This window comes from Phoenix dactylifera, unplaced genomic scaffold (assembly GCF_009389715.1).
Source record: "Phoenix dactylifera cultivar Barhee BC4 unplaced genomic scaffold, palm_55x_up_171113_PBpolish2nd_filt_p 001240F, whole genome shotgun sequence".
Classification (NCBI taxonomy): domain Eukaryota; kingdom Viridiplantae; phylum Streptophyta; class Magnoliopsida; order Arecales; family Arecaceae; genus Phoenix; species Phoenix dactylifera.
The window spans coordinates 18,667-90,424 of record NW_024068575.1 but is presented as its reverse complement, the minus strand read 5'-3'; the positions used below and the strand labels follow the sequence as shown (position 1 = coordinate 90,424).

Below are 71,758 nucleotides of genomic sequence, written 5' to 3'. Positions count from 1 at the left end.
GCCTCCATTTTCCTTTCACCGCACTGCCTCTTCCCGTCTCTGTCCTCGCTCTCCCATTTCCCCGCTCTCTTTTCCTTCTCCCGATCCTTTCCGTGCCCTAGAAACTTCTAAAAAACCCCGTTCCTCGCACTCGTCAGCGATCTCGGTTCCTCTTTCTCCTTCTCTCCCCCTCTTCCTCAAAACATAGCGGACACAATCTAGGATTTCTCTTCTCGGAATTCTGAGATCGGGAAAATGGCTGACGCGTTCGAGGACGAGGCAGAGCAGACGGTCTCGAAGCAGAAGAGCTGGTACGGATCTTTTTATCTTTTCTTTACTTGAAAAATAAATCGGTGATTTTAGGGCATTTATAGTTTTTTTTTCTTGCTGGATTTATTTCCATTACCCTGTTGATTGGAAACCCTAGGAAGCTGACTTCGTTCTGGGAGGGGACGAGGGCAAGGAGTGGACTCATGCTAACGGGTACATGAAGAGGCAAGCGATAGCCAGCAACGCAGGGGTTTGCACGGCCTGTAGCCTCTCCTGATGAAAAGATAAAATAAAAGGGGAGAAAAACAATCGCCACCGCTGTAGCGAGACTGGTGAACTCTCTAGTTTGCTTAGCCAGAACTTAGTCTCGTGGTTGTATCTCACTCAATCTGAGAGTCCATCTCTTATAGAAGCGCTCCAATGTTGGGATTCTAAAACCAGATGGAAGCTGCGACAATTCTGTGTCATCCATTCTCCAACGGATAATTTAGTTTTAGACTCACGTATTTGCTACGATGGAGTACCGAGATACTCCATTTATTTGGGTTTCATGGCCACAGCGATCAACATCTCCTGCCACAATGGCTATGAGGTAGAAGGGATCCTCTCTTATCTGTACGTGTTGCATAATTCATTGTCGTTGTTCTCATGGAATTCTTTCTTAAGGACATGGAGTTTTCAATTTATTAGCTCAAAAATTGCATCTTTATTGGTTTGAGTGGTTAAAATTGTTAGCTTTACAGTGGAGGATCATTCCTTTGCGCCTATCAGTTATCATCTATGAAGAAAAGGCTAAACAAAGAGATTTAGTGACAATTCACTTAACAACTTAGTGAGAACAAAACAATGTCAAATCCCACACAAGAATATTGCTGTAACTTAGGCCTTTTTTTCTCTTAGTTTCGACAAGACCTCTATTTTTAGAATTTAGAGAATTTGGGGAGACAATGTTTTGGTTGGAGATTTCTCCTTGTTGTTAGTTGGCAGGTCGCCTCATTAAATCCTACTAGTTACTCTAATCTAGCCAAATAGTTTTAAGTTTTCTGTTCCTCCTTCCAAATTCCAACTTGCTAGTTCGCAGATCATGTTCTAGTGTAGATGACAGTGTATCGGTGTCCATTACAATAAGTACTATAACTTATTTTGCTTGTAGAGAGAACATCTCAAATTTCATTCCAATTGATGTGGCCATTTTCTTCACGATGTCTTACCAAGTCAATGATGTTGAATGTTTTGCTGATTCCCAGTTTTTGTGATTGTTCTAGGCACCAAAGCATTGCTTTCAGTAAGCAATTGTGTGTAGCAAGGCATTTGACTGAATAGAAAACTTGCTGCCTACATCTTTCACGTCAAAGAAATTCTATGAGTAGGATATCATTAGGGGCTCGTTTGGTTCGCAGGAAAAGGAGGGGGGAAAGTGTGGTCAACGGGAAAGTAATGAAATGCCTCTTGTTTGGTTGGAGTTTTCAAAGGAGAGAGATGGGAAAGTTATATTCCCATGGGAATATGATTCCCACATTTCATGGGAAAGTCTTTCCCATGAGAAACATGGGAAAGTTACTTTCCCATGAGGTGGGAATCACTCCTTTTTTATTTTTTTCCAAAAAGACCCTTCAATATTAAAGAAGCATTAAAGAGGCATTAAAGAACTAATTTTTATTAAGGGCATAATAGGAATTATACATAACTTTCTTAGGAAAGTGGGATGGTCAACCAAACATAAGCACTTTGGAAATTTGTCACTTTCCCATGGTTAACCAAACATGCTAAAAATACTTTCCTAGGTATCCTCTTCCTAGGAATATGATTCCTGGAATATGATTCCTGGAAATTTTTCCTCCTCTTCCTAGGAGGAAAAATACTTCCCGCGAACCAAACGAGCCCTAGATATTTCTTCACTTCTACTACCTTTTTTTTTATTGAGCAACTAATGAATAATTTCTCCATTTTAAGTAGCTTTGCTTGTAACTTTTACGGACTTCGATCATATATGCTGCAAAATAAGCACCAATGAATTGCTTTGGATTAGATATTCAATCAATGTCCAGAGTTTGTTTGAGTGCTCCTTTACTTAAATTTCTTGATAATGTCTTTCATGTGGTTTTTGTTTATCTCTTTGAATATTTTTGTAAAGTACACTTATACAAATATAGAATGTCCAATCTCTTGTAGAACCGTGAAGGGCATGCTGCATACATGATCAGAACCCTCTGTTTGCAATAGTATTTCATCAATTAAGTTACAGAATAGAAAAAACATTCTGCCACCAGTTTTTGAATGCTTGGCACAACTAAACTGCAATTCTGATTGCTCAAGTTGCCATGATACTCTCTAGAGGCGATCGATAAATCAGGTATCTTATTTAGATTTGATGACTGGTAGTACACTATAAGTCTGAAATTATTTAGGGAAGAGTGTAGTGATAATATTGGTGGCTGGTGAACCTACCAATTATTCTGAAACTTGGTATATATCAAGAGTTTGCATTATAATATGGAAGACAACAACATTCATGTAGGTTACAATTACTAATGTGCCACTTAAACAACAACACCCCCCTTCCGACGAGCATGTCTCATGTGAGTTGGATGGGAACTCTTCATCAAGAAGTGAAAGTTTGCAATTACATGTGACAGCTTTTGCCTTAACTGCATGGAAGTCTAGCATGTGGCAGTAGAAGATAGTTGGTAAGGGATTGATGCTATTTAATGGGTTGAATTGGCATTTTTTGTATATATGTTGCTTTTACGGTAAGTTGTTGTAAATGAAAACAAAGAGATAAAGGACTCTAATTTCTTGATATGAAGGGCAGAATTCTTGTTAACCCTGCATCGTGTTGCTTCAACCTTTTAGATGGGCTTCCATGGCTGGAAAATTCATCTTCCAGCGTTTATGAAGGGGAAAGCACATGTCTGTCTTCCATATACACTTCTTTCCTTACTTTCCAAACCATAACTCTTTTCCATAACATCAATAAGAGCAGCCAGTCATGGATTTTTTAACAAAACCCTCTTACTGTGCCTACACCTCTTGGCCGGTCTTCCTACTTGTTCCTTCCTTCCCTTCTTTTTTACCATATTTCTTCTCAAACCCTCGGTTTTTTCCTTTATTATATTATTTGGATGTTTTTGAATAATTTGATACCTTATAATTCACCTCCAAATGCGCACATTGTTTTCAACACTTCAGTAACTTGTAGTCACATATTGATGTTACTGTATGAAACTAAAAGCAGCCTTATAGAGGTTTACTCCTATTTTTTTTTGTCTATCTCCTTCTAGTTTCCCCCCCTTCCTTTCTCTTTGCTGGTGAAGAATTTGAAATCTTAAATAATTTTCATGCATGTCACTTAGATCAATTATTGCTTGTTAGGCAGCTCAAAGTTGGCTTGATTTAGCAAAATGTTAAATGAAGGCTTAAGTAGTGTGATTTGCAAAGAGTACTCCATTGAACTCTTCTTCTTTATTCTGCATTTCTGCGGGATTAGAATTGCTTTTTTGTTGATTCTTCAGTATGTTGTGGACCCTTAGTGGTTGACATATCTGCTCATTGGTATTTTGAAAACTTAGCCTTCCATGAATATTTAGCGGGGAACAGTATCCTTTATATTCAGTGGAGCATCTGAAAACGTTAGTGCAAAAATTTTTGGTAACAAGGACGCCTGAGAAAAGTTTCATAAATATGATTAGTGACTCCTTACCCTTTAATTTGCATATATTTCCTAAAACATTAAACTATCATCCAAAGGTGACTAGAAGAGAGTCTGGATGCTATTTAAATGAGAGGACTCACCTTTAGTAATTGTCTCCCCCCAAATTCTGCATCAGAACTTGGTCCTAGAAATGGGAGAAAGGCTGCTGACTAAGCTGGATATGCATCACCTGCCACATTTTGATGTGGTTGCGTGGCCATTAAGAGACCTACTGGGTGCAATTTTCCTTTTTTGTTAGGGTTCTTTTGTTGAAGCATTGCCTGTAATTTTGCAGGGTACTGGCTCAGGTTCGATCCAGATTTTGCCAATAATTCCACTAACTTAGCGGGGTGTACATCATCTGAACTGCTGATGCTCCTGGTTAGCAGCATATGCCGCTTGTCTATGCGGTGACCGGCGAGAAGGTAGGTTAGCATGCAGCAGGACAGGTATGATAGATCTGGGCAATTTATGATCTAGTGAGACCTACATAACAAGATTTGATAGTAGCATTTCTCCCATTACCTGGGTTTCATGTTACCTCAACTTTGCATGTGTATATGGTGTCTCCTGACAGTAAGAGAAGATAATGGACTGCAAATATATGGAACTACATAGAAGTTGTATATAGCAAGGTTATTCAACTCAGTTCCTTCAATAACAGCATGGTCTAGCCATTGGAGATCCAACACTCATCACCTACCTGCCTTCCCCTGCATGTGCTTTTGTCTGGAGAAGTCATTTAGTCAAATGCCACTTCTTGGCTCTAGTCATGCGTAGTTATTATGTCATTGTGACGTACTATGGGATTAGTATATTGACATTTGTGTACAGGTGGGGATATCCACTATAATTCCAATAACAAGAGAAATCAATTTATGATAGTTTTGTAAGTCATGGCCTACACAGCTTCACTAGCACGTGGAGTTTGTGTGGAGAAATCCATATCCTGTCTTGGATGACAAGTTGGCAACTTCATTATCTTATAGTCAAACTTACTTACTGCACTATTCTTATGTTGATTGGGACATGATAACTGCCATTTTTTCTATGCATTATACATTTGACACTTGGTGAAATAATTAAAGGATGATCTGTGGTGTATGTCATGAGGGTAGGGGATGTAGAGATTGACCTCAAGTGATAGTTTGTTTATTTATTTTAGCTGGTGAATAAAGATTGACCTATCAACCAGAAAATAAAGATTGAGCTCATGACTGCCCATCTTTTTTTCCTTTTTTTTTCTTTTCTTTCCACCTGTATCTCCACAGTGACTTGTTTTTGCCTTGTTATTTTTTGTCTCGCTGCACAAAATAAGGTTTCTAAATGCCCATTTCATCTATCTTGTTCGAATCCCATTTTCGATTTCCTTGTCCTTATCGGTGCTTTTCAATGTCCACTTAATAATACGGTGTTGGTATAATCTTTTATGTCCTATTTTAAAGCGCTTCACATCTTTTCTCCATGTGTTCATACTAAGGCCAGTAATTGTCCTAGAGTGAGAATTGACAAGGATTTTGTTCGGTTACTGATGGTATCAGTCGTATGTGTCGTATGGCCCTGCAAGAAGATGAAGTTTAACATTCACCCTTAAAATTTATATCTTTAGAACAAGGCTATTAAATTCACAAATATCATTTTACCTGAAATTTTCTGAATTGCCACAAGCTTCTCACATGTTTAGTGGATTCTGCTGCTTTATTTATTGGTTGATATAGATGGTATTCTGGAGCTGTCTACTTTAGTTGAGAGGTTTTGATATACTAAAATTTCTGCATCCGGGTAGTAGATATTATGCAACAGATTTTTGTTGGTTGTACACTAATTTGGTAGTGTGGTAGGTGTTTCAAATGGAAATGACAGCAGCCGCCCCTACTCTTTCCCAAACTTTAAAAGGATGCCTGCCCAACAGTGTCATTAGGCAGCCTACGGTTGTCTCCTATTTCAGTAAGTCAATTTAATGGGAATAATCAATGTGCCCGCCAAATTTATACATCTCTTTCCTTTTGTTTTGCTCTTGGAATCCATACTCTTACAATAGTAGTCTAATAGAATTTTACTTATTGAATAACTCTTCTATTTCCTTGCTTTCTTCTGTTTGCTTGTCTGTAGCTTCTTCTTTTTTCCCTCTTGTGCTTATCTCACAAATGAGGAGGCTTTAGGATCAATAAATGCTACAAGAGTAGAATTTTACTTATAACTGTTCTGTTTCCTAGCTTTCTTTTCTTCTGTTTGCTTGTCCGCCGCCTTATTTTTTTACCTCTTGTGTTTATTCCACAAATGAGGAGGCTATATGATCAATATATGCTACAAGAGTAGAATTTTACTTGCTGATTAACTGTTCTGTTTCCTAGCTTTCTTTTCTTCTGTTTGCTTGTCCGCCGCGTTATTTTTTTCCTCTTGTGCTTATCTCACAAATGAGGAGGCTTTATGATCAATAAATTCTACAAGAGTAGATGCCTGACTGTGACTAAAATATATTGCTTTCAGAAGTGCGATCGATTGCTCCAATTGCCATCTCTGGAGATGATATAAGGTCATTGACATGTTCCTAGGTGTAAATGGCCATGATTATCTTGGAGTAATCAAAGGATTCTTTGATTGGAAGGTCCTGCTTAGCGAATTTGCACTACAGTGATCTTTTGCTAGTGTTCTGCTCTAATATTAGTTAGAAAGGGACATCAGTCAACTTTAACAATGAAAATCTTAAATTAAGATGATGAGAGCAGGTGAGGTCTTCAATGCTATAGTATGTTATTCCAGTTATAACGACTGCTGGCTTTAGAATCTGAAACATCTCCACCTGCCTCCCCAGTCCTCTCGTGCCCTGTTCGCATGAGCTGGTCTACTTTGATGACATTGTTTACCCCCTTCCTTTCTTCTTTCCACTCCCATGAGGATTTCAATTCACAGCAACGTAGAATCTTTCCTGCCTGATCTTCTGGAAGCCCTTTGCCTCATTTCCCAAATGTTGCTGATTTCAGTAGAGCATTGCATGCTCATCAAAATGCTTCTGATTTCTTATAGTCTATCGATACATCCGATGTCTCGCAGGCATGAACTTTATATTTGCTGATTATGGATCGTAGACCATGATAGACTAGCAATCTGCTTTAGCAGCATATTTGACGCGTAATTGATTTAGATGTTATTTTATCGTATAAACAAACAAAATTTCACATATTCATCGTATCTATGTTTATACTATACCTAAAAAAACCTAAAACGCCATAAATCAGCTCTCACCCTTATTCCTATTCATTCAACATGAGTGATCCTGGAGCTGCCCTGGATGTGCTGCATTTTTCAATTTCCATCACACTTCCTCTCTCCAAAACTTAAAGCCCTCTTAAGTTCCGGTAATTAACCAAAATGATGAGTCTGTAAACTTTGGGAAGGATTGGATATGTTCTGGGAGATCAGTATGACTTATTTAAGCATATATTTAGTCCCATATTAGATATTTGTCATAGAGATCCTGAGTACTTATATAGAAATAAAAAATTTAAAAAATATTTTTCGACTAGCCATTTTGGATGAAATTCTGAATTGTTACAAATGGAATCAGAGCGAATACAGTTTATGACCTATATGGACTAGACACTGCATTATAGGCTTATTGAGGTTGAGGCTAGGGGTGGCAATCGGGTCGGGTCAGACATAAACAAGTCAGGTCAGATATAAATCTGGTCAGGAAATCATAAATTTGAACCGAACCTATTTATTAAACAGATCAGAAATACAACATGAACCTGACCTGTTTATTAAACAGGTAACCCGACCCATTTAACCTGTTCAATAAACTGCCCGACCCGATCCCACCTACCCGACCCGACTCGATCCGTTTAACAATTGCCCTCCCTAAAATTGACCCGTAGAAAGAAGAGTCAGTTAAAATAAAAGCCAATTTATTTTCCTTGTTTATGACCTCCCCTACATTTCTGTCTCTCTTTCTTTCTCTCTCTTCATTCAGTTGCAGTCTGCCTCACGTACCGCCCATCGTTGGAGGAGATGGGAGAGGCGAGATGGGTCCTCTACTTCACCGATCGGAGAAAAGAGCATGTTGAAGCTGCAACCGGCGGCCGTCGTGGCTCCTCCTTCGCCGCTGGCGGGCTCCGATCGGTTCGGCAACGGCGGCATCTGGATCGCGGATCCGGCTCCGAACCCGAAGCCCCTGCAGAGATCGCGCCCCGGGGACCTGGACGCCATGGCTTCGCAAAAATCACGAACCAAGGGATGATCCGGATCCTTGGAGGAGATTTAGAGTTAGGGTTTCATTATTTCATACCTCTCAGTCTTCGGATCCGGTTGTAGAGAAGCTCGTAGAGGAGGACGCGGCGCTGCCATGGGACTATGGGAGCGGCCGGCGGCGACCTCGTGGGCGATGTACTCGTGGGTGCCGACGAAGGAGCAGGACTGGGTGGCGATCGGCTCGGCGACGAATCGGCTGGAGAGAAAGGAGGGGGTCGGCTTGCGGGGGTGGAAGAGGTGGTCGGGGAGGCAGGAGGGGTCGGAGGTGGCAGGCTTGAGGGTGGGGGAGGAGGTGGACTAGAGGGAGAGCCGAAGACTCGGAGAGGGGTCGAAGCGTCGAACCAAAAAAAAAAAAAAAGGGAACTGGTGCCCTAATGACCTGTGGGTTATGGGTTAGATATCTTAAATCTGTATCCGACCCAATTAATAAACAGGTTAAACGGGTCAACCTATTTATGATCCGAACATGTTTAGACCAAATCCAAATCTGTTTATGGCGAGTCTAACATGGATCGATTTGACGGGTCGGATTATATTTTGCCACTTTTAGTTGAGGCTGATCACGGGCTGATCTCGCTAAAATAAACAAGTGCCACCGTGTTCCGTGAACGTTTTGCAGATAATGACACATTTGGGCGTTACTTGTAGAACCCCTCGAAACTTCAGCATCATATAGGGAACGGTACCAGTTTGTAGGAGCCCATGCAGGAAGAAAAGTCGTAGCAGTCGCTTTCTTAAGCGACACATCATCGATAAAAAAAGGTTTAGAGTTGCCATCCACCACCGCAATTTAATTTGTCCATCATTTCCGAATTCCGAGTTAAGGACAGCGGTTTGCTAGGAAAGCTCTAAAACGGCGGATCCGCTGTTCGGCCGTGGTTAAAAGTTGTGTGTTTTCGGTGGGCCTAGTCACGTCCTAACGTAGATTGACGGCCTTGATCTTTTCAACCGGTTATTTGCTATTATGGGCCGAGTAACAAAACCCTGGCCCCACCACGTGCTTCTCTCATCGGAAGCTTCAATCCTGGCGATCGATCACCTTTGACCCTAAAATCTTGTGTGTTGGTCTGTAATCCCTGGAACGTTACACTACTAGGATTGGAGAGCACTCCTTTTATTTTTTCAGGGCCATCATCCCAAAGCTGGCCTCTTGGAGACCACCAACAATACCAGATAGTAGTCTCTCTCTTAGTTTTGCTTGGAGCCAAGGATCCATGGGCAACTGCATGGAGACCTGTTCGCCAAGGCTGGAGGAGGGAGAGGTGAAACCAAGAGGAGTAGGAGAAAGTGGTGTTGGCGTTGGAAAGGAGGGTGGCTTCAAGGTTAAGATCTTGTTGACAAGAGGGGAGCTTGAATGGTTGATGCTTCAGATGGAGAAGGGGGAGAAGACGCTGGAGGACGTGTTGATGGAGATGGGTAGGGAGAGGAGGGAGGGAGCTGGGAAAGCCCAAGGTTGGAAACCCTCTTTGGAGAGCATAATCGAGGTACCGGAGGTCCAGAGTTTTGATGCGGGCGAATGAGACACCCTCCTCGGCTCTTTTGCAGTCACGTCTTCTTTTTCTCCAGGTCTCGTGCGATCTCCCATTGACTTCCTACTTTGCTTAGTCTAAGTTTGCAAGTACCAGGGGTTTCTCGTCTTTGAATCTCCATGATTAAAGTCGGAGATGCTAATGTTTTGATTTCATGGTCGGTGAATATGTATAGGTTTTTATAGCTAGAACATCTTCTGTTTCTTTTCTCTGATACGAGTGAAAAAGAAACTGTGTCTCTTCTATTTCGAGGACTCTGTTTTGGACTCATAACTGCAAATTTTGTTGCTCTTGTTCATCATTTAACGCCCGAGATGCAAATCCATTTCCATATGGTTTTGGTACAGTAAATATAACCCCTAGCTTGTGTTATGAGATCTCGATTTGGATTTACAACTAAATTTTTTTTTGTCTACCTGTATATTTTTCCTCTTTTTTAATCGGTGCACTTACGGCATGGTTTCTACTTTCTTGAGACTATGCTGTGCTATGTGGATTTACGCATAAATGAATTTGCGTGAAAAAAACATATACATGTCCATAAAGTAGGATAATGCAGATCTTCTTGATAAATACTTCTTGGGGTGTCAGATCTTTTCTTATCTTTTTAGCTGTTCGGACAATTCCAATCAGATCTGATGACCTCACTAGAAAAAAGGTACTAAAGTGCTCGCAATGAAAATTTTCAAGCAAGGGACTGAAAGATATCACTATGGTAAAACATCTATATCCAATTTTGTAGGAATTTTATATCATATATATATATATATATATATATATATATATATATATATATATATATATATCCTGCTAGTGATTCATTTGCAATGGTTTGATCAACATGCATCTATTATACCATACTCCGCTGTATCTATTCAGCTGCTTGTAAATGTTAAATCTTACCAATGAGAAGCTTTCAGAAGAGTGTTAGGACCTGCTGCTGCTTTCAGAAGCTTTCATTAGCATTGTTTCATAATTATTCTAATTTTTTCATGATAGTTGAACAAAAAAAATTTACAGTTCTTCAATGATTTATAACGCTACTACCTTTTTGATGATCCGCCCCTCTAATTATCAATATTTTATTTCCAAAATAGCTGGTTATATAGCCAAGCAATTAATGCTTCATAACTTGACATCACTAGTCAAAAGAGTGGATTGACTTTTTTGAGAAAAATCAAGGGAGTGGATTATCCAAATGTAAAATGGTAAGTGCAAGAAGACTCCTAATTCCTACATGATTAAAAGTACAAGAATAAGATGGAAGATTTGAAAATGCCTAATACCATGGACATCAGATGACCTTGTGTACCGTTATAGCTTAAGTGTATAATCTCTTATCCTGGTTGAAGTCAGATGCAGAGACGCTGCAACGATATACTCTCCTTTTTCTTCCACAAAAGCCTTTTCCATGCAATTCTGAATTTTGCATTGTGACCGTTATCAGCTGTCTTTTGGGCTTCAGAAAGTTAAAAGGTATTTCGTCTATCTATCAAAAAAAAGAAGAAGGAAAGCTTAGAAAGAGAGATGCATTCAATTGTGGGGTCTGCTCGTTAAAGTATATCAAACTTCTCACGTGGTAGGTAGAGTGGTGGACCATGAGATGTTGTAATGATTGTCAAAAAAATTTCTTACCGACGCTTTTGCCAGGAGCGGTGATTGGACCGCTTGAGCTATACTTTATAGTTAGGGTTTGGGACCTCCCATGTGTCTTCTGTGGGACGGGGTCACGGGATTCTTTCTGATAGCTAGCATCCGAGAAGATTTAGATCCCCTAGCCTTCTACGTTTAGGTACAGGATTTGGAGCTCGTTCTCTTCTGCATGGTTGTATTAAACTGTTCGTTTCCTTAAACTTTAAGGCACCCACTCACCGTCACATTGTCCCACCCTGTTGCTGCTCGTGATTCATTCTAATGTGGGGCTCGGGACCAGTGTCGCCATTGATAGAAAATGTGATGCTGTTTGTCTTCTAAAGCTCCTTGTAACAACCACTTCAAAGTTATTTTAACATCACTCACTTCGTAGACCTCGCTATGCATTGGTGAGCCAAAAAATTGGGTTATTCCAATTAGGTATGCTTAAACTCAATGTAGTATCATGAGGGATAGGAGTCCAAATATTGTGTGTGTGTGAGAGAGCGTTATCCTTACAACAACCACTTTTAGGTTCTAAGAACACAGTTCTATATCCTCTCAATGCCGTGGTGAGCCATAATTTTATTGGAGAGGCATGAAATTGAATTTAATGATTGAAATCATAACTATTCTTATGGTTTTGCAATCTTAACAGCATATTGTAAGATAGAGTTCTCTTGGCACAACAGACATGGACTGTTCTTCAATGCCGAGCCTGGCTGGCTCTTTATAGTTTGGGCCCATTTTCCACCTTTCAAGCAGAATTACTCGGTAGTAAGTTTTCATGAACCTCTTCATTTTCTTGATAAATGGGTGATAGGAAGGCCTCTTTTGCATCCTCAAAACACTTTTCCTACTTCCCTATGGTTTTTTTATTAGTTTTAGATTTTTATTCAAGTTAGATCTGTTTCCTCTTCCTAGAGAACAGTATATCATCATCGACTCTAAAGCAGATAATAGAGTGGGAGGGAGGATTTCATTACCCTGCTTTGCCTTTTCTACATGCCTCAATTGATTCATGTACACAGTTTTTGTTAAAATCACTAATTGTCCCGAAAGCTTAATGGGAAAACTTGGTATCAAAGCCAGACAATTTCACATTCAAAGTAGGCAGATTACGTTGTTGAGAGGAAGTAGCATCAGAGTGCGTCATAGGAACATTAATAGCAAAACTTGATGTTTGCACGGCTCTGATACTTTGTTAAAATCAACGGGTGATTTTAACTGTTTTTATAGCCTATAAGCTGTTCTCGGGTGATATCATTTATCAATAAACTATCGGTCAAATAGAAATATTATGCAAACTTATCTTTCTCAACTTGCTAAGAAAACAACTTTGTTGGATGTATCTCTTTTGACGTCTTCAATAACATATCCAACAACTTCCAAGTTTTCCAACCATAATTAATAATTGGCAATTATAAAAAAACATTATTAGAAAACCAAGCGTGTCCTTAATTACACATCACCATGTGTCTAGTGGCGATTCTCATTGCACATGCAATCAACACTTCTGCAAGCCTTGGTAGATAGGGGAGAGAGATTCCACGCAAGCATATATGCTCAGGTGTTTTCCTTTTCTCCATTATTAACATGAAAACTTTATCCTAAGAGGTCTGCCATTTTTCACAAGAAAGTATGGCAAACTACCCTCCCATCATTCTGTTTCCCCACTAGCTAGATACTACATAGAGATGCTTCAGAATTTTAATCATATTGTCCAATCTTCCATTTCAAATTTCTAGAGAAGTATTTGCTCAACCTTCTTCTCTATTAGAACAACTGAGTGGTTTATAACCCCCTCTAATTTCTTAAGAGTAGGAAGTAGTGAGTCATCTGTGAAATTTCCTCAAGAATGTCAATGATTTAGTTGCACTAAAATAATGAAGCCTCTAGGACCAATTATATAAACATAGACTTGATTAATACACACACCCCAAGTCTAGATTAGTTGTGAAAGAGTCCAATCATTTAAAATATTGTTGCTGCACGATTCGTCTTTTTATAAACATATGTCATCTCAAACGAAATAAAAGTTGCCTTCAAAAGTTCCTCATTTTATAATACATCCAGCGAAGGTAAGCGTCATTGCTTTATTGGAGGGTTCAAAAGACTCAAAAACACCAACTGCAATAGTTCAAACAAGCGATCTGGGTCGTATATTTCGCGTGGTAGAAGGATTTGGCTGCACAGAACGGAAGGTGCATCCTTCTTCTTCTTTTTTTTTTTTTTTTTTTGCTAATGCGGGTGGATCAGACCGGACGGGACCGGATACACCCAATAAAGTCAAAAAATAGAATACCTCGAAGTGCCAAGGGCAACTTCCCATCGCCAATCCATAAGGTGCCTCCGGAGTGACAAGCTACATACGCAGCTACCCAATCCGTAGCACCATTACCTTCACGGTAAATATGCTTGGCCTGAAAAGCCCATCCATCCCTCGCCATAACCCAAATGTCACGGAGCAAGGGATGGTCACAACCGCTACGCCACCTTCCTTTCCTCACACAAGATCCCAATCGGAAATGGTGTAGTTCCGCCTCACAGAATTGTTAGCATGTGCCTACCCAACTACGAAGAAGATATTCTCTGGCGTGGACCATCAAATTAATTAAACAAATCACTGTAAATCCTCACTGCTCCTCTGACCTTTATTAGTCGTAAGAGTTGCTATGCATGAGATTCTCCTAACCCACTTGTAAGAGAGAGAGAGAGAGATGGGTAGCTATGTATGCCTTGCATGGAGCCATGGACTGAGGTCCATAGGGAGTAGATATGCATCCAGCATTGTGGAAGCTAGAGAATGGTAGTTGTTGTTGATTAGCAATTAGATTAACGAGGTGATTTCTTTTTTTATTATTCTAGCAAAAATGGGGAAGGCCTGCCTTGTTTTATAAGGGGAGATTTTTATGTAAATGATATATCTACCGAAATAAGAAAAGGATTCATCAGATAAAAATTGATAGACTCTCTGCTTCCTGTAACTCATTCTCTCTGTAATCCTTTTAATGAAATCTTAGGTGGCTTTTGCCTATCAAAAAAATCTATAATCATTTCCATTACAAGGATCAGAACGAAGCGCAGAAGACTATCTTCCAAGGGATTGTTCGTGAAGAATACACTTGCAATGAGATGGGGAGAATCTGTACAGCTCCTCTCATTCGATTTTCTCTCATTTATGTCCCTCACATACCCCTGCAATATTGGCTAAATACCAGTAATGCTAAGAAATGAAAAGAAATTAAGGAGGAGGGGAAGAAGAACAAGAGAGAAGAGGGAGCTAGAGACCAAGAGCCTTGTACATGAGCAAGCACAACTAGCTATATATATGCTGATTCTTATTCTTTTCATGCGATCATCTCATCCTCAGGAATGCTCTCAAGCACCGGTCTCCACCCACCATGGCTTGATCCGAGTGCGACCCCAGTCGTGTGGCGACTCTCGAGCTGGCTCATTAACTGCGTCAGTGTCTTCTCTTCTTCACCTCGGATGCACATGGATAGTAACCGAGCTGCCTCCTCCTTTGTTAGAACGACCTTTACTCTGACGACTCCCTTCTCTCTCTTCTCTCGCTTCTCCAAGTGATCATCTGAGAAAGGTTTCGGAGTGCGATCACTAGCCTTTGTTGTGCGACCCCTGCGCTCAGCTTTCTTGCTCTTTTGAAGCAACTTCATGAGGTCGTAAAAACAATAGAGCTTTGGTCTGCTGGCTTCAGAAATCATGGGTTTATTGGCTCCATGAGCCAAGCGAGGTAAGAACTTGCCCATGGATGGGGAGGGGTGGGAGCCGAGAGAGAGACAGACGGAGAGATGCGGTGAGTGCCGATATGTTGTGAAATGAATATATAAAATATAAAGAGAGACGTGCAGAAGTTGGTTCAAACGGCCCACGGGAGGAAATCTTAATAAATTCCGTCAAAACACGAGGCTTTTGACGGTCAGGATGGATGAACTTCTTTAGCAAGATGGCTGGCCCGTTGAGGGGTGGTAAGAGACCACCATGGCAAACTAGTTGTGGCGGAAGGCCGGTGTACCGGGCCTACCGGCCCTCAGCTTGACTGTCATTAAGATGAAGCTTCCGACAGCGTAGTGTTGAGAAAATGTGCCTCGAAACTCGAAACGACCGCAAATTGAATTCGGCTCAAGTTTGCTTGAAAAAATTCTGTGCCAACTGAATGGAGTCGACCCCTAGCATCTAGGAGTCGACTCATGTGAAGCTTGAGTCGACCCCAGAGATGAGAGGGTCGACTCGCATCTGCCACAGTGAAGAAACAGAGAGCAGTTTTTTTGGGTTGCCTGCAGGAGTCGACTCCAGTCCTGCAGGAGTCGACTCCAGCCCTGCAGGAGTCGACTCCAGCTCAGGAAGACAGAGCGTGCCAGTTTCGGTGCTGATACTTGGAGTCGACCCGAGGATGTCCGAGTCGACTCGAACTTATTAGGAGTCGACCCCTGAAAGTGAAGAGTCGACTCCTGATCACGGGATTGATTGAAACGATGGCAAGATGGGTTTTTTTGACTTAGGGTTTTTCGTAGGGAAGTTTCCTTATGTGTTGAAAACCTATAAATAGGGTTTTTTGGTGAACCCTAGGTGAGATGAGAGCGGCCGTAGTGAGTTTCTTTTGGAGTCCTATCTCTCTTGTAAGCCCTAGGTGTGCAATCTCCAACAGGAAGAGAGATCATTGTAACCCTTGCTGAATATATTAAATCTGTGCGTGTGGCCTCCGTGGACGTAACCCGTATTGGGGTGAACCACGTAAAATTGTTGTCTTTGTGATCATTTGATTTTATTCTCTACTACTTCTTCTTCTCGATTCGTCTTTCCGCAGTTTGGATCCAGGAAAGGGAATAGTACGATCTAAGGGTGAGTGCTTTCAAGCCTCTCAACAACTGGTATCAGAGCAACGTTCCCTGTGTTCCAATGGCTGACGAAGGAAGATTGAGGATAGAGAAATTCAACGGACAGAACTTTGGTGTGTGGAAGATGCAGATGGAAGATTACTTGCTCTCAAAGGATCTGGATCTACCACTGGGCGGAGAAGAAGCGAAGCCGACAGACATGCCGTCGGAGAAGTGGGAGCCTCTTGATAAGAAGGCGCTCGCCGCTATCCGTTTGTCCTTGGCATCGGAGATCCTCGCCAATATATCCAAAGTAAAGACTGCAAAAGATTTGATGGACACACTGGCTTCCATGTATGATGAGCCAACAGGAGCGAACAAGGTATTCCTGATTCGACGATTATTCACTTTGAAGATGAGAGACAGTGGGAGTGTTCATTCACATCTGAGTGAATTCAATACCCTATGTGCCCAATTGGAATCTGTGAAGATCACGTTCACTGATGAGGTGAAGGCGTGGGCTCTTCTAGGTCAGATGCCTGAAAGTTGGGAAGGCTTTATCACGGCTGTTAGTAATTCTTCGGGAAAGACTACAGCGAGGTTTGATGAAGTGGTAGCTCTTATTCTGAGTAAAGAGGCTCGAAGGAAAACCCTGGATCCATCAGCAAGTTCATCTGGGAACGCGCTGGCTTTTGAAGAACGTGGAAGGACTTCAAAGAAGGGAGACAGAAATAGGGGTGGACGATCCAAGTCTAGAAACAAGTCTAGACCTCTTGGAAAGTGCTGGAATTGTGGGCAGAAGGGTCACTTGAGAAAAGACTGCAAAGTGTCGAAGAACAATGGTGGTTCTGACACTAAAGCAAGTGCTAATTTAGCCGAAACTGCAAGTGAAGATGATGCCCTGATACTTTCCTGTGATATTCATCCGGAGTCGTGGATAGTCGACTCAGGTGCCTCGTTCCATGCTACTGGGAACAAGGCAATCATCTCAAACTATGTTGCAGGTGATCATGGCAAGGTGTATCTTGGTGATGGAAATAGTTGCAACATCGTAGGAAAGGGAGATGCTCAGATAAAGACATCAAGTGGGATGACTTTAACTCTGAAAGATGTGCGACATGTACCCAAACTGGCTCGAAATCTGATTTCGGTAAGTCAGTTGTCGGATTTGGGGTTTGTGACCACCTTCAATGATGATGCTTGGAAGATCACTAAGGGAGCCTTGGTGATTGCTCGAGGTGTAAGGTCAGGAACACTATACATGACAGCTGATACTGATTCCACCGTCAGTGCTGCAAATCCGACTGTTGATGCAAGGACATGGCACATGAGACTCGGCCACATGAGTCAGAAAGGGATGAAGGTGATGATGTCCAAAAGAAAATTGGGAGACCTGAAATCTGTGGATTTGGAATTCTGTGAAGATTGTGTACTGTCAAAACAGAAGAAGGTCAATTTTTCAAAAGGAGGTAGTACCAAGAAAAATTCTAAGTTGGAACTCGTACATACTGACGTATGGGGACCAACTCAAGTGGCTTCTCATGGAGGAGCAAGGTACTATGTCACGTTCATCGACGACGCTACCCGAAAGCTATGGGTCTACTTCTTGAAGCACAAATCCGATGTATTTGAGAAGTTCAAGAGGTGGAAGGCTTTAGTGGAGAATGAGACAGGTCAGAGATTGAAGTGTCTCAAGTCTGACAATGGGGGCGAATACTGCAGTGATGAGTTTGAGGCTTATTGTGCCTCAGCTGGAATTCGAAGACTAAAGACGGTTCCAGGAACGCCACAGCAAAATTGTGTTGCAGAACGCATGAACCGCACCATCAATGAGCGGGCACGATGCATGAGGCTTCATGCAGGGTTGCCGAAGATTTTTTGGGCGGAAGCGGTCAGTACAGCAGTGTATCTGATCAACAGAGGGCCTTCAGTTGCATTGGAGCTTGGACTGCCGGAGGAAGCATGGACTGGGAAAGAGGTGAAACTATCTCACTTGCGTACTTTTGGTTGCATCTCTTACGTGCTCGATACTGCAGACAATCGAACCAAGCTGGATGCAAAGTCAAAGAAGTGCACATTCATTGGGTACGGTGGTGATGATTTTGGATACCGACTCTGGGATGCGACAGATCGGAAAGTCATCAGGAGCAAAAATGTTGTATTCAATGAAGAGGTTCTGTACAAGGACCTGCAGCAACAGACGAGCCAAGGCGTCAAAGCTGTAAAATCGGAATATGCAGAGCTGGATGATGAAACAATGTCTCGAGACGATGAAGAAGTTGCTGAGCCAGTGGGAGAAGCACAGCAAGAAGAAGAACCTCCAGCTGATATCCCAATTGCTTTACGCAAGTGTAAAAGAAATAGAAAAACTCCGTCTAGGTATGCTGACTCCCTACAATACCTGTTGCTTACGGATGGTGGTGAACCAGAAAGCTACAAGGAGGCTTTGCAGGTTGAAGCCAGTGACAAGTGGAAGCTTGCCATGGATGATGAAATGGATTCCCTATCATCCAACAGGACGTGGGACTTGGTTCCACTTCCGAAGGGAAAGAGAGCTTTGCACAACAAGTGGGTATACAGACTAAAGCTTGAACTAGATGGTTCTGAGAGGTTCAAAGCGAGACTTGTTGTCAAGGGTTTTCAGCAGAAGGAGGGCATTGATTTTGACGAGATCTTTTCTCCAGTTGTGAAGATGTCTACTATCCGGATGGTGTTAGTATAGTGGCAGCCAAAGACTTACATCTTGAGCAGCTTGACATCAAGACTGCATTTTTACATGGCGACCTTGAAGAGGAAATCTACATGAAGCAGCCAGAAGGATATGTAGTGAAGGGGAAGAAAGATTGGGTGTGCCGACTTCAGAAAAGTTTGTACGGGTTGAAACAAGCACCTCGTCAGTGGTACTTAAAGTTTGATCAGTTTATGCTGAAGAATAAGTTTCAAAGGTGTAATGGTGATCATTGCTGCTACTTTAAGGGATTGAAAAGCTCATATATCATTCTACTTCTGTATGTAGATGATATGTTGGTGGCAAGTGCCAACATGGGAGAGATTGTGAAACTGAAGAAACAATTATCCCAGGAGTTTTCAATGAAGGACTTGGGTGAAGCCAAGAAAGTCCTTGGGATGCGTATCAGCAGGGACAGGAAGCTTAAAACGTTGAAGTTGTCTCAAGCAGAGTACATTGATAAGGTGCTGAAGCGGTTCAATATGGACGGGGCTAAAGCTGTGAGTACTCCGCTGGGCGCACACTTTAAGTTATCCAAGCAGGAGTGTCCGACTACGCAGGATGATCGAGATGAGATGAAGTATGTACCCTACTCATCAGCGGTCGGAAGCCTTATGTATGCCATGGTTTGCACGAGACCGGATATTGCCCATGCAGTGGGAGTGGTGAGCAGATACATGAGCGATCCAGGCCAGGAGCATTGGAGAGCTGTGAAGTGGATATTGCGGTATCTGAAAGGAACCAGAGACTTAGGACTATGCTATGGTGGTCCTGATGTTTGCCTACATGGTTTCGTGGATTCTGACATGGCTGGAGACATTGATGGCAGAAAGAGTACTACTGGGTATGTGTTCACGCTGGGAAGTGCTGCAGTTTCATGGGTTTCGAAACTGCAGAAGATTGTAGCATTGTCTACGACCGAGGCCGAATACGTTGCTCTTACTGAAGCGAGCAAGGAGATGGTTTGGTTACAAGGTTTGATGAAAGAGCTTGGCATGGAGCAAGGCGATGCAAAGTTGTATAGTGACAGCCAGAGTGCTATACATTTGGCAAAGAATGCTGCTTTTCACTCAAGGACCAAACACATTGATATCAGATATCACTTTATTCGGTCACTCCTCGAAGAAGATCTTTTCCGGCTAGAGAAGATACATACAATGGACAACCCAGCAGATATGTTGACAAAGGTGGTTACTCTTGAGAAGTTGCACATATGTGCATCTTCTGTTGGTCTTCTGTAATAACCCCAAATTTTTTTTTATATATAAAAAGGGATAGAATAGTCCTTTAAAATTGATATAAGGGGTAAAATTGGAAGGAATCAAAAGTTAATGGCATAACCGTAGATATGTTGAAGTGTTAGGGGCAAAATGGGAATTTAATAATATTAAAAAAAGGGTGAATAGTATCTTGATGTGATTTAATTGGAGGGTTTGAGCTGGCTCACGGGAGTGAAACAGAGAGGAGAGGGGGAGGGTTCTCAGACGACACAGAGAGAAAGAAAAAGAGAAGAAGAAGAAGGAAAGGAAGAAAGGAAGAGGAAAGGAAAGGAAGAAAGAAAGAGGAAGGAGATCCCGGTTGCACTTCTAGCTGAAGGGAAAAACGTAGATCTCCTTCCCCTCTACGCAAGGACCTCGATTTCCAAAAAGAAAAAGGTAAATATCCATCCCTATCTAGTCTTTTGATGACATTAGGCTATACAAAGGGTGGATATAGTCTAGAGGGGTCGGATAAGGGTTGTAGAGGCGGTTAAAAGAGGAAGAATCGGATTTTGACAAATTTTTCCGGCACTACGGAAAAACTGTGTCGAAGTCCCAACTTCGGCGAATTATTTAGGGGGTCAAACGGCCTCCGATGATGATGCATGTTATCTCTTTGGAATCCTCTATGAGTGTAGAATGTTAGGTAAAAATTTCATCAAATTTGGAGTCCTGAAAGTGGATCAAAACCGGGATGAAGTAACCCACTGTCAGTTCGGGTTACTGTTCATCCGGGTGGAAAATAGGGGATTTCATGCTATAATAGAGTATTAAGCCTAGATCAAGCAAAAAGGAACCTTGTACTCATGCAAAGAAGTCCCTAATACACATAAATGGTGAGTTAATTAATTAAAAAGAAAAAGAAGAAAGAAAAGAAAAGATTTAGGGAACAGGGGAGTTGAATCAATTAAAGTTTCCTATGTTATAATTGGCACGTAGATTATAGCCCTTGATACAAGACTAAATGTATTGTAAATGCATGTCACAGTTGGGCAAGAAGCTAGGGAACAAGAGGAAGAAGTTCCCCACTGCCTGCTGTAGATTTTTGGAGGCGTATCAGGGCTGTGCCGGATTGACAGGTGAGTGGGAGTCATGTACTTTGCACCATGAGCATTCTTAATTCATTTTCATGAATGTCGCCAAGTGTGAATTGATTCCACTTGTGCATATTGACTGATATTGTAGTAGATTCCTCTATAATCTTGATTCTCCATGCTTGATTATTCTGTACATGCATTTGAGAGAACATTGAGAGGAATTACGAGAGGTTGATGAGTAATCAAATTGATTCCGAATTGTGAAATGATTTCTTTTGTAAATTGATTTCATTTCCTCTATTTCAAAGATTTGTAGAGCCTTTTTAGTGGTATATTGAGTTGTATTGCACTTTTTTGACCCTCACTTCTAACCCTGATGTTAGTTTATGATTGGGTCATGATCAAGTGAGTGGTAGTCTTGATTATACTCCTTTTTAGTAGAGTATTGGGAGGGTGCATTATGGCATTTATGCATGGCTTGACAGTATCTGCAGGACACCTATAGTCGATGGGGGTTGAACATCGGCCTTTGTGCACATAGTAGCCTTCTGGGTGGGCGGAGCCCAGTCCCTTCCTAGGGGGGACACGGCCCTAGGCGTAGGATCGGCCGGTCCTACGACTTATATTCTGCTTGCCGTCGGGCATAGTAAGACCCCGCGAGGTGCAGTATGGCTTTCCGCGGATGTAGAATTCCCGCGAGGTGCCGTTTAGTATGTAGATGTGAGATGGATTTCTGTTCTGGATACTGGCCAGCATTTATATGATCAGTGTGGTGTCTTATCCTGCATATGCATGTGACAGTAGGGAGTTGTTGCTGGTTCGCCTGGGGCGTAAAACCCACCTCCCGATAGCTGTCTAGCATTTATGTTATCGGTATGGTGTCTTATCCTGCATATGCATGTGACAGTAGGGAGTTGTTGCTGGTTCGCCTGGGGCGTAAAACCCACCTTCCGACAGCTGTCTAGCATTTACATTATCGATATGGTGTCTTATCCTGCATATGCATGTGACAGTAGGGAGTTGTTGCTGGTTCGCCTGGGGCGTAAAACCCACCTCCCGACAGCTGTCTAGTGATGATTTCAGCATATTGACACCTGATTTGTATGTTCCAGCATTATGATCTGTTGAGCATATTCATGAGTAGCATATATGTTTACTTGGTTATTCCATATATGCTTCAGATGAGTTGATATTGATTGTGGTGATATTGATGATTTACTCTATATTCTCTATGTTGAGTTCATGTTCATGTTGTTATTGATCTTGAGATTTCATCTCGAGCCATGATTATATTCTGTCTCATGTGCATAGTACTCTCTACTCCACTCACTGAGTATTCATATACTCACTCCCCAGTTTGATATTTTTGATTGCAGGGCAGGTATTGTATAGAGAGGAGCAGGGTTAGAGATTGTCTGCTTGCTGTGCCGCTCCATAGTATAGTATAGTATAATGTAGATAGAGGTTTATATCTTTTGGTGTATTATAAACCTTCTATTATATATAGTGCATAGTTACAGTCATAGATCCTGTTGTGGATATGGGTTTGACCATGGATGGATTGGGAAGCAGGTATATATATGTGTGCAGATCAGTTGTGTGCCTGTGATAATGTATTGCTATATATTGTCCAGGTTTATATGTGACAGATTATGTGATTGCTGCTCTGACAGGTAGTGTGTTGTATGTATTGAGATAATCCTGACAGGTCACTATAGGAAAAGTGATCATTTTGTGCATGTATCATGCCAAATTTTTCAAGATCTATTGATGATTGATAGGTAGTAGGGTTCTACGCGGTGGCTGGTGGCCTTATGCCTACCCGCACCCTAGGACCGTCGCGGCGGCCCGCCGGGAACGGGGCGGGGGTCGTGACATCTTCACAGCTAGAAGTGAAGACAGAGGTTCACACACATAGAGGCTGATTTGGAGATCATGTTGCTGATGGGGTTACGGTTATTTCAGGCTTGTTTCTCGGCAAGTGGGAGATTGTTGAGAAAATGTGCCTCGAAACTCGAAACGACCGCAAATTGAATTCGGCTCAAGTTTGCTTGAAAAAATTCTGTGCCAACTGAATGGAGTCGACCCTAGCATCTAGGAGTCGACTCATGTGAAGCTTGAGTCGACCCCAGAGATGAGAGGGTCGACTCGCATCTGCCACAGTGAAGAAACAGAGAGCAGTTTTTTTGGGTTGCCTGCAGGAGTCGACTCCAGTCCTGCAGGAGTCGACTCCAGCCCTGCAGGAGTCGACTCCAGCCCTGCAGGAGTCGACTCCAGCTCAGGAAGACAGAGCGTGCCAGTTTCGGTGCTGATACTTGGAGTCGACCCGAGGATGTCCGAGTCGACTCGAACTTATTAGGAGTCGACCCCTGAAAGTGAAGAGTCGACTCCTGATCACGGGATTGATTGAAACGATGGCAAGATGGATTTTTTTGACTTAGGGTTTTTCGTAGGGAAGTTTCCTTATGTGTTGAAAACCTATAAATAGGGTTTTTTGGTGAACCCTAGGTGAGATGAGAGCGGCCGTAGTGAGTTTCTTTTGGAGTCCTATCTCTCTTGTAAGCCCTAGGTGTGCAATCTCTAACAGGAAGAGAGATCATTGTAACCCTTGCTGAATATATTGAATCTGTGCGTGTGGCCTCCGTGGACGTAACCCGTATTGGGGTGAACCACGTAAAATTGTTGTCTTTGTGATCGTTTGATTTTATTCTCTACTACTTCTTCTTCTCGATTCGTCTTTCCGCAGTTTGGATCCAGGAAAGGGAATAGTACGATCTAAGGGTGAGTGCTTTCAAGCCTCTCAACACGTAGAAGGGTATCTTCTATGCGAGGAGGATACTTGATGCTAATAGAATTAATATACCTTGAGGGGGATTCCTCCACGGTGATCAATTGGATTTGGAGTGTGGATCGATTTGGAGACGCACCCACTGATTTGGAAGACTAGCAGATTGGTTAGGACGATGTGTTCCTTTCAGGTAGCACATGTGTATCTGGAGGCTAACAGACCTGCAGACTGGGTTATCTCCTATGTTGCTCAGCACTTCGAAGTGATTCTTTGGACGAGTGCCACTAAGATTTTATTTTCTTTGTATCATCTTATTTCTTCTGCAGATTGTACCTACGGAAGCGCTATATGAATGCCGTTTAAAAAAAAAAAAAAGACAAAAAAACTACTCGGCATTTGAATCAAAGCCTTGTAAAGCAAATGAATATATAAATAATCAAGGCCCTGGTCCTTACTATGTAAAACAAATGGGATATATACAACCCATATGCATGATGGCATCATGTGAACTCCTAGTTGAATATATAATATATTTTTAATAACAAATGGATATGGATGACTTGATCCCACTAGCCTTTATGTTAGTTTTAGCACCCATAAATGCTTATTCCAATGGTTAAATCTCTTTGCTTAACAATTGGAGATTCTTAGTTCGAATATTACGTGGTGTATTCCAAGTATATAGGGCGCCTGGATAAATATACAGCGATGGATTTCATGAAAAAAAAAAAACATTTGGAGATGAATCATGTTGCACTTAACTAAATTATTAACTGCTGCTGAGGGCATGTACCTTCTTCTTAATGAGTGATGGGTATGATGAGATCTTCTATTCCTAGTGACTGCTATGATATACCAATATTCAAAACGTCAGAGATAGTTCCCAAAAACAATCACAGAACAGACTGTTAGTTCTCTTTCACTCTATTATCTATCTTAAACTGTGGCCATTTGCATGTCTTTAGGAATGTAGCTGCCCCACAAATTAAGCCTGACAGGTAACAAAAAACCATGCTGTTATTCTATTCTAAGTTACCTCGATCACACAGTCATAAGCTGATGATTAGCTTCTCAATGGATGTGAACGATTTAGTGTAAAAGTCAGTATCTTTCTGCAAGCTTGGATTTGTGCCAAATATAATATCTAATGACTGCATAGTGTTTATATGCAATGTAATGCGTACGGTCTTGTGGAAAGGGCATCTCGTCCTCCGAGGTTGCGTTTGGAGACCAATCGCTATCTTTGAGAACTAAGAACAACCATGCACACCGGATAACAACAAAAATGCACCTAAAGGAGACTAAAATAGCAGCTAGCTTTCATCGACTTTTTCAAGGCAAAGTGCAAACTTGAGTCTAAAAAACATACGAAATCTCACTCTCCACCGGCTTTCGTCGTCGGTTCGTTTGGTTGGGATACATCAGATGATGTATAACTTGATGGTTTCTAAAGACTATTTATTTTAAAAAATAATTATAGTAGAGAATAAATTTTTATTATGTTTGGTTGATTTGATAGAAAAATTACTCTAAAAAATAGCACAAAAAAAAGTTTATTATGCTTGGTTAGAAGTAATCTTATGTAGAAATATTGTCAAATTTTTAACAATATTTTTAAATAAATAATACAAGTAATAATATTTTTTTTTCGATTCATTTGTTGGTCATTTATGTCCAACTTATATAATTTTTATAAGTATTGGTTATTTTGAATATTAAAATATATTTATATGAGTTAATAAATATTTTTAAATTAATTATATATATTAGAAAATATATTTCTCATTATAAATAAATTTTAGTAATTTTTGGATATATAAATACATATATTAATTTTTCAATAAATCTTATATTAGATTTATTTTATAATTAATAAATAATTTTTAATTATTTTAAATAATTAATATTTATTAATAAATATATTAATATATTTATTATATGAGAGTATTTTGTTAAGAAATAATAATTTTATATTATCTCTGCTCGATAATCCAGTATGGAAAAATAAATACCATCTTCTTAATGATATTTATTTTATCTTTTTTTTTAGAAAAATAGATGTGGGATAATCATTGTCACTAACAATCCTCTTATCTTGAATGAACTTTTATGTGACCGTGTCATGGAGGGCCAATGCTTTTGTGTCACATGAAAGATTTATTTTACCCTTCTGATCTGCCCAGTCATGAGGATTAATGTTTATCCATCTATGTTTCTATATCTGTATTTTCACATTTTTTTTAATTTATCTATATATTTTATCTCTAATTCTCTATATTTTTAAAGGTTACATCTCCATATCTTTATAAGAAGGCAGATAGCACTGTTAATTGAGTGGCCAACTATCATAGTGGATCCATTTTGTGGGAGGCGTTATCAAAGTTATCTAGACGCCTCAAGAGATATTATAACGACAGGATGCAAGGAAGTTGTTTTTTTTTTCTTTTCTTTTTTTTTTGCTAGGAATGCAGGGAGTTGTGTTTGTACAAGAGTTTGTAAGGCAGCTGGTACGACCCAACAAAATTAAAAAAAAAAGGGAATCACGCTGGGGAAGCTAGATGTAAACTACTACAAGATTAGACACCAGCGTTCAAACCTTTCCTATCATATTTATTATTACTATTATTATTTGGTTGAATCTCATCTTTTTATTTTCTTTTAGGAGAATAGGTACATCACTTGTACCACACTCTAGTTTTTTATAGGAGGGTGGAACATTATTTTTTTTTTCCTTTCATTTCCTTCTTTTTTTTCTTTGTTGTTGTTTTGTTTTAAGTGGGCGCCATCTTGGAAGGAAACGTGACATTTAGTTACTTAGCTCTCTCTCGCTCTCTCTCTCTCTCTCTCTAGTTTTTGCAAACTTTCTTTTTTAATAAAAATCGGGAGCCTCCCTCTTCATCAAAATACTTAGCTCTCTCTCTCTCTCTCCCCGTTTTTTTCTTTTTTTTCTTTTTCGAGTTCACATGATGCATGGCTTACGTCTCCTCGGTCCAAACTGGCTACAAATTAAGCCCGTGTGGAACACGTGTTGGAAAGGCGTTGGCTAACCCGGTCGCCCGGAGAATAGTGCTGTTTTGTCCCCCCATGACATTCTCCCGCTGATCGCGCAAGACTTTTTCGGCACGAGGATAAGAACGTGAAGAACGTTGATACGTGGAAATAACGGATCTCATGGAGAAGATGACACGATAACCAAGACAACGAATAATCTCTATATTTGGAGAGGCTTAGGTGCAGTTTAATGACGGGCATTTGGACGTCAAGGTCGTTCTACGACTATGAAGCCGATGAACTTCCAGCTTTGAACTGACTACTAGCCTCTGCACGGGCGTGGGCCAGGTTGGTGGGCTTGACAAAGATGAAAATTCTGTTATTTATGAAAGATCTTGCTCCCAAGAGATTTTAATGATCGAGATAGATTAGAGTATTAAGTTAATGTTTTAGTGGCTCTCGATCGAAGAATTGTGTTTGGTGCAATGCTATTGCCTCTTTTGGATTAACATCAGTGATTCAATGTGCCGCATAATAAATTGAAAATTATATATCAAATGAGTTTTTTTTTTTTGCTTTTTCACGTGAAATTTTTGAGCTGCGCTAGCATTAAAATAGGATGCTTTTGTAAATGGAATTGGCCTGAAAATATTGCTGGACCTCCTTACCCAGGATAGAAGTCATGCATGGATGTTGGAACATGTAGGCCTGTGATTCTTTGATTTTGAATAATCTATGTTGTAGATCACCTAAATATGTCGCATCTTGTAAGCCATGAGGTGAGAGAACCGCCAACATCTCCCATTCTTCCTATTGGTTGTGCTCTTCTTGGTTTGGTTCCCATCCAAGATGAACTCTATGGGCTCGTTTAGTCCGCGGAAAAAAAGAGAGGAAAAAAGTGTGGTCAACGGATAAGTAATGAGATGCCTCGTGTTTGGTTGGAGTTTTTAAAGGAGAAAGATAGAAAAGTTGTATTTCCATATAAATATGTTTCCCACATTCATGGAAAAGTTACTTTATCATAGGCGGAATCACTCCATTTTTTATTTTTTTTCCAAAAAGGCCCTTTAGCATTAAAGAAGCATTAAAAATCTAATTTTCATTAAGGGTATAATAGGAATTACATATAATTTTTTCAGGAAAGTGGATGGTCAACCAAACATAAGCACTCTGGAAATCTGTCACTTTCGCATGTTTAACCAAATATGCCAAAAGTACATTTCCAGGCATTCTCTTCTTAGGAATCTTCTTCTCAGGAATCATATTTCTAGGAGGAAAAATGCTTCCAGCGAACCAAACGAGCCCTATGTGAACCCAAGCTGGTTATTCATAAATTAGTAGATAAATATACATTTTATCATTTTCTTATAATTAGGGTTGCAACTCAGTAGGTTGAGTTAGATTAAGGATAAAGTCAAACTGAAACTCTTGATCCTAACCCAAGCTGGACCGGTCTCGAGATGGGATTGCTCTAACCAATTTGGATTGGATTGAGATATTCATATCCGTTTCGGTTGCGCCACTCTAATTAGATTAGACTGAATTGAATAGAAACTTAAGATAAAGGAAAGATTTAGAACATTTCTTGTTGCATTAATGCATGTCGGGTCGAGATCTTAGCTATTCATTAATTTCTATGGCACACTAATATATAATTTAACAAAACTAAGATATAACAAAATATATAATTTATAAAAGTATAAATATAAATCATTTATTTATGCATGCATGTGTTGGGTCAATTTGGGTCGGTATTAGGTTGAATTGAAATTGAACAATGATTCTCTAAGCCTAAATCTAATCTAAATTTAAAAATTCTCATCCAAATTTTAGCTAATGAGCGAGTTCAACTGCAGATCTAGATAGAACCTAGCTCTAACTGTACATCTGTTATACCACACTAATGGGGGTGGCAATTTATGATCCGTCAATTTGACCCATGAACGATCTATTTTAAGCAAGTTTAGATTTGACATAAAACGATTTAGGTCATAAATGGGTCAACCCATCCAGACCTATTTCTTAAATGAGTTGGATTCAGATTTATATTTGTACCCATTTAACTCGTTTTGATCCATTTAATAATTAGATTGGGTCAAACCCAATTATCTAATATATTTTAAATCTGTTTAACTTTTTTAAAAACTTACTTAACTTATTTAATTTGACTCGCTTAGCTTGTTTAACCTGTTTAAATCTATTTAATCCATTAAATATCTATTAGCCATTTAACTTGACTTGACCTGTTTAATAAATGATTATGTAGGTCGAATAAGATTACCTGTTTAATAAACAAATTAGATTTAAATCTAAAAATTTAACCTATTTAATAATTAAACTAAATTATATTGATGAATTTTTGATCTGATTTGCAATCTAAAATTTGCAATTCAATTCATATATGACCCGATCTAACCCGATTGCCACCTCTGATTGTAACACCTGCCTCAAAAATTGTTGCAGCGTGGCGACCCCGATTCGTCAACTCGTAACTACCCATGTGGACCGGTTCAGTCTAAGGAATCCGGTTCAGCGTGGCGACCCCGATTCGTCAACTCGTAACTACCCATGTGGACCGGTTCAGTCTAAGGAATCCGGTTCGCCCAAACCAATGGGTCATGCACCGGTTCGTCCGTTGTCGTACGATGGGGAGCGAAATATAGATCAGGAGATCCAAGAGACGGCGAGACGGAAGAAGTTTCTCCCTACGGTAAGAACACATCAGAAGCGAGAGCGAGGGAGAGAAAGGAGATGTCTGGGATGCATGTGATGAAGAGGATTCCTCGAATTAAATTCCCACAGAGGCATCCTAATCCCCAAGGTCTGATCCCGTTTCTCCTCTCCATTTACCGATTGCATTGCCCTAATCTCTCCTTTTTCTTTGTTTTTTTCTTGATGAATGTTTTCCGTTAAACTTCAAGATTTTTCTTTTCGATTGTTAGGGATTCTTATAGTTTCTTTGCACCCGTCTAATTTGTTTTTAATTTCTGACTGTCAATTATTTGTTTTGATTTCTTTTTTAGGATCATCTACCGCATCTGAGCAAATATTGTTCTCTCAATCGAGTAAGTTTATTTCGTAATCTAATCAAGAAAATTATTTGCTTATATGTGATTCGAAGAAAATTTGATTGCAAGGTTGTTTTGAATTGCTCCATTTATTATTTTTATGTTTGTTGAAGTTTCGATATTCTTGCAAAAGAACTTAATTCGTTTTTTTATGCTTGACATGGCGTCATCTGGATATCTGTTCCATCGCATGCGTTTCGAAACTTTATGGGGATTATTGATCTAGATTGTGCTTTAATTGTCCCTTCAGCAATCTAGTAAAGATATACGAAAAGAAGTACTTGTTTTGTTTTTGCTGTGTTAAGAGTAGGAATTTTTTATAATCAATTTGATATACGAGGGATTTAAGAGGTGGTCCTTGTTGTCTGTAGCATTTGTTGATTGAAGAGAATATCAGTTACGGAGTCTCTATCGGTTAGCCTAGGGTTTAATTATTGGCCTAAACCCCAGTATATAGAAGAAATGACCAATTCCTGCTGGTCTTTTGTTGTTTTTTGCTAATTTTGGTCAAAATATTATGCATCCTGTTCTCTTGCGAAAGGGTTTACTGTCATACTATTGGACCTAGAGTTTTTTTTTTTTTTTTTTGAAGGCTTGATGTGGGTTATGTTTTGAAAGTGTCATTACAAAATCGTGATGTTTTTAACATAAGAGAGAGAAAAAAAAAACCTTGACATCATCTTTTTTTTTTTTTGGGGGGGGGGGGGGGGGGGGGGGGGGGAGGTGGATGTGAATTTGTGTACAAAGCTAGCATTGTTATCCTTGTCGAAGATTTCAAAATGATTAAGCCTCAAAATACAGAATGCTAGAGGGTAAGGTGAAAGGAGCGAGGGAGAACCCTACCTAACCTGAGCAAGCGGTTTGATTTGATCTTCAAGAGGTCGAGTCACCTAGACTTCTTAAGAATAGATCAAAGGTTTCTCATTCAAGGAACCAACTTGAGCCCAGGGGCGGCCCAATGCATTTTGGGGCCTAAGACGATCTCACTAAGGAAGATCTTTTTTTAAAAAAAAATGATGAAAAATTTTTAATAAATGCAAAATACTTTAAAAAATCATTTAAAATATATGGTGAATTATTCAAACCAAAGATTTTAACTAGTTTATGATAATCTGATTGTACCCCTGCCTCATTTTCCCATCTTTCAAATGATAGTACTCAGATTTAAGAAGAATCACTGACTCGACCACATCCAGTGCATTTGAGAATACATGAACCTTCACCTAGTGATTCACCATCATTGCCCAGAGAAAGTAGAGGTCTACTTCTACACGTTCCATCCTCCATTACAGAGAATCATCAACAAGCTAACCTATTTATAAGCAGCATCCACCTAGTCTAGCACAGAGTGTTCTTTTGCAAAATCCTGCACAGGCTGCAGCTTGAAGCCCATTTCCTTGACCCTAGTGGAATACTCATGCACTAGATATAGTTTTGTTGGTATCCTGTTTATGGCAATATCATTGCCTGTTTCTTAATGATGCTAGCATGTTGGCATGGTTTCCTGACTTGTTCCCTGAGATGATGGTTAACATCCGAAGTTTATTTTCTATCTTTGACTTTCCATTGGAATAGTTCACGCAAACACTTTAACGAAAGAGTATTTTATAAGTGAATGGTTTTTGTTTTTGGCAATCAACTCCCTTGCTTCTTAAGCTAAGGACTAAGAAAAAAATTCTTTTATCATTTGGTTTTTCCTTGTTACTTGGACGTTTGATGCTAACATATGTGAGACATTGTGTTATCGCATGGTGGCATGCACAAAAACCTGCAGGTGATTTTGCCTCTATAAAGTAGTATAGAGTAAGCAATTCATGAAGCGAAGATAGTATATGCACCCGTGGATTCCATCTTGTTCGCTTGAACAATTCACGAAAACATATTTGAGAAACTATATTATACGCATGGTTGGCTGGACAGCAGGGACTTTGCTTGTATAGTAGCATGGATAAAAAAATTCTTTTATCATTTGGTTTTTCCTTGTTACTTGGACATTTGATGCTAACATATGTGAGACATTGTGTTATCGCATGGTGGCATGCACAAAAACCTGCAGGTGATTTTGCCTCTATAAAGTAGTATAGAGTAAGCAATTCATGAAGCGAAGATAGTATATGCACCCGTGGATTCCATCTTGTTCGCTTGAACAATTCATGAAAACATATTTGAGAAACTATATCATACGCATGGTTGGCTGGACAGCAGGGACTTTGCTTGTATAGTAGCATGGATTGAAATAGAAGGTCATAGAGCAAAATAAGTTGCGCCCCTGGATCCTAATGCTGTTTTTGTATCTGCAGCATGTCAAAACTTAATGCTTGATTTATCTACTCATCAATTATGTGATTTCATTTTTGCTTGCAGTTAGAGTGCCTAATCAATTTGTTCTTCCAATCATGAATAAATTTTATTGGCATTATTCTCTCTAAAATGTTGAAAATCATTTAAGATTACAAAAATCTGACTGTATGCAAAATTTTTATGAAGAATTAAATATATTGCCAACTATTCAATGGTTGACAAATTTTCTGAATTATCTGCATATAAAGGTATACTTAGTTTCTAAATAACCATTTTCACTAGTTCCAGCATGCAGTTGCGCACACTATAATTTTGCATCTTCTTTATGAGTTAGAATTAATTTCTTTATTAAATCACGCTGTTGAACTTTTTTTTTAAATTATGATTCCCTACGGAGTTATTTTCGATAATTAGCCTGTGAGTGTTTAAAGGCCTGTTCCTGCCCTAATGTTGAAAAGTCATTTTTGTGCAGATTGGCAGGCTTCTGATGGAGGAAATGATTAGATGTTTATATATTTGTATTAGATATTTATATATTTGCTATGTTTGATTTGGTAATAAATAGAAGCATAATATATGGTAGCGGACCATGACCCCATTTGGATTTGTGTTGTTGAAGACCTCTCATAAGGATAAATTTTCCTAATGACAAAATAATGCAGATGCTCTGCAATATTCAAGATATTGCTTTTTGTTAATCTTAATCTTGTATTTCATGAGAATATAAGCGATTGGGTTGAATTGTATTTTTACAATGTAGGGTTTCTTCAGGACTTTGATGCTGCTTATATCAAGTCTGAACATAATTTGGCTTAATTGGAAAATCTCTTTGCAGTCACCATTATTCATTTATTCTACATGTTTCAACTTTCAAGTTAAGAACTATCTGGTCTTGAGCATGAATAAGAAATTGGTTCAGACTGTCTGGGGTTTGTATCACTTATAATGTGCCATGATACCAGTTATGGTGGATTGGTGTATATTATGTGTATCATTAACGGGCTGGTTAATTATATGTATAATTAACATATTTGCAAAGTTGATATATATCCCAAAGTTGCTGAAGTTGTGGCTTGAGAGATAGATCCTGTACAATTGTTAGACCGCTCAGCTGTCTCCATTTCTCTTTTTTTATGCTCTTCTTAGTTCTGTTATATGTATTGAATAAGAAAACATGTTTGTTTTGGTACAAAGAAAGTTGTTTTCATTTTCAACAAATTATGCACGAGATCTTGTTGTTACATTTTTTATTAATTAACTATTCTGTAATCTTTCTTTTCTGTCCACATTATCACAAATTCACAATTGTATTCCATTTATAGATGTGGCATCCCAACCACAATTACCCCCATCATCTGGTGGGATTCCAAATTACCGATTCAAATCAGATGTTCCTGCCCCACCCAGCAACACTGCCATAGGTGGGAAGGCTTCACTCTTACCAAAGCGTACACCAGTCTCAGAGAAAGAAATTGAGGCCATATTGGTACGCTAATTTCCTTTCATGATTCTTTTTCCTTTTTAAGGCACTTCATGATCCGTTTTTCTTTGTAGTTCCTTGTGCTTCATGCAAAGGTCAAAACCTTTCTTATATCTTGTAATTTAGACTACATACTGTTGCAAACACATGCTTCTATGGTGGCTGGAAGCTCAAAATTTCTATGCTTATATTGTATGGATTATACTAATAGCTGAAATTTAGAATTGTCCTCTATGAAACACCTTTCACTTATCTGCTTCCTATGTGGCGCTGAATAGATGCAGCCTTCTGTGAACGGCCCAATCCCTTGCAAATAACACTTACCTCTGAATAGCCACATAGTTAGGGCACATTAAAATTGATATGCTCTTTTAGATGATTAGTCTGATCTTTTTTTTTTTGAATGAGTATATCTGATTCTGATGGGAATTTTTATTTTTTTGGCAGCTGGGTGGCTGCTTTTGACTCTGGATGCTGTCTGTTAGCATCACAGATAAGATTACATGCTGATTCTGTATGTTACTGGAGGTTGATGATTGAATCTTGTGAAAGTATGAAAAAAAACATGGTTCCAAGGCATTTATCAAATGAATACTCCAGAATATGGAGGTTTAATGCATTGTTGTTTCTTTACTGCTGCTCAGAACTGTAACTTTATGCCACATTTGACAATGTCCCTTTGGAATAATTTGCTACTGCCTGTACTTCTCTAAACCAGTTATCATAGTTCTTTTACTTGAATTAGAGGTACGTTCGGCATGATGATGTAAGCTTAGCTTCAAGCCTAGATTGACTCCTTGGAAGGAACATAAAGATATGCCAGGTACAGAGACCAAAAAGTGAGAGGCAGAACTCCTCGTTCTACATTATCATCTATATTTTTGATGGGTTTTTTTTAGTATATTTTATTTTTTTAGCATTCTGCATTTCATTCTAGTATAGATACATGGGGAAGGGTTACTAAAGGAGGAAGGAGGGTGTTGCAAGAGAGTATTCAGACCCGAACAGCACTTGAATTTTAGTATCCATTCTTCCGGGCTGGACCAATTGGACAAGCCTCGTAGTCTATAAGCTTTTCTAGGGCTTGTATATGAATGCCCATTCATTCGATTGATCTAATATGTTCTACATTTATGGTAATTTGGAAGTTTTCATTTTGTTTGGATTTGAGATGGATTTATATAGATGGTTACCCGTGTCGCCTATTTTTTCCTTCTCACGACTAGGCATTTTCATTGTGTATTGGGATTATCATATTTTTACGGTATCCCACCATCGACACAACCTTGTAATAGAACTTTGCAAAACTGTACCCCAAAATAAATTATAAATCCAATATAGCAGCGTTTTCATGTCATGCGGGCTGCCCAGGTCTATGGATTACGGATCATGCGGGTCGCCAGGTTTGAGAACGATGGGCGGCAAAGGCAGTGGACATGGACTTGCGGCTATGCTCTATCCCAATTCCCAAATGTAGTATAAGGTCAAAACAAGAGCATAAAAGGTTACGCCCTAATCACCAAAACATTAACGAATAAATGCTTAGAAGATGAACCTACTTAGAAACTCTTAGTGAGTGGTTTATATGAGCGTATCCATGTTACTAGTCTTCTGAAGCTTGAATGCTGTTTCTAAAGTGGCAAATTATGCTATACACCGCATGCGCCATGCTAATCAGCTCATCTTCTTTCTGTGGGCAATCACTGAAATAAGTGCAGGATGCACGAGGCCCACAGGAAGTTAATGAGGTGATTGACGTGTTGCAAAAAGTTGTCACTTTGTCCAGTAAAATGAGAGCCCAGAATTCTATTTACTTTCTCTGTTTTACTCGGCCAGCTGCATCTATTTACTGCATATATCACTAAAAGATCACGAGCAATAGGCAAATGGGAACGCACATATCGTGTACTGCACTATAGTAATACGGAGTGGCTTTCGCCCCAAAATTTCCGCCAAATGAATTTCTTTAGTTTTGGCGGAGATCCCATGCATCTAAAAAAATTAGTCCTATATACATCTAAGAACGCCGGTTATCTGTAAAATGACACTAGAAGCTAAATGAGCTGCTGGGAGATTCTTATGGAAACTACCTCTCCATCAGCTCCTCTGCTCCTCATCGCCTGGAATTTCACTTGAAGCCCTGCGTACGCGCACGCAGCCCATTCTATTAGACAGACTAGAACCAAAAAGAAGGGGTATTATTTTGCTTCATGCGAGTTACTTGCTCACCCTCGTTTGGCTGGAGGTTGGTGTTGACGGCGACAGCGTGAAGGCAGAGCCTGGCCTTGGGCTGCCAGTCGCTGGGCTGCCCGATCCACGACTTCACATCCAACACCCCTATAACACCACCAACACCAGCAGCAGCAGCAGCAGCAGCTCGTTTTCCATTGCGACCATTACAAAAGATAGGACTGAGGTAGAGATGAGAGTGATGGTTACCGGCGGTGCAGGGAGAGGTGAGGTATTTGATTTCGAAGATTCCCCCGGTGGCCGTGTCGGAGGGCTTCTCGATCCGGTGGATCCCGATGTCCTCGTACTCCCAGCTCCCGTTCCTGTACCCCTCCTCCAGGAACAGCTCCACGTGCCTCGCGTCCAATACCTGCATCGTTCCTGCATGCAAAAAAAAGTAATAATAAAAAAAAGGAGAGCGGATCAAATCACAATGATTGGACTGAAGAATCATATCATCTCGGCCGTCCGATCATCTAAGCCTCTTCCGGCCGTCCAATCTTTTGCGTTATATGTATCAGCCTGACCGTCGTCGCTTGGGAGCGATGACGCACCGTGAAGCCTGGGGGTGCCTTCGTGGACACAGGCAAGATGGGGGTGTGTTTCTTGGCTCGGTCCCATACCTTCGCAGGTGTTGAGGTTGCAGACGGGGCATCGGACCAGCTGCAGATCTGAAACGTCCATTGAGATTAACAGAATCATAGTCGTCCCGTCTGAGGGCAAATCGGGAGATCAAACGGTCCGGATCCGCAGTCCTTGAAATGAGAAAGGATGCAGGGCGGGGGATATGGTACCAGCGAGCCATATTCCGGTTCTGACGTTAGTTAAGACGCACGTGCCGAAGGTCTGGATGGTCCGCTCCGGGTTCCCTTCAGGCTTGGGCAGCTTCTTGGGCAGCACCAGCTTCTCCGTCAGCAGCACAGACGGCGTTTCCAAGACGAAACCGCCGATCCTCATCCAATCTAATGTCCGTCAAAACGACGTCAAATACCAACCGCAGGTAACAGGCCGACGTTAAATTACGGCTGCTCACCTATGTGCTTCTCCTGTTGACGGAAGCAGTACGCGTGGCTGCCGTCTGCGTACAAACGGACACGCGTCAGTTGGACGGTCTGGATGGGTGTTACATGGGAAAGATTCGTACGAGTACGGAGTACCAAAGGCGGATTTGTAGAGCTGCTTCCAGGTGAAGGACACGTGTCGAGGAGGAGGCACCTGGAGGTCGCGAAGGCAGGCGTACTTCCAGATGCTGTCCTCCATGATCAGACGGTGGAACCACCGATTGGTCATCCCCAGCCTCGCCAGATCCTTCCCGTCCAAGTACTTGGCCACCTCCGTCCATATGTCCGCCTCATACCTTTTATTTTTTTCTCAAAGTAGAACAAAAGAGAAAAATAGTAGATCAATTCATTCGTTTTTCTTATTTATTTAATCGAAGACAGTATGAAATCCTTCCGTCCAAAAAAATAGATAAAATAAAAAACTGCGGTTAGCTGACGGCATTCTGCGGACGTCCTTTTGGTTTCAGCTCACTCGCCGCCAAAAGGGGACGGGAGAGGGCAAGTTCGAGAGAGACATGGGGTCGTTGATTTTTTTTTATTATTATTATTTGAATTTCTGGGTTCCCGCTGCTTGGGATGGAAGGAGGAAATACAGTTACGGACTACGACCTGCACAGATCAGACGGCAGGTATTAACTGAGTGAATGAATCGAAGGCTTCTGTCCGCCTACGGAGATGAAGCGGCTCATGGACGGCCCAGATTCGTTTGTAACAGACTGTAAATGGCTTTTTGTGTAACGAGAAACGTAAGCGGGAAGCTTTGAAATGAAGAAAGAAGGAAAAACTAACATCAGGAATTTTCCATTAGATCCATATCTTCTAATCGGCGTCGGTACGTGCATTTCAGATCATTTGCAGCAGGAGCTGCGCCGATCCGCGATATGAGAAAATTTAATCTCGATTTTCCCAACGGGACAAATCGGATCAAAACAGACAAGCTTAAACGGCTTGAATCGATTAGATTTCTAGAGCTCCAGGTCTGATATAGCTTTATACATATAATTTGAATCTAAAACTAAAACTTCTCGATTCACAGATTGTTACACGGATCGCTAGAATCAAGTTGCTATGACCAAGATCAGTAATCTAAGCATGGATTCAGTGGAATTTTATAGTTCTATTAGAGAAACTCCAAGATGAGAGAGAGAGAGAGAGAGAGAGAGAGAGAGAGAGAGAACCAGTTGAAGCCGGAGCGGCAAGTGAGGAAGTTGGGATGAGGAGAGGTGCAAGACGAGATAGTTCGCTCTCTCTTTTTCGATCTCTGGATCGCCCCGCCTCCCCTCTCTCTTTTCCTCGATGGTTGCATCTCGTCGCCTCCTCCTTCTTCTACTTGCCTTTCTCTTTTCCTCGGATCCTCTCTTTCCTGTGAGATCGCTGGAACTCGGGGGAGAAGCCTGTGACGAGATGGCCAAAGACCCATCCCCTCCCTCTATTTGTAGGCGCTTGGAGGGCTACGTTCAAAATTTTAAATAGAAACTAAAACGTAGGAGATCCAAGTAATTTATAGTATCATTGGAGGGCATTTCTGGCATTATGATCAAATTGAGGGCCACGTGCCCACGCCTCAGTTACACAGTACGGCTTCATCTGTTTACTTGATCCAGCCACGTAACAAGATCGTAACGCCTTTAGATTTACAGAAAAAGTACATCTATGTCTAATAGTTTCAAATATTACAGGGGCCCGCAAGGCAAACTCTCGCTCATGATTTCAAACATTATCGTTGCAGCTGTTGGTATTAACGTTATTGTTGTGGTTAGAAATTTGGTCTAGGGTGACCATGCCGGAGTAGTCGGGAGAGCCGCCAGCCGGGATGGAGAAAGAATGACGCCTCTTGCGCTCCAGAGATCTTGCACAAAGCCTCACCAGGGATTCCGATGAGGGCCCTCCAATGCTTAAGTTAGAGTGGATCTTGAGTGGGTTCGAAAGTCCCCATGCGTTACTTGATGTTGGCTATTTATAGTCCATGCAAGGTGTCCAGGTGGCGGAGGTATGGCCTGTCCTCATCATAGGAGGAGATGGCTTTGGTTCGGTGGCGTGCAGACAAAGTTTGCTTGAGGCACACGATTTGAGCAGTCTTTGTGGACAGTATGGTGTTGACAGATGTGACAGGGTACGACTCCTGACAGTAAGCATGGCTGGAGCAACAAAGCATGGCCCCCGGTTGACACGTTATAGCGTGATCAGCAAGCAAGGCATGGTGTAGTGAGGTTGTGATGTACGGCCGCCTGTGCGAGTATGGGCGCGCGCGTGGGTGCGGCGGCAGGCAAGGTCGGGGAGGCCGCGGCATATGCTTGACGAGGTCAGCTCGGTAAGCGTTTGGGCGACGTCGACTCGGTCTTCCTTTGGCCGAGGTCAGCTCGTCCTTCGACAGGATCTGAGGTCGGCCTAGCCTCTGGTCGAGGGGCCCGCGTTATTATAGATACCTGTGGTCGCGGGAGCTTTTTGGGCTCTTGGTCGACTCTACAAGGCGCCCCGAGCCCGGCTCGAGGGGCGTCATTGTAGGTACCTACAGTCGACGGGGCCTCTTCAGCTCTCGATCGACTCTGCAGGGCGCTCTGGCTTGAGCCAGGACGTCATTACTTGGCAAAAATTGGATGGTTCCGCGCTAGAGCAGGACGGACCATTTTGCCTCCCATCAGTTATTACCATCGTTGTTACCACTAGCTTATTAAGCCCAGATATAACAATTCAGCCCCATAAAACTAATCAAAAAAAGGAGAGTAAAACTATGTAGAATATTAACAAAACAATGAAGACATCAAGCTGAGGCAAATTCCTGAAACAAATTTCAAACCTACCCAATTGTATAAACCAGACATCTCCTTTCTTTATCCAGCTACCGTGTGTTTGCTGGGGTGGTGTCTTCTTTCATCAAGTATTTATCCACCTGACATGCTGCTTGCCGGCCCTCAGAGATAGCCCAAACAACCAGTGATTGGCCACGTCGGCAGTCTCCAGCTGCAAAGACTCCATCAATATTAGTGGAGAAATGCCCATACACTGCTTTGAAATTGGATCGGCCGTCCCTCTCCAAACCTAGTTGGTCTGCAATAGTCTGCGAGAATATATTGGTTGAATATAAGTTAGTCCACAGAAGAAAAAAAAATGATATCGTAAAGGGAACTTGATTGGCCGACCCTTTGCTTTCAGCTGCGCGATGAGCCTCGAGGTCGAATTAAGTTCACCTTTAAGTATATGTACATAAGCAAATGGAGTTACTAAATTCTTGCAGTGCAACAAAAGTATGTATCATATGTCTGCTGATCTAACAGCAACCCAAGTAGAAGCAGAGTAATTCAAGGAAGGAGTTAAATTTTATGTTCAAATATGCAGGAAGCGTAGAAAATATGGATGTCAGAACGAGGAAGGTGCAATGACAAAAAAAAGAGGGTCTTAATTAACAAGATTTCTATATGGGTTTCTTGGTGGAACAGGATGAATGGTGAGACAAGGAACAAATGAGGAGCAAGGATGCTTATGCACAATAATTCCGTAGTGCAAATAAGCACTCGCAAGCGGAGCATGAGTAGGTGGGATGAGGATTGTTGCTCGTAGTTAAAATTATGCAAGGAGGTTGATGAAAGGATAATAAAATAAATTACTGACTATTGTGAGTAACGACCAGCGCATACCCTTCAATGGCGAGAGCCCCGTGCACTAGGCTGCCTTTTTGTGGTTGACAACAAGCAAGATTTCCGCATCTAAAATAGCATTCGTTCCTAGCATCATGGCCACATGGATGATTTAGAAACTGATTTTAGCAGAGGTTGGTGGGCGGGCGGGCATGCGCAAATACAGAATATATTCAACTGCATGGATCAAAAACTCGGGAAACAGAACTCGCTGATTCTGGACCAAGAAATCCCATGGCTAAGAGCACCAGATCAGCTTCAATTATTTCCTCTGACCACTTGATTTCCTCAAATTGGAACTTCCCACAAGCATCCTTAACCCAATGCACATGAACCACCTCCAGTGCCTTAACATTTCCATTTCCATCTCCTATAAACCTCTTGGTCTGGACTTCATAAGATCTTGGGTCTTTTCCAAACTTGGCAGCTGCTTCGTGGTGACCATAATCAACACGGAAAATGCGAGGCCACTGCAATTTAATTTATTACAAAAACAATAATAGGATGGTTAGCACAGTTGCATCTGATGTCAGTGTAGTAAAAAATCTTGACGGCATGCTATGTGCGAGAAACCATGGCCTAGTGCAAGTCTGGATCCTCTCCAGTTCTATGCGGGTCCCATGTAATCATAGCCATCCCACAATACATGGATTGCCATGATTAATCAACTGGCCCCCTCCAGTCCAATGCTGAATGAACCAGGGAGGATCAGAACTCTAGGGGAAATACATACTTCGTGCATACAGTGGATTTTCTTGTATAGTTGCATTACAGCAAACTTAACTCTTGTAAGCAGGGGAGGGCCACATTCCTTTCAAATGACCTGAAAATGATCATAAGGAAATTGATTTCTTTATCTGATGGTCATCATGATTAGATCATTCCATTCACTTGGAAAAAAAAAAGGCTTCGACCAAGCGACACCCGCAAAAAGGGCCACCATGAGCATATGCCTAAAAGTGAATCTAGAAATGCAGGGTGACAAACTTGTTATTTAGGTTCAGAGCAGAACCTGAGGCCATGAGTTGCCTGGAGCTCTTGTTCGAGGTGGCTGAGAAAGGAGTTCTAGATTGATAATGCTCGTACAACCATGCCGTATGGACGTCCCTATGCAGTCCGTTCCTGTATCTCCGCCACCTATGACAACCACCTCCTTAGTCCTTTCCTTTGGCAGATATATATCTACCATCTTGTAGGTTGCTATCAAGCAAGCTTTTGGTATTCATATGCAGGAATTCCAAGGCAAAATGAATTCCTGAGAGCTCACTCCCAGGAATAGGCAGATCCCTGGAGGATGATAATGATGACGAGTTGTCAAACCTCTTAAACTTCTTACAATCATACATGATCTATATTATCACATTATAGGTTGAGATTTGTCACAAAAAATAAGATAGCAGCCATACAAGGTGGAGAAGAAAAAAGAAGATGAGGAAAATGTAGATGATATAATATGGAATAGGAACTAACATGTTCACATACTTCGTCTGATGCACTAAATCAACAATGATGCTCAGTCTCCAATAGCTAAGGGAATGCTTCATGTGCACCTTTTGTTTGCCTAGTTTCTTATGTATCTGATATTCCTTTCCCCTCTCTCTTTTATATGCTCTTTGTAAGATCAATGACACAGCAGCCAAATAAATTGATTATTAGAGTAATTTTCAGAAACAATGATGGGAAAAGCAGATTTACCAAGTAAGAGCACAAATTTCACTTATAATTGCAAGCGAGTAATGAATTTGCGCAACGCGAGCGAGTAATGAAAACATACACAGAGGAAGCATCAAGTTGAAGTCCATATGATTTTGCAGGAACATTTAGAGAAGAAATACATGATATTATATTTAGTTTATGGCATAAGACTTACCCAAAGGGCAATAACAGGGGTCGACGACGCATCCATCAAGCATCATTCTTACCTGTGAATCGTGATCTTGGTCCAATCAGGAAGGCCATGTTGCCCCGCAAAGGCTCGACTTACCATAGAGGATTTCCAGAAAATCGAACAATGATCGAAGGAGGAAGATCGAAAGCAGAAGAAAGAGCGGAACTAAAACAAATGGAAAAACAGCGGCAAATTAGTACTTTGGAAAAACAGAATAAGAGTTCCTAGAAATCAGTGTTGTTAACATTGAACATTGAAAGTCCTCATTGCAAGGAAAAACATTTACAATATTTACAAGAAGATGATCACCATCAATAACAGAAATCAAGTATAGATACATTTTGCTCAACCCCAAAAGCCCACCTCCCTATTACCAACATGTTTGCAAAGGGCAAAGGCGAACATTATGGGCTCGTTTGGTTCGCGGGAAGCATTTTTTCTCCTAGGAATATAATTCCTGTGGAATAAATTTCGAGAAAGAGGATGCCTAGGAAAGTACTTTTAGCATGTTTGGTTGATCATGGGAAAGTGACAAATTTTCAAAGTGCTTATGTTTGGTTAGCCATCCACTTTTATGGGAAAGTTATGTATAATTTCTATTATGTCTTTAATAAAAATTAGGTCTTTCATGCCTCTTTAATGCTTCTTTGATGCTGAAGGGCCTTTTTGGAAAAAAATAAAAATATAGTGATTTCCGCCTCATGGAAAAGTAACTTTCGCATATTTCTCATGGGAAAGGCTTACCATGAAATATGTGAATCATATTTCTATGAGAATACAACTTTTTCATCTCTCTTCTTTGAAAACTTCAACCAAACAAGAGACATTTTATTACTTTTTTGTTGACCACACCACTTTTCTCTCTTTTTTTTCCGCGAATCAAACGAGCCTGCCTACAAATTTGATAGGCATGGAGAAAACAATAAGGGACTGCACAGGAAAGGGGGAACACACCAGAACTTAAAGTTAAGAGCAAAAGACTGTAATGGCCATGTTTCCTTACAAGAATCAAAGCATACCCGGTCCTTCCCTCTTTTTTATTTTGCGTAAAAAACCTCAGCAGCACCGATCAACGTTGTCCCTGCGGGATTATCCAACGAAGAGCCCGAGCCTAATCTCCCTGTCCGTACGGACTGCCATGTCAACCGCGAGACACCGTACCGCTGACATCCGAGCCTCAATCCAATTACCATCCTACCCTTATCCCGACGGGTAGGATCAAGGATTGTTTCGTCCATAAGGGTTCTAAGTTATCCACGGCTTCCCCCGGGCGCGACTGGAGTCCAAATTTTATCTCGAGAACGGAAATTCCTACTGAAGCCAAAACCCCCTGGACCTCCCAGGAATACCATAAAAGGATCAAGGATTGTTTCGTCCATAAGGGTTCTAAGTTATCCACGGCTTCCCCCGGGCGCGACTGGAGTCCAAATTTTATCTCGAGAACGGAAATTCTCAGGGGTGTTCCTCTTTTTTCGTTCTGAAGGAGAAGGAATATCCCCTCGCGATTTCTGTCTCCGTTCTCTTCCTCCCATCGCCCTTGTCTCTTCCCCTCTCTTATTTGATTCCGATCTCCTTCCGCCGTTTGGAGAGATACTGCTCCGCTTTTTCGATCTTTTCTTCGGTATCTGATCCCAAGGCGAGCCTTTTTTTTCTGCGGCGGTGCCAGATTCCGGCAAGTACCGCAAGATTTCGTTCTGTTTTGCGGCGGAGCCATCCGGAAAGATTGCTTCTTGAAGAGGTTTGGGCGGGGTGTTGGGGTTTTTGTTCGCGTTTTGGATTTTCGACCCGGATTTTGGAGTTAGGGTTTTTAGGCTTGGCGCAACATGCCGCGGAGTTCCCGCCATAGATCGCACAGGGAGCACAAGTACCGCGAGCGGTCAGACTCTGAGGAGGATAGGAACTCGAGGGACCCCAAGGAGAGGGTTGAAGAGCGGGACAATGGTTCTAGGGTTTCGAGGGATCTGGAATCTAAGAAGCGAACTTCCTCTTCTGTGCCGCAGCCATCGCAGGGGAAGGATCAGACTGGTGCTGGTGGGGGGTATGTGTCTGTGGAGCATGGGAGGAAGCGGAAAGATAGGGAAGAGGATTCGGCAGCGAGTGATCGGTTGAATGGCGCTAGAGAGGATGATCGCGTGGCTGATCTGGGCCATATAGATGAGAACTTTGGGCTTGCGGAGTCGAAGAAGGCCCCAAAGTCGAAGCTTTCTGCTGTTGCTTCGAGGGAAAGGGCAAGCAGAAGGCCTGAAGGTTCCGCTGAAAGGTATGAGGATGGTAGCAGTAAGGTCGAGTTGACGAAGCGACGGTCGGAGAAGGATTTGAGTCGTGATTGGAGTCATAGAGAAAGCATCAGCCAATGCAAGGATGCAAAGGAGAAGGGGAGGGAGCGTGGATCAGAGAAGGATTTAAGCCGTGATTTGAGCCATAGAGAAAGCAGCAACCAGTACAAGGATGCAAAGGAGAAGGAGAGGGATCGTGGATTGGAGAGGGATAAGAAGGTCCATGGATCCAGGCATGAGAGGCCCAATGATGCTGGGAGTTGGAACCAAGCGGCCAAAACAGGCTTCTCTGAAGAGGAGAGAGCACTGAAGAAGGATAGGGAACTTACTGGTAAGATGACCTGTTACTTTGGCCTTTTCTTTTCCAGATTTCCTCATGATTACTTTCTCCAACAATATATGCTTGTTAGGTTGTTATACGACAACCATACGGCAAGTTCTGTAATATCGTTCGGTACTTTCGGAACTGACATTGATGCGTGTTTTGTGCATCACATAGGTTTTGAATTTAGTTAGGTAGTACTACTATTAATGCACGTCCAAATGCATGTCTAGATGCATGTGGTTATCGCTCTAGCTTTTAGGTACAGGATAAAAAAATTTATCGTGGACTAGGCATTAATATGCCTTCCTCAAAATATTGATGAAATTGTTTATGACTTATGAGGCATATCTTGCTACGACCAACAAATCATGATTATTTTGGATTTGGGAGGATGAGGGACTCTTATCATGTGTAGAGTCAAAGAGAGTCCCCCCTCGGACTCCTGCTTCTTGGAGTTCAACGACGTTTATACCTTTTTCTGTAGAAGTTTAGTATGATTTAAGTGAACCCTAAGTAAGGTTATTATAGAAATTGAAAAGTTTGGAAACTTGCTGCTTTTGTATACTCTTAAGACTACTATTAGAATGGTAACCAGCACAGTTATCAAAATTTACAAGTTTATGAAAAAAACATACTAATACAAATGCGGTGAGTGGCACGTAGGCACCTGACTGCTCATTCCCAATGTCGATTATCTGGGATTTCATAAGTTTGATGCTGCCATATCGTTCTTCTACTGTAATTATTTGTATAATCATGTGACTGAAAAAGTATATGCAGGAAAAGTGTATGCAGCAAATGCCTTGATTCTGATGCATAATAGAAAACAAGCTCGTGATTCTCATTGGGCTGTCATGCATTACTTGTTAGCTATATCTGTGAGGATGGTGCAAGGCTGCCCTTAGTGCTAGTTAGGTCTTTTCACATTCTTGTGGCTATTATGTGTGGACTAGATGCAAGCTGTCCATCTTTTTTGTCTGTTAACTTGTTCTTATGTTTCATCAAAAAATAAAGAAACTTCTTGTTATTTTTCGCTCGCTTGAATATTCAATTCTTGTAGGTCTCATGGAGTTCGCTTTAACACCATATAATAGACAGTATCCATCATTACATATTGCTCTCATAGGATTAAGTTAGATTGAATTTTTGAGTGGGGTTATTTATAGTCACTCCCCCAAAAACTAGGGGATTGTGTGATTGGACTTGTTACCAAAGACTTGATTCTGTTCTATAGAGTGTCGATTCCATGCCATAGAGGGTCGGCCGATGCCATTTTTTCAATTTCTGTCTTTAAGTGGTTAATCAATAATCATAGATGAGTTCTTCTAGGGTATCAAGAAAAGTGCCAAATGGATCTTATATGGAACTTCACATAGCCAAGCATTAGATTTCAGGTCAAACCCTAATAAGAGGGAATACAAAGGGTAAAATGTAGGGATGACTGCTTTCTCCCTTTCTTAAACTCCTATTGTTTGCAATAATTGTGGAAATCTTAATGGCACTCTAGAATGGCAAATTCAGTAGTTTCTCTTCTATATGATATCTTTTTAAGGCTTGACATGAACGCTCTATTTCTTCTTACTTCTGCATTGAAGGCCTTGGCTTTTTCCTTGGGAACAGGCAAAAGGTATGGGTACAATGCTTTCCATGGACTGAACTTTATCGATCTTCTCTCTCTCTCTCTCTCTCTCTCTCTCTCTCATTTTTCCATGTTTCAGAACGACATCGCCTACTTTTTTTTAATGCATGCTGTTTTAGAACGTCAAATGATGTGGCCAAACTGACTTTTCTAAATTGAAGTAATCATGTTTTGAGTCTCTTAGCAACATGATATCTTTAATTTAGTCAAAAGATAGAAGGGGTAGGAGGTGTTTTTATGAAGGTTGATGAAATGGGTTATGCAATAAGAATTTAAAGGGTCTTGTTGGTGGAGTAATAAAAAGTGTGCTACTAGGTGGTGATTCACTAACATACTTTGTTCTGATGTCAAGCTGTTTATCTGTTTAATTCACCACATTTGCCACCTAACATACTTTGTTCTGATGTCAAGCTGTTTATCTGTTTAATTCACCACATTTGCTACACCATTAGGGGAAGTATTTATATCATTTTTTTTTTATTTCGATTGATACTGATTAGATGTCCACCAATTTTATAAGATGCACATATGATGGGTCAGTCAGAATATGTCCATCTGTCTCATGTGAAACTTGATATTTTGACTTTCTCACCCTCACCCGGGTCAACTGACAAACATTTTTAGGTTATTGACAACAAGAGCGTCATCTAAACCAATGAATAGAGTAGTTTTGCGATAATCAGCTAACCTCCCTAAACCTTTGAAGAAGTTGAAGCCCCAGTATTGCGAGCTCATGGATGATCAGAATCATTGCAGTAACCTTCGAGAGTGATTATTTTCTTTGGCAGAAATGACTAGTTACTTATTTATGATTAAAATACTTCTGTACCCTTGGTTGCATTATTGTTCCTATACATGTTTTGGTTGTTGCAGGCGAAATGGCAGTCTTAAAGGTTATTGACTATTTATTATCATGATTTTTAGTTTTATTATAATTTTGACATTTCATTTAACAATTTTCTATGATTTTGACATTCTATTTTTTGAGGGCATTGTTGTCTTGTTTACAAACTTGTATCCTACTTATTTGAATTTGAAGTTGAAACATGAAAGATGACAATGACTCCAAATTCTGTTTGATGAATATTGCTATCAGTTTTTTTTTTTTTTTTTTTGTTGCTTCTAAACTGCGTTTGTCCCTTCCTTGGACTGCATGCACTAGCTACATTACTAGGGGGGAGGGAGGCAAAGCAGGGGAATAAATCTTCTACTTTTGGAATTTCATGATCTGTTAGAGTCCTCTACTGCTGATAACAGTTCTCTTTTTTTTATTTTCTGTGAAAACTCTTAATTCTTTTTGATATTTTATAGAACTGTCTGAAGCAAAACAATTCTAAGATACATATTTTCTGTAAGCATGATAAAATTTCTCATTATGAACGTATTATTCCAACAGAATTGGGGATTTGACGAGTCTGGTGGACAGGTGATGGAGAAGTCAGTTAATAATATTTAAGGTAGTTAGATTATTACAAATCTTAAGAAGTCAATTTGGTTGCTTAAGGATAAAGCTGAGAGCTCATAAGTCGACCATTCAGGAAAAATAATCTTAGATGAGTCTTCTTTAACGCATTTTTCTGTGAAATGATGATCTCCACATTACTTAATTGTAATTAGATCTTTCATTTTAGAATACTTAGACATATTACACTATCCAAATTAGGTAAGGATCTAGATTATATTGGTCTCCATGGAACATTTAAAAAAAAACAGTCTTTGTTGCAATTCATAAGTTGTGTTTTTTTTTTAAAAAAATAGTGGATTTGATGTAAATATCTTTCTTTCATTATTGCAGTCTCAATCAAATTAATGCTACACTCTATTTTGTGTTTTCCATGTTTCAGTGTAAAGAAAAAATTATCTACCTTTCTGTAAATCAGATCCTTAGATCTGCTGTACTGTTCTGGAGGTAAAAAAATAGTGTGTGTCATTTTTAGTTATAATACTGGCTTCGGCAACTGGTTGAGTGTCAAGTGGTGATTCTTGCCAAGATGGAGCAAAATGCTATTGGTTGGTACAGTAGCCTCAGTGAATGCGTTAGCTTTTAGTTCAATTTGGCTAGGCCAGTGGTGATAACAGTGGCACAAATCAAGCCCTCATTGTTGGAATGAGGAAGGATAGGCACAGAACTTTGTTAAAATAACCATAAAGTAGAGCACTCAAGTATATTTTTTGTTATTTTGATGGCAAGGGATTTGTTATATTGATTTAGGTATGTTATCATGCAAGTTATTCTTTCTTTTTTTCTCTAGTTACTTGGTTCTTTTTGGGGTAAAAGATCCCCCTATCAAATAAGCTAGGATTGTCACTTTGACTGCATGGTGTTTTGATATAGACTTTTGCTATAATTTTATAATTGAATATGCATATTCTTGTAGTTTAGATTTCGGAGATAAAATGTGAAACTGATTGACTGATTCCTTTCTTTTCGTTTTAAATGTATATGGAGATATACAATTGATTTGATAAGAAGAAGGATGGTGGAGGCTCAGATCGGAACAAAAATAGTATATAAAACCAACAATTTATTTTTATTGAAAAGTGTAGCAGAACTTCTAGAAAGAACTCTAGACAGCAGGGATGCCTAGATAACATGTTATCAGATGATGTGAAAAGCATGCCCACTAATAACTTTCATTGTCCCTACAATCAAGGTCAATCTTGTGAACACCTTCTGAGCTATGCTGCATCATTTGTTAATATGAGCTAGTTAAATTCTTGTCTGCATCTTTCTGGTTTTGAGTATTGAAGCCCTGTGTATCATGCATGTGCCATCTAGGGATCATGGTGGTATGTGTACTATGTTGTACCATGTTACACAAAGCTGTCAAAGAGCTTTGTAGCTGGTGTTTTAAGGTTTATTTGTTGAAACAGACCAATATTTAATTGCTTTATATTATTTCATAGGTGTTTTGAAGAAATAATGCGGCCATCAATTACTTCACAGAAATCTAGCATTGAAAGTCATCCTTGGCATCATTGTCAATTGCTGTCCGACATAGTACATACAAATTGCATAGTTAGGTAACTGTTGATAGAAAGAATTAAACAAATAGGAAACAATTTAGATGATTTCCATGTTCTGTTGCAGCCTTGAGAATAATATATACTGTTAGTTTCACTAGTGGTACGATCTCATGTACTCCATATACTCGACAAGATTGTGGTAAGCACTGACCACCACTGCCAACATAGGTAGCAAGCACATACTATATTAGTTTGGTACGGGGAAGGTAGCTATTAGTGGTGGTTGCACTTGCATATGCCTTCTAGGTATCCAATGACCAAAATATTTGAAACTGTCCAACTGTGCAAGTCATGTCTGTATATGAGTTACTAAATCTTGTTATGATTTTCACATGCATAAATAGGCACTACAGATCTTTCAGTTAAAACCATGAATACGCTAATAGAGATGCTAAACTCCCATATGAGATATAATTACTAATGGATCTCACCCAATTTGAATAATTTGGAGATCCTCCATTATAGCTTCTAAACCCCTGTCTCCCAGAGGATGTAGATGACATCAAACTGTGGTTCCTCTCATGGCATAATTTCTTCAATTTGCACAATTTTGAATTGAAGTGAGAAAAAATCTAGCTGGTCCCCTTTTTATATTTACTAATTTCTTTTAGCAAACATGCAGGTTGCTCCTTACTTTAGTCTCCCAATTCTTTGTTGCATTAGCTTACACCATCTTAACCAATTCACTGTAATTTAAAAGTAATGAATATTTTTGCTGTTCATTTGATTTACTCTTAGCCGGTTAGCCCTGTATTTCTTAGTTTTTCCTTTATCACTTTAATTGATCAGCATTCTGATCCATTTGAAGCTGTCAATGTTATTGCTGCCTTATAAAAAAAATATTACATTTCAAAGGCATTTGATGCTGCAATACTTTAAAGGGTTCATAACACTGCTATTTCCAGTTCAAATTTACATGAAAAAGATGTGGTTGTTTGGCATTAGGTTGAAGGCAGTTGTTGGTAAAATGGTTCAGTTAGTAATGAAGTCTGACATGTTAATTCATTTCATTTTTATGTTTGAAATTCTCCCTCAGTTGAATATCTGCCTCTCATCTGAATCTTCTTTTTTAAAATCCCAAGATCAACTTGAACCAGTTACCAGGTTTCAGTTACTATTTTCCATCTTCAGTCTTTTGCCTGTTTCTGTGGAAATTCAAACTAGAGAACTGTCTTTTGCAGATCAGTTAGGTTATGAAAAGGGATTAACAGTTTGTTCATTTTCCTGTTTTGGCATATTGTAAGAGAAATAGCTAAAGAGGCATATAAAGCACACCACTAATTGATGTAGTGAGTATATGGATGTCCCTTAGATTGTTGTACTGAGATTAGGTGTGCACATACATCAGATGTTGAGACCTGAAATACATTGGAATGATCACAGTGAGATCTATACTTGTTGTTTCACAGTCTTAGCTTTGAATTAAGTGTTTCGGAGGCTAAAACTACTGAACTCTCAGACAGGTATATTTTCTTTCCATTATTTATAGTAGGTCATTAGGTTTTTCTAAAGCAAGAATAACAGTAAAATGTAGCTTGAGCTTGCTAATAGCTAAAAAATTAACCTTTTCCACAGTGCCATATTGCCGGCCAATATTTTCTTGCCACCATTTTTCTCCGTTGGTTACAGCAAGGATTTCATTTTTTGGGTTTCAGTCAAATATATAATCGTTAGCTTTTGACATCTTATGCGAGATTTTTCTAGATCTGTTCAAACCAAACTCTATTCTTTAGCATTTCTACATTTTCCTAATAACTTGTAAATAATATAAACTCTTTGAAACTAAGATTGGAGGTTCAGGGTTGGGCTAAAATATGGTTGCCAGAAGGTCTCATTGATGTGTTTTGATATGTTCAGTTTCCGTCATGGACTAGACTGTAGGTTATGGTTCTTATGAATAGCTCTCCCAGTAGGCCAGATTTGGGATCCTTCTGTATTGAATTTAGATTTTGATTTCAAATTTGTTTTGATATCTGGATTAAGGGCATGGAATTTGATAGGCTTCCTCACCCCTTTCTGGATTTGTTCCAAGATGATAAATATTGGATATTTGGATCCGATGAACTTGATAATATATTGAACTCAAGTTTGATCGTTACAATTGGGGAGGGAACTTTTTTTTCTAGGGGGCATGCATCTCTTCCACTGCATATACATGGTCTAAGCTTTCATGCTTGGATTAAGGTATTTTCTCTAGATCATTTTCAATCTTTCAGTCTGCCTGTTGGGTACCACTTTCAGGGAGAGTGATTCTGCTGATGTCTAGTTTTTATGATTTGGTCCTCTGAAGTCAATTATATTAGGAAAAGAAAAATTTTCATCAGGTTTACAGAAGTTGGTTTATGATAGATTGATGGCCTTGAAAGATGGTTTTTCTGTTAAATGTTTCAGAATTACCATTATTTAATTTATGAGCTAGTTGAGTGACAGAGTGTAGAAAACACCGAACCTAAAAGTTGTTTTAGGCTTTAAGCAGGTCACTAAATAATTTAATTATTTGTAACATAATGTTGTATAGTTTCTCTGATAGGTATATTTTGCTAGAATCACTTTGAGCTGAAATATGAAGAGTTAACCATGCCTTTTGAAACTGTCAGAAGAAGACACTGAATGTGATTCTCCTCTGCAATTCTTTTTATTAAGTCGTACCGTTTAATTTACTTTCCCTATTATCAGTATATTTGTTAGGCAAAAGCTCTGGATCGAATTTATGTTTACTTGTTATGCTGAAGTCCAGATATATGAGTCTTGATAATGGAGGTCATGATGACTCCTTTAGAAAAAGTATATGAGGTCGGGTATAAGCATATTTGAATATAAATTATGAAATCAAGTGTCAACTTTGGTGAAGCAGTACTTGTGCTATTCATTATGTGTAATTTCATCACATGTAATTGAACTTGGGAGGTGTCTAGAGTTGCATCATCAAGGAAGTGGTGGAGGCCTGGCAATGATGTTGATAGGGTTTTAAATCTGTTTTATGCTCGAATATGTGAGGACCCCAGATAACTTGTAGTAACTCGAACATGCACGTTAAAGTGATACTTACACCTGGCCTCTATTATGCTGTTGATTTATATAAATAAAAATATCTTTGTTACTATGGCAGCATACACCACTAATAGTTTCTGTAACATATAAAAATGGTCATTTTTGAGTTTAATATGGTACTCTCCCGTGAAAAAATGCTTATATGTTTTATGTTGTGTTGAATATTGCTAGAGGAAGAGGGTTCCATTCTTCAAAGGATCATATTTACTCTGTATCCTATTAGTTATTGGGTACGGATAGCTAATGAGAAATTAACAGTTTCGAGGGAAAACTCTAAACAATCCATCAACCTAGATAGATTTTGAGTATGCTTCCTCTTAATTTGGCAATGCCTGTTGTCAAGTCTAGAGACCTTGCAGCACATTGACAATAAGCTCAGGGTTTTAAAAGATGAGAACATCATCTGCAAGCCAATTTGACAAGGTTGTGGAGAGGCCATTAACCTTATGGGGTCCATAATAGAGAGATCCTTATGGGGCCCATAAGGGGAGATGGCAAGCTTGTCTGTGCTAGCCTTTCTAATCATAGGAATTCCTTTCAGAGGTTAGCATGTATAATCACAACCTATCAGGCATCTGTTCAGGATTTTTTTGTGCAAACCAACAGCAGGTACAATATGTATTCGTGAAACATTTGTTACAGTGCCCATTTATCTTCTACTTGCTTGAGATCTTGGAAGTATGAACAGTATCAAATGAAGCATTGATTATGATGATCAAGTTACACGCTTGGAACATGTATTTTATTTTGTTGTGATTTGTGAAATGGCTGTCTGGTTAATATATGCATTTATTAAAAGATTAGTTGATATGTGCTTCTGTTGACCTCATTACATCGGGGAAAGTTTATGAGGGGAATTCTATAAAATAAGTTCTCACAGTAATCATCGATCCCCAATCATGTTCTCAAACATCCCACTTTGACGATTTATCCTTCTCTGTTGGAGATAAAATGTTGTGCGACATTTTTCTCTTTGGTTGATAATAAAGCATAATGTACTCCTCTTTTTTTATGCATCTAATTTCTTTTTTATCGGTGCTTGCTATGTTTAATTAGTCTCTTTTGCCTAGACAGTTAAGCACTGTGTTTTTCTTTTGTACCTGTTAAATTACGGAAGGGAGGAGATGTACTAGAAATTTTCTTGATATGTATAATGTAGTCCATCAACATTATTTATTAAGAATATTTTTGACAATAACGATCAAGCATTATTTTTTAATTATATATTTCATTTGTTTTTGGGTTTATAGAATGGCAAATACGAGATGAATTGCGCAATGCTGAGTTGGAGAAGGAGCTTGAGAAACCTATGAGGGGGGGAGATGGCTCTGCTGATAGAGATAAATGGCAGAGTGATGGCAGGGATAGTGATGATAGGCGATTATCTTCAAGAGACGATTGCCCCAGAAATGAAAGCGATAGAAATGAAAGGCACAGGGATGAAAGGCATAAAGATGGAAAGTATAGAGATAAACATCGGGAGGATCTTGACAGAGATCAAAGGCATCGAGATGACAGACACCGAGAAGAGCTTTCCTCAAGGGATCATACTAGCAACAGATCTGACAGTAAGCGTCACAGGGATGAAAATAGGATTTCAGAGAATCGTTATAAGAGAAGTAAGCCTCAGGATAGTGATCATGGTGGTTCTTATTTTGAGGATCACAGCACCAAATATAAGGATTCGAGGGAAAGGAGGAGGTCATTTGATGAAAATGACGCTTATGGTGACTCGAGGCCTCAAAGTGCAAAAGAGTCACATGGCGACGTTGACAGAGCTAGGCCAGACAAGATTGATTCCAATCGCAGCAATAAACGACCAAAGAGTTCTCCCAGCTCTGTTGGTCATGCCATTAAGGATCAAAGCAGGTATGAGCAGGTTTATCTATTATATGCTGTTTACTCCCATTATACTTGGTAGTGCCTGGAACCTTCGGTCTTCATATCCAGTACCTTCATGATCGGTGCCTGCTTTAATTCATTCTCTTTGCATATAATTCAGTGAGATTATCGTGGGAACAAATAGTTGACCTGAAAGGGTGCACATATTGCATTTAAAATTAATTTAGATGGATACAATTTGGACATGGACCTGATATAGCTTTGTGTCCATTTGAGGTTGTTATAACATTGCATGTAGAAAGCCCCACTCCCTCCCACAGTCCCTCCCTCCCCCCCCTTCTCTCTCTCTCTCTCTCTCTCTCTCTCTCTCTCTCTCTCTCTCTCTCTCTCTCTCTCTCCAACTGATTATTTGACTATCTGGAGTGTGTGGGGTTTGAAAGGATGTGCCTGTGTGATGGAGATACCCTATTGAGCGGTACTCCTGTATCTCTAGCTCCTGATGTGTCTTCCCTTGTTGAAGTTCTCTTTCCATGGATCTCTTTAGTTTTGTTGATAGCCTGCTTGTCAATCTGGTGTTCTTCTGCGCCATATAACTTATATATGTGGTGCAGGAAATAACTTATGTGATCATTGTTTATGTACTAAAGTTTAAGGAATTGTTTTAGTTAGAAATATTCTTTACTTGAATTAATTAGACAGTTGACAGTGGGAAGTGTATAATGTGCTTTCATCTTTATATCTTCAGGCATAGCTTGAGGCAAGCAGAGCCTGCACGCCAAGAATTGCCATCTGGAGAGAGAGATCACTATAGTGTAGCTACCATGGGAGATCTTGCAGGCGTTTCAGGAGGTCGTGATAGAACTTCTGATTCACGGTCTTTAGAGAAGACCAAAACAAAGGATCACGTTGCTTCAGGTGAATATCTGATTGAAACAGCTGCATCTTCCAAATTTGGCAAGACCCAAAGATCAGATGGTCGATCCCCATCAGTTCAGTTAATGGAGAAATCTCATTCAATCGATCGACAATTTTTATATAGAGGCGGCACAAGGCGTAGTCATGATATTGAAGATGTGGCCAAAAAAAGCAGCTCTTACAGGGATCAAAGAGATTATCCCATTGCAGATGTCAGAGAGCGAAAGTTACTATTGAAGAACCCTAGTATGGATGATTATTCTAAGGCAGAGAACTGTGAACATGTTCCTCTTGGTCCATCTTCTTTCAACCGAAATGATCGTTTCCTTGGAAGTTTACCGGGTCATCTTCCACCTCCGCAGCCTGTCAGGCATGGAATTGACAGTCCAGTTTTGGGTTCATACGAAGAGGATAACATATCTCAAATTGGGGATCGCAAATCCAGTAGCCGTTACAGAAAAAACAGTGATCTCAATACTGGTAGAGGACAGGGAAGTGATTGGAAGAGTATCCCAACATGGCCATCTCCAGTTGCTAACAGTTTCCCGCCTTTCCAGCATGGACCGATGCCTCCTGGATTTCCTTCTTCTATGCAGCATTTTCCTGCTCCATCTCTATTTGGTATGAGACCATATATGGACGTGACCCATGCTCATGTCCGCCCATTTGGGTGGCATAATATAATGGAGAGTCCATATCCTCCTCAGTTGCAAGGGTGGGATGGAAGAAATGGTGTACTCGGTGATGATTCCCATGCCTATGGGAGACCAGAATGGGATCATCAGAATAGGCATCTAATGGACAGCAGAGGATGGGAGACGAGTGCTGCTACATGGAAGGTACAACATGGAAACTTGAATATAGAGATTTCTCAGCCTCAGGAGTCAGATTATTCAACTCATTCACTGCCAGATGAAGGTTGGGCTGGGCAGTCTGGCAACAAGTCAAGCAGTGAACAGGCCCGTTCTGAAAGCTCTGAAATCAAGCGATCTATTGATGCACCTTCTGCTAAGAATGCTGCTGAAGCACCTCCAGAAACTATAGATGAAAAGACCCCTGTTCCTTCTAAAACAGCAGGAGATGATCGGTCCCGTTATTGCTGTAATTACCTTTCTAAGCTTGATATCTCTGTTGACCTTGCCTCCCCAGAGTTGTATAAACAATGCTTAACGCTATTGGGAACTAGGGACCCTGGTGTATGTAATATTTCAAAGCATGGATGCCATCAGGTACTTACAACATTTATTGTATTAAACAAAAAAATTTTGTTGTGTACCTTCATGTATAATGTACATGTGGGTGTTGATTATCAAATTTCTTCTGTTACAGAACGTTAACGATGTGAATAAAGTGGTAGGGAAGAGTCCAAATAACCTCTTAACTTCTCTGTTTCCTACAAATACAGAGGCTTATTTTCAGGTATATTCATGCTCTGTGGTGCTCTGCTAATTTAACTTTTCTTTATGTATTTTTAGGCTTTATTCTTCTTGCAAACTTCTAGTTTGCATGCAGATAAACTGAGATGCAAAAACCTTTCAGATTCATTCGATGGTGCTTAATTTAGATTCTTAAATTCTAACTGCCAAACATGGAGGGTTCAGTTACCTGTGTGAAGGCACTTTGTGTGACACACCGACCATGTGTACAGAGACATTTTTGTTTTGCAAAATGGCTGGTTGAGAGGTTGATTTAATCATTTAGGCTCATTGCTTTTTGGTAGTTTAGGGCTCTCCTCGTCTTGTCTTCCAGAATACCCACATTCCGCTATCATGTGCATAGATGGCTGTGTCCTGAACTTTTTCTGTATGTGTTTTTGCATATTGTAGACATATTTCCTGCCAATCTGAGTCTCACGACTCAAGTTTTCCACGTTAAGGTGGCTGTTTGTTTGCCCAGTCCTAATTCTATGAAAATACATATGAGGACCTTAAATTTAAGGTGGTTTTATTAATAACCCTGTTGGGATGCATATCATATTTCCCACTTTGGATAAAGTGAACATAATAAAACTTAGTCCGACCTTCTTTTTCTTTTTGAACTCAACGTTCACCATCATTTGTATACTTGTGACGACTCATAGTGTAGTACTGAGATGGGAAAAGAAGTTAATACATCTCTCCCGTGAAAGCATATTAATGACAGTTGCAAACAATTGCCAATTAATTTGTTAATGGCATGTGTGCTTGCTCCATGGTTTGAACTGCGCAGAGAGCCATGTCACTGTATAAGAAGCAGCGCGATGTAGCAAAAGCGATGTTCCCTGTTGTAACTGCAAAAGGAGAAAAAGATTCTCTGGAAGTGTCTGATGCAGATAAAGCGAAGGTGATTGATGAGCAGCCTCCTGAAGAAATGTCATTGGCAAATGCTAATTCCTGTAGGAGCAAAGAAGAAGAGGGGAGCAATGTCATCGCTGAAGCCAAAGATAACGTTTCTGCTGATGCCAAGGAACGGAAGAACACCAATGCCAATGCACCAGGCGATCTTTCTGGTGATGCCAAAGAACAGCATTCTGATGTCATTTCTGATGCAGTTGTTTTTGGTGAGGGTTCACAGGCATGTGAGGCTGTGAGGTCAGAATGTAGGGTAAATTTAAGCCGGATACCTATTTCTCCTGAGAGTACACATTGAAACAATTTTTATTCCATGCTTTTTCTGCAATGCCATCACCAATGAGGATCATGCTCCTCAGCCCATTAATCATGGTTGGATAGATGGCGTCTGAAATTTTTATTTTTCATTCTCCACCCCCCCACAAATACCCATTTCAGTACTTCCCAATTCTCTGTGGAAAATATTCTGCTTCATATGGCTTAAAAAGCGGCTGTCAGCAATATAGATCATAGGAGAAATGGCATGAGAAATCTTTACCTGTATATTAATTTGTATTCCAAGTTGTGTTTGTAGTAATCATCTTGAAAGCCTATCATACATCTGCATAGAGGAGTCTGTTTTCAGTATGTTATTTTGCTAGCCATTTTTTTTCAAAATTTGCATAAATATCATAAGTAGAAGGCCTGTTTGCAGCTGAGAAAGATGAGGGTGATTTCTGGAGAGAGAATAGAAGACAGTTATTGTGACGGTCATTGAAGGGTGCCACAAATTGTGTCTGTATCTTCGTTTTGGTACCAGCTATTTTAAATATTATATTTTTTGTGCACCAGGTGTTTGAAAGCATTAGTTATAATTATGAGACTAAACGTTGTGCAACTACATACGTTCTACTGTCTCTTGTTTTTCTATTTCCAATATCCAGTAGGTATTAGGTTATGAATGTTATGTTAAAAATTAAATAATTTTTCCAGTTAGCCTTTCTTTAAAGAAATTTATCCGCAACTGGTTATAATTTTTTTTTTAAGGCACCTTCAGTGTTGTCAATAACGTGTAGCAAATCAAGAGCGATGGCTGATTTGATTTGAGTTGGTGGATGGAAACATGGATCCAAAACCAAAATGGAATCCATTGGATTGGGTCTTCATCAATTATATTCTATGTAGCGGCATTATGTGCATGGAGATCAGAAGCAGCTGAAGGATCACTACTGAAAATTTAAAAATAAAAGCAAGTAATTATTCCATGTGTACAGGGTCCCAATATAATTCTAAAATCAAATAAACAACTAGCTTAGTGTCGTATATTCATACTTACGTTCTTACTGTGTTTGCTAAATCATTCACCAGCATTCAGATCAAAACTAGAGCATCTAGTTTGGGCTTCTTTAAGCTTTCCATGGTCGGTAGCGGCTGAGGAGGAGGAGAATTAAGGAGAATTTGGCTATACCTATTCTGAAGTTTTGGTCCTTCCTTGTAGTATGTATTCTCAACATAAAAGGAATTACACTTAGAATCCTAACTATAGTAGGTAACTCCTAATAATAGTTCCATATATTACAATAATATTACAAAATCCAATTCTACTATATATGACATGATTACTATATATGGCATGTTCCCACACCACCACCATCACCACCACCAATAGAAGCGGAATAAAAGTAGATTGGACTGTAACGACGAAACACGAGGGATTCTTTCTTTTGCGTGAAACAAGATTCACCTTCCTTCAAGCTAATCCACCATTTGATCATCTCGTGCACAGATCTACAAGCACACTGAATCTTTGTCATTCAATGCAGCCCCGAGGCCCCCGACCAAATAATTAGAGGAAAAACCTTTGATCTGCAGATCTGCCGATTATTCTGCACCAGGCAAAAACAGACACATAGAAAGCCATGTTCCACCTACTCTTCTAGTGATGGTCAGTTCCATTGCATTTAGTTCAAGCATGCTTGATAACATTAGCAGCACTTGAGTTGCCACATAGGAGAACCAGAGGACTTAGTAAATTAACATCTCGCGGTATCCGGTGCACCCCTGGTGGCCTATGAAAATCCAGAGATCTAAGGGCCATCTATATCCGGTTGTGCTCATAATAACCGCATCAAGTCTCCAAGCTGAACAACCTCTAGTCTATGGAACAATATAGGCAAGGAAGGTTGGCAAAATGGATCCGTAACTACGGAAAAAAGATTGGCTCAACCCAAGCGTCCCTGCCCTAAATCTATTGAAGACATAAAAATTGAATCCAACATATCTCAATAGCACAAAGAGTAAGAGTATGGTATTCGGTTTCTATACTTGCGCGACAACATATGGATTGCTTCTTGGAGATCCAATAAATGAGATTAGGATCTATGAAGACACAATTGCCTGTCGTAAAGCACCGATCGCCGGTGCATCTTACCTAACCAACATTAGAAAAAAAAACCATGATCAGAAGGGAAAACAGAGGATGCGCAGAAACATAAGCCATGACCAAGAGTCCATTCAAGGTAGACGAGTTGATGCTGGCTCGTGCACAAATTGACAGCGTTAATTGACAGAACAAAAAATATCAGGTCAGTGATGGTAAGGTATGGAAGAGCACTGACCGCACTATGATATAGGGTGGAATCCTTCCAGGGAGTGCCATCACAAGGAGATAGATCGAGCGATAATTTGCTGCCAGTGATGACCAGACTGGGGATTGGTTTTCATTCCAACATGTCAGCTTTGCAAAGAATACCTGATATATACTTGGTTTGAGTGAGATCAAGCAAGTTGCCTTTCTGAAGAAATCCGAAATCTTTCATCTCAAACTTTCGTACTATGGAGAGAAATAAGACTATCAACGGAACGAATATATGATCCTGTTAGCACAATATCAGCCATATATAAAAGCAAAATCAATATACTAGCAGAAATTCTGGGAACATACAGTAATCTGATGTGCCAGAAGTAGAGCCAGGCTGCCTTAAAAATGTATTAATGCGGTGAAGACACCTGATTTTTGTTCAGCTTCTTGAAGAATGATTAGAGTTGGAGACTTGGTTACTTGCAGTCAAGGTAGCAAAGTTGTAACAAGGTACTGCTATGCTCTGTAAGTCATACCAAACTGTCGCTTTGTTAGCTCTAATTGCCGACTGGCAACTCAAGCCTCGTCTAATGAGTCATTCATCTCTGTATAAATTTTTCTCATCATGAATCAATCATTCACGTTAAGGGTGATAAACCTGGTGGACGTGCCCAGCTTTGCATGGCCGTCGAACGGAATCTTGGGAGTAATGTATTAAGCTTGAATTGTTTCTGTTATCCATCTGCAGCTGAGAAGTTAGCCATTTGAGCCTGACCATGTCTGAAACAGAAGTAGCTTTATGTCTATGATTTAGGCCTAGAGCTGAAACATTGAGTTGCGCATATTTGGCGTCTCTAACTCTCTATTAAGATCAGGTTCAGGAGGCGTTTGGAATATGCAGACAACACATACGTTTCACATTAATTTTTTTATAGCCAATCAGGTCCTAATTGATCTAATGTTGCTGGTTATGAGTCTAGTGAATGCATTACTGTCCCAGTTAATATTTGATTCCTTGTTCGAAATAGACGATGAATCTACGTCCCAAGTGTGGATTCTCAGGTCCAGAGATGAGTTTAGCCACCAAATTCCATATATACGAGTCTGAAGGTGCTGGGCACAACTTTGATTCATAAATTTCGAGCCTGACTTGATCTATCTATGAAACAGGCTCAAGCTGAGACCTAAGTAACATCAAACTTGACATCCCAGTCTTGGATGTAAAAAAAATAAATTTTTTTTTAAAAAAACTGCTCAAGACCAAGTTAAACCCCAAAGCTGACAAGAAAACTTTGCATTCTTTCCTGCGTGAATGGTTAGCAATCCTGCTAAAATGTAGGAATCGATCTAGACTGACACACAACCACACCAGCACTACGTCTAACCCAAGATTGGTTGATCTCAAACACGAACTGGATCTCATCACAAGAGTGCAACAAAATTTCGTGTCAACATTTAGAATTAAATCTCAGAGATCCATTTGAGCTCAGTTTAGATTCATTTGTTTAGGAACCAAAAAGTGCTAATTTGTGATTGCATGAACCATTACTGCTAAAGAATCCCGTTTGTCTGTAAAATTATCAAATTGTGCTTCTACCATGCAATAATCCCTCTATAGTTTTTAATAGAAAATGCTGCATCCCTTCTTTTTGTTATCAAGATTATGTTTGGACAATCGAGCAATTTAACAAACCAATAATTTCAATAATTTTCAGAACATGTAATCCAGCAGCCTCCCCATGTTGAGATTTCCAAAACGTGGGTAATTTGTAATTTTCAATTGATTATATTTTGCAAAAATAGTAACAACGACATAAAGCTGGATGTGTAGCATAAGCATCCATTATCAATTAAGATAAAGAAATCGGATCAAGAAGGCTCTATATATGCCGGTCTAATATCTATAAGGCGAGAAGAGAGATTTATTTGCTAGTCCTAGTCCTAGTTCAGTTCCAATAAAGATTACAAGACTAGAATAGGAAACCTCTCCTAAGAATTAAAAGAACAGAAGAGCTAGTCTTTAAGAAAAAAGATCTCATGAATGACATGCCACACTTTAACCATTCAGAAGTCTGAATTCATCGATCCACAGCTGTTTATGTAGTGTTGAAAGCCGTGAACGGAACGCCTTTGTGCCCCCACGTAAGCGTAAATCACATACTGAGGTTCTTGGCCACATCAACCGATTGTTGGCTGATTTGTCAGAGGCCTCTTCTTTGCAGGGTGGAAGAAAGAGAGGCTCGTCTTGATCTTACTTCAACCTCTGTTTCTCCTGTGACTGCCTGTCTCTATATCGGATTCTGCATTCGCTTTTCAGTTCCTGTTCTCGGATGATGCTTCGTTCCGCCTTACAGTTCTTGTTCTCGGATGATGCTTCGTTCAGTAGGGAATACTAACGGGAAGCATCTTCTAGACACTAAATCCTCCATTACCCTTGTGAGTGCCTGGCAATTAAAAATTTATTTTAGAACGAAAGTTAGCAACCTAAAAGTGACCAATAATAACCAGCACTGGCTACATAGATTTGATAGCTACGAGGCCGTGGACAAGTCCTGCATTCAAATGAGATACAACCTCCCCTCGGCACCCAGCTTTAGCTATTAAAGTCCCATTTCTAGAGAGCCAGGAATTATTTTTGCGCCCTCCAAAAATATTTTTGAGATATCTGGTAAATTGAAAATATTCTGATTTCTCAAAAAGTTGAAAACATAGAAAATCTCCATATTGAAGCTTCTCCCCAAAGCTAAAGCTCTACTTAGCTGCAGCTGTTTTTAGTTTAATAAAACTAACTAAAACACCCACGTTAACATATCATATTGTATTATACTGCATCTAACTTTAACCATTAAATGTCAGCTACGTGGCTGGCCTCCCTGTACGCATGAGTATTTAAATAGAGAGATGATACATCTGAAACAAGAGAAGTAAACAGTTGGGCTTTTACCCTTTCATGCTGACCACCTGATGACTGCAAACGAGTTATCCTCCACCCATCACAATGTTCTGAATGTTGGATGATATGGATGACTCGATTGATGCCCTTCCACGCACCCTCCCTCCACATTATAGATGCAAATGCTCAGGGCTCGCCGATGGAGGTAACTACGATCTGATTTAATAAAGCTGATAAAACATTCAATTTACGTCTTCTCCACAGGGCCACCAATTCTGAAACCCATGACGTAGACACACATTGAGCACTTCAGACAACATTGTCACCACCAGCATCTAGTTTCCAAAGATAACCAAGGAGGATCCCCACTTCTCCAAGAAGAAAAAAGGAGGATACCAAGGTGGATCAAACAAAGACCAACAACGGGGAAAATCTAAGAAAATGCTTCATTGACAATAATCCTGTAGTTTGTACATTAGAGTAAGCAATTTACAATGGTGATGATACCCTTCTGAATGTCAGTAACCTCGAGATGTAGCTTGATATTTATTAAACAATCTGGAAATAAAATACAGATTCATCTAACTTTAGCAGTGGAAAATCTCAATGACAAAAGAATGGCTTCCATGTCAAAGAATTAAATGGTAATATTGGCTTCCATGTCGAAGAATTAAATGGTAATATACAACTGCCTAATTCATATATTTCCGACAGTTTGGAGCTTTGCAGAGGCAGGGAACTTTGCATTCCTCAGCTTCATCAGGATCAAACAAGTAATCGTACCTACAGCAAGGAGGACGGCAACTGATTAGCCTAAAGATCATTTATGGGATATTAACCATATTGGCAGAATAGCATGAATGAGACAGCACAATGTCACCCGTCAAGCCAGTCATTCTATAACAGATCTTGGGAAAAGTACGGAAAAAATTATGAAGTGTGAGCACTAGCACTCATTTAATGTGCCACAAGTATTCTTTCACTCAAGATCAACAGCTTCAAAATTTCATTGACTAAAAAAAGAAGACTCGATACCTGTCACACAGTGCCAAATCATGATAATACAGATGCAAGGGCAAGACATTTTAGGACAAGACTGCATAAAAATGTAACTGTTGACCAACAGAGTGACCTGCTGAATTGGTTAGCTGATGAAGAAAAGGCACTCGCCTGATTAAATTTTTTTATTTCTTACTTTTAGTTACAATATCACTTTATCTAAACCCAAAGTTATGGATCTTAAGAATGATTGAAGCTGTTTTCAAATTCCACAGCAGCAGGTTTGTTATTTCTCAAGTAAGAGCCAAATTTAAACTAAGATTAGAGATTATAGAGGTAAGTAAAGAAGCAATACGTTAACTCCTCGCCTGCAGAAACATTCCTCTTGGCGATAAGTACAATCCGGCTCTGATCGTCACCAACACTCATTATTCTTGCATAGCAGTTGGGCATGCACTGCACCAAAAACCCTTAAATGTCAGAGTAGAGATAATTCTAGTAATCTGTTCTATCAAAATCTTAATCAAGGAAAAGGAAATTGTTGTCATGACTTACAGAGTGGTTAATTAGGCGTGCTATGTTTCCTTTATCTGTAGCATCAACCACCACTTCTTCACTGATTTTAAAAAGCTGCAAAAGAAAATAGATGGTACAACTATTTATAAAGAATGCATAAGCTAAAGCCAATTTGTAGTAAACCATAAAAGATTTTCCAGAAAAGCTCTCCGGCACTGCTTACATGCACTCCAAACATATGCACATGGTCGAGATCAATAAGGGATTGTACATTATGAGTTTAACTAATCATCAGAGAGAGACATGAACAAGCTTTTAACCAATAGAGGTTCGGGCCAGTAGCTTTACTGCAAGATTATCAATATGAACCTTGCTGGCTAATAAAAATAAAAAAGTGGAAAAACTAAAAATCTTGAAATGATAGATTCAAAAATGAGCAAGTTTGGGAGAGCAAGACTGGCAATATACTCTAGAGTAGGCAAAGAAACTTCGAGTGATATGGTAATGTGATGATTTACTTCAATACTCCGTGATTAAATTGTTAGGAAGAATTTGTGCATAGAATTCAAGGACATAGACCATGATAGGCATAGTTACAAACTTACAATATCATCTGAATCAGTGCGAAGTTATTTTGTTTCATTAGCTTATAGACTCCCAAAGCTTCATTTGCTGAATGATTCTCCTAATTAAGTCTGCTATAAAATGATCCACAATCTTTTTACTCATTCATCCATACTCAATGTACAATAATCAATTAAATAAATGGTGCTGTTGTTTCTTGGAGGTGGTGTTGTTCCTACTATTGTTGCTGTTGCCTCTTGGATGTTTGCACAAATCAATTCATGAATGTCTGCAAATGTCAAACAACTGTACAAAAGCAGTGGTTATGGATAAGGGATTTGAAGCAAAGGCGTTGGAGATGGCACAGCCTACATGATTGTCAATAGAGGATCTAGAGAACTACTGGGCCTGCCACCAAGGCTGCAAAACTAGAAAGAGAGATTGGATGCTACAGAGCTAAAGTACACATAGAAGCTTGCCTGATGGAAAGAGAATCTAGTAACATCAGAGGGAAGAATTACATCAAATAACTCAGCTCTCAGCAACCTAAAAATTCATTATATGAGCCTTTTTCCATGGAAGTACATAATTAGGATATCAGAATCAGGAGTAACTTCTTGTGGAGAGGGTATTCCACAGGTGGGAAGAATATAATTTGATGAATTGGAAGGTTGGCAAAAGAAAAGAATTTAAAGGTCTTAAACTTGTTGATACTAGGGAAATGAGTCTCACCCTGCAGGAGAATTATGACAGAAGCTGGCAGATGAAAATGAGGCCTGGGTTGCGATTATTTTAAAATGGTATTGGAAAAGATACTCAGAGGAAGCTTTTAAACCCAGAAGTAGAATAAGGGTATCAGAATTTTTAATAAGTAATTAAAAATGCTATTATTTTCGCTCTGGTACATAGGCAGTTTAGTATTCGCAAGAAAACCCTTTCTGAAAGCATATATAGGCGAGTAAAGCTCCTTCAGTCCTTCAATTTCCCACTCTCTTGAATTGCTTGGAGTGGAGGCATGAATGGTGGAAGCACAATGGGAGAGTTTCATTGATGAATGAATTTTACATAAAGTTGAGAAAACCCATTGGCCAATGAAGCAAATATGCTTCTAGAATCCTGCAGCTTGGAATCTACAGCCAAATAGGTAGAAATGAGAATGTCAAGAACTAGTACATGAAGAATTCTATAGCTTTTCAAAATTTTGGGTACTATCACATATACAAGATACGCCAGAGACTCTCTGTTGAAGGTAAGTGCATTTTGTTGGCTGAAAACCGATGATAGTTTAAAACAAGGAAAATTCTTGCAGGAGAGCTGCTTATCTTGCAGTCAAATCAAGTGAAACAGTGAAAGATACTTCCCAACATGCCATTCAGCTGGCTCTATGGGACCTTTTATGCTTCTTCATTAAGTTTAAATGTCACTGACAGAACAGAGACCAAGAATAAATTAAAAAAAAAGTAGATGCATGCATGAGATGGCTGGGCCAGCTTTCTTCTGGAAGATCAGGGAATGGAGGTATATTCAAGGATTTTCCCTAGGAAGAAGACTGTTGCATCAGTTTTTCTATCTGGTTCGGTCTGAACCTCGCTTTCAGTTTTTGCTTCTTCTTAGACCTTAGAAATAAAACAGGTGGAATCTGCATGTTTGCTCAACAAAGTGTGAAAGCATGCAAGCACAAATTTGTATACGCACAAGCAAAGATGCAGAGATATGTAAAATAACAATTAACAAGTCAATAATTCAACATAGGTTCATTCTTCATTAGAACTTTATGTTGTATAAAGAACAGAGCCAGAAAGCTAGACGTAGGATGACTCACATAACAATCCTTTTTTTCCAGCCGATAACGTGCTTCCCTTAGATCCGCAACACTGCGTCTTACCTGCTCACCGCGATATTCAACCACCTGAATATAATCTCAGGTTTGTTAGGTCCAATTTAAGAAATCAAGGGTATTTCTTTTATTCATATGTGACTAAGCAAAATGGACTATTGAAGTGTATGTATCCATATATGTACATGTCATCTCCATATGCATTCAATTCATTCATAGTGGGTAGGTGAGGGTGTGGTGTGATGGTGGTGCTGGGATGTGTGATCAGGTGGCTATGGTTATGGGCAGGCATTGGGCAGGTGCGGTTGGCTTAAATCTAAAGCTTCCAGCATTGACAATCATAAGCATCTCAATAATGATGGGTGCATCTGTGTCTGGATATTCAAATCTGAAACTTTTCACAAAAGATGAACATAAGCAATTCAGTGAATTAAGTTAATTTCCTATTCTTGAGCGTAATAAAAAGATGTCAAGACTACGAATTCAAATCCCCCTAGATTAAGACAATTGAGTGAAGCAACATCTGAATCTGACATAATGGGAAGGCAAAGAAGATATTTCTATCACCACCAACGCCTATGCCAACCAAAAATATAAGCTTCACTAACAATGTGAATGGAAAGTGTCAAGCCCATCAAACATTTTGTTATCCATGCATGTGTTTTGTTACCTCTGGGCCTCTTAGAGCATGACATCCACCTATTAATCTCAGATACATTCTCCTCCAAGCCTCACATTTACCTATTTCCCATAAGCCTGTTCACTAGCATTACAATGGAAACAATGAAAACAAATGTAGCATTATTACTTTTCATGTATGAACACTTGTAGATAACATCATCGACTTAAATGGACTTAGATTTCTAATGGTATTTTCCAAAATCAAGGGTGGTAATTTTTTCCTCATGCCACACAGAGATACAAGTACAGAATCCTCCTTGAATAGAGAAGGAGGAGAAGGAAATCGAGTTGCAATCTGGCTCCATCTTTTTAGATAATTCTAGGTGGCTTCTTGTAACTTGAGACTTGAGAGTAAAAGTGAAAACTTTGTTAAGGGGAGAAGAAGCATCAGGTGAGTATGAAATTGAAAGCTTAGACTCCGGAGTGGACGGAGTAATAGAAAGAAGATGCAAATAACTTGGAACAAGTTGTAGATCTTTGGTCTTGTAAGAGCAGATATAGTCTCCTAGAGAATTTTTGAATTATATCCTTAACCAGTTGGCCTATGCTGAACCCCCTGTTTCTCTCTCCAAAAAAAGAGAAGGAGAAAGGCAGATCAGAATCTATTGTCTATAAAGAAGATGAAAGCACTGAGCTGTTCCCCTCTCTTCTACTGCATGAACAAGGCAAATATTCTCAACCCCCTGTTTGTCTTTTGTCCGAAAAAGAGAAGGAGAAAGGCAGTTCAGAATCTATTTTGTATAAAGAAGATGAAAGTACTGAGATGTTCCCCTCTCTTCTACTACATGAACAAGGAAAATGATTCTCATTAGCGAAAAAAATTGATCATTATTGATCCTTAAAACTGCACAGCTAAAAAAAATGCTCTTCAGTGTACAATGCTGTATGAACTTTTACTTGACAATGTACATGTTTATATGATGATTTATCTTTTCTAGAACAACTTAGTTTTGCAACTAAGATACTTTAACTACAGTCCAGTCGTAAATGAAAGTATTATGATCTCAAAAGATAGCAGCAGAATAATAACATCATATACAAATAAATCATCATATTGTTCAGCAATAAGCAGCAAGCTTCTACATCATCCTAGAAGGACTGATCAACAGATTAAAGGTTTTGAACAAATTTCATGCTTAATTACATGATCTCTACCTAGTCCACAGCACCGAATCAACTGCTATATCTTGAGGCAAAAAATCAAAATGATATCTAAATTTTTCAAAAAAAAAACTTCTGAGTACTTCATAGTTGAAAGTAGTACCATTTCTCCTTCCTGAATGTTCCGACGGGCAAAGAGGCCCCCATCCCATGTATTCCAGACTTACCAAAGCAGACCTACTGTGTTCAGTTGACTGGAGACATGAGCAAACAAAGAACTAATGAGAATAAAAAAAACTGTACAGTGAAAGAAAATGTAGATGAAGAAGAAATTACCTGCAAGTATTTAAGGCGTTCCCTGAATGTCAAAAATGATTTAGGATCCTTCTCTTCCTGTTCACAAGATCAAAGGAGTATCTTAAAATTTCCATGGATTATCACTCTCTAAATCAGAAGGATCTGAAGACTAATAACATGTGTATTGAACGGAGAATTACCCTAAGGAGCATTCAAATTTCAATAGCATCCAAAGGATGGTGGCGAGGCCCCATCACATGGCAGGCAATAGCCTCCTCTTGTTTTCTCTGAAAAGCAGATAAACAATTTAATATAGGAATTTAATATAGGTAGAGAAGCACACAATGATTTAAGAAGGAAAAATAAAACTAGAACTGCAATATTAACCAACACAACAAGTATACAGAAACTCCATCTTATAGCATTAAATGTTAGCCAAATTATTCAAAGATAAGTCCAAACATGCTTATGTTCTATAGATGCTATACTCTATGTAACAAATGAAGATTATGACGAGATTTGCATGGTCTAAGGAAAAAATGTAGCAACCTATCTGTCTGTTTTACTAAAGTTAAATGGTTACCGGTACAAGAATTTAGAATCAAATGACATTAAGGTTGCAAAGTGACAGACTCAACAAGGTCCAGAAACCACAATCTTTATCAAGGGGGGAAAGATAAAATGAAGAATTTGTAACCGTGTTAAAAATTGCCATAGGAGCATTATTATTAAGTGTTCAGCATTTAAAGGACATCTGAATGATTTAAACACTCAGACATCAGAATTTTTAGATCCAATTTCCCAAACAAAAAGTGCTTCTGCATCGGCAAGAATAAGATCTCCAGTAACATACCTTAGTGTCTATCCTTTTGTAAATCAGGCACCTCGCAGCAGATGAAGATTCAGAAGGTGAAGTAGGTAGGGCTGCATCCTGGGTGATGTCCTTCCTAATCAGTCTCGAACCAGTCTGCTTCTCACTATTTTGGAGCAAATTTTTGGTAGAGAAACACCTGCTGGTGTCTGCACAATCAAGACAGTATCTGGGTTTGGAGCCCTGCCACAGAAAATGGTAAATTCATCTTAATTGAAATATGATATACAGGAAATTCCAATAACTCCAATTTTAACTGCAGGCTTTATACATTGCCCTGCAAATAATGGCAGCAGCAGCAGCATGCTGCTTTTTAATATTAATGCAAACAAGTGCTGCCAGCTGTACTGTACAAATTGAAATGCAATGGAGTATTCAACATCCAGAGGTCGCTTTTCATCATGCTTAGAAGAGTGCAGAAAAAGACCGCATGGGAGGTCCAAACAGCCATATGAAAGATTTTAATTACAAAATATCATGATCCAGAAAATCTTACCTGTGAAATGCGCAATATGAGACCATTTGTGTTATCTGTTTCCCATTTCTTTCTAAGCAGTGCAACTGCAATTGTCAAAGCAAATGTAGTTCAATCATCCTTTTCCACTAGTTATCAAAATGATGATATAGCAAAAGGGGGGAAATGTAAAATGATGATCTAACATTTATAATGTAAAAAAGTTGCATTTACAGACCATGCATAATCACTGTGTAAGTCATAGTTCAATGACTTGCACATTGAACATCCCTACTCAGAATTCAGGGTCCTAAATCACCACGACATAAAAATAAAAAGCCTTACTAGAGCGTTCAGGGAAAATTTGTAGGAGGAATCAAGTTATTATTATGGTTTTTTCTCACATGCTTGACAAACCCAAGAAAAGAATTGAAATAATTTCCCTTTAGCTTACTAGTTCAAAAAATTTTGTTAGCATTTTCACAGTACGATATGTTTCATCTTCATTATGATCAGTCAATACCTCCATGCGATACCCTGCTCTTGATGCACACATTGCATGATAATAAGTGGAACACTTGTAGCATTTTGTGCATGCACCATGCATCTTCTTACATATCACACATGTCTGCAGGCACAATGAAAACAAATCAGTAATTTAATCATCTTATTTCAAAATTACAAGCTCGTGAAATTGTATTGGAACGATGCCATGTTATATTTGTAGAAAACTACAGAGGACAATTATTTAAAAGATCATATCACCACAATAACATCTTAACCTTAGTAAATGATTGTGGAGAAATATTCAATATGCCAACAGCAGGCTCCATGGTTTCATCACTGGAGAAAGAACTTCTGGCTGAAACCAGGCACATGTAACATGGACCCATAAAGAATCAACATCTGTTGGCTTTAAAGCGCC

At 39.7% G+C, this 71,758-nt stretch overlaps 5 protein-coding genes and 1 pseudogene across 5 annotated transcripts in view; 3 read left to right on the top strand and 3 right to left on the bottom strand.

The window, feature by feature from the left end:
* The first annotated feature begins 9,405 nt into the window (after positions 1–9,405).
* Positions 9,406–9,711, top strand: LOC103702973. Its single transcript, XM_017841775.1, has one exon. It carries the CDS (start codon positions 9,406–9,408, stop codon positions 9,709–9,711), a length of 306 nt encoding a protein of 101 aa, XP_017697264.1.
* A 19,947-nt stretch (positions 9,712–29,658) lies between these two features.
* Positions 29,659–34,586, top strand: LOC103702974. The gene is made up of 4 exons (XM_008785647.4): positions 29,659–29,814; positions 30,017–30,058; positions 33,685–33,848; positions 34,290–34,586. The coding sequence occupies exons 1-4, from the start codon at positions 29,745–29,747 to the stop codon at positions 34,305–34,307; spliced, it is 294 nt and encodes a 97-aa protein (XP_008783869.1). The 5' UTR covers positions 29,659–29,744; the 3' UTR covers positions 34,308–34,586.
* A 1,160-nt stretch (positions 34,587–35,746) lies between these two features.
* Positions 35,747–37,442, bottom strand: LOC120108259 (probable F-box protein At3g61730; the record flags this gene model as incomplete). The annotated part of the gene is made up of 6 exons (XM_039121842.1): positions 35,747–35,982; positions 36,072–36,513; positions 36,626–36,742; positions 36,810–37,023; positions 37,095–37,149; positions 37,229–37,442. Coding segments are annotated over 6 exons (1,128 nt in total), but the record flags the coding sequence as incomplete, so codon positions are not given.
* A 2,529-nt stretch (positions 37,443–39,971) lies between these two features.
* Positions 39,972–42,113, bottom strand: LOC120108258 (annotated as a pseudogene).
* Positions 42,114–44,059: 1,946 nt separating this feature from the next.
* LOC103702975 lies at positions 44,060–58,656 on the top strand. Its single transcript, XM_008785648.4, has 5 exons — positions 44,060–45,262; positions 54,224–54,842; positions 55,561–56,959; positions 57,060–57,149; positions 57,939–58,656. The coding sequence occupies exons 1-5, from the start codon at positions 44,479–44,481 to the stop codon at positions 58,356–58,358; spliced, it is 3,312 nt and encodes a 1,103-aa protein (XP_008783870.2). The 5' UTR covers positions 44,060–44,478; the 3' UTR covers positions 58,359–58,656.
* A 5,282-nt stretch (positions 58,657–63,938) lies between these two features.
* The window catches only part of LOC120108262 (histone-lysine N-methyltransferase ATX5-like), an 11,371-nt gene continuing 3,551 nt past the window's right edge, over positions 63,939–71,758 (bottom strand). Inside the window, 14 exon segments of the mRNA XM_039121844.1 lie at positions 63,939–64,296; positions 64,868–64,968; positions 65,068–65,142; positions 67,415–67,501; positions 69,375–69,413; positions 69,416–69,447; positions 69,450–69,465; positions 69,548–69,604; positions 70,362–70,516; positions 70,519–70,562; positions 70,876–70,940; positions 71,357–71,461; positions 71,616–71,686; positions 71,689–71,758. The exon segment at positions 71,689–71,758 is cut by the window's right edge and continues 2 nt beyond it. Coding sequence (XP_038977772.1) covers positions 64,206–64,296; positions 64,868–64,968; positions 65,068–65,142; positions 67,415–67,501; positions 69,375–69,413; positions 69,416–69,447; positions 69,450–69,465; positions 69,548–69,604; positions 70,362–70,516; positions 70,519–70,562; positions 70,876–70,940; positions 71,357–71,461; positions 71,616–71,686; positions 71,689–71,758 — 1,008 coding nt within the window. The 3' untranslated portion in view covers positions 63,939–64,205.

Excerpts from the sequence above, each read along its gene's own strand:
- LOC103702974 (XM_008785647.4), top strand. The coding sequence starts at position 29,745 with ATGTCTGGGATGCATGTGATGAAGAGGATTCCTCGAATTAAATTCCCA. Across the intron at positions 29,815-30,016 it reads GAGGCATCCTAATCCCCAAG|GATCATCTACCGCATCTGAG; the intron begins GTCTGATCCCGT and ends TTTCTTTTTTAG. Across the intron at positions 30,059-33,684 it reads AATATTGTTCTCTCAATCGA|ATGTGGCATCCCAACCACAA; the intron begins GTAAGTTTATTT and ends TTCCATTTATAG.
- LOC103702975 (XM_008785648.4), top strand. The coding sequence starts at position 44,479 with ATGCCGCGGAGTTCCCGCCATAGATCGCACAGGGAGCACAAGTACCGC. Across the intron at positions 54,843-55,560 it reads GCCATTAAGGATCAAAGCAG|GCATAGCTTGAGGCAAGCAG; the intron begins GTATGAGCAGGT and ends TTATATCTTCAG. Across the intron at positions 56,960-57,059 it reads CAAAGCATGGATGCCATCAG|AACGTTAACGATGTGAATAA; the intron begins GTACTTACAACA and ends CTTCTGTTACAG.
- LOC103702973 (XM_017841775.1), top strand. The coding sequence starts at position 9,406 with ATGGGCAACTGCATGGAGACCTGTTCGCCAAGGCTGGAGGAGGGAGAG.